General features: G+C 26.8%; 3 protein-coding genes across 3 annotated transcripts; 1 reads left to right on the top strand and 2 right to left on the bottom strand.

The window, feature by feature from the left end:
* The first annotated feature begins 7526 nt into the window (after positions 1 to 7526).
* Positions 7527 to 8111, top strand: LOC136081256 (jerky protein homolog-like). The gene has a single exon (XM_065798557.1). The coding sequence runs from the start codon at positions 7527 to 7529 to the stop codon at positions 8109 to 8111; it is 585 nt and encodes a 194-aa protein (XP_065654629.1).
* Positions 8112 to 15125: 7014 nt separating this feature from the next.
* On the bottom strand, positions 15126 to 35450 carry LOC105845059 (calmodulin-beta). Its single transcript, XM_065799450.1, has 7 exons — positions 35294 to 35450; positions 35074 to 35197; positions 30557 to 30605; positions 22231 to 22361; positions 21976 to 22071; positions 20316 to 20472; positions 15126 to 15436 (listed from the first exon to the last, which is right to left on the bottom strand). The coding sequence occupies exons 2-7, from the start codon at positions 35092 to 35094 to the stop codon at positions 15396 to 15398; spliced, it is 495 nt and encodes a 164-aa protein (XP_065655522.1). The 5' UTR covers positions 35095 to 35197; positions 35294 to 35450; the 3' UTR covers positions 15126 to 15395.
* Positions 35451 to 40376: 4926 nt separating this feature from the next.
* Positions 40377 to 57679, bottom strand: LOC100204137 (tyrosine-protein phosphatase corkscrew). The gene is made up of 16 exons (XM_065799449.1): positions 57551 to 57679; positions 54957 to 55088; positions 54678 to 54887; positions 54437 to 54559; positions 54186 to 54351; positions 53357 to 53416; positions 52331 to 52427; positions 45237 to 45316; positions 44960 to 45094; positions 42380 to 42508; positions 42134 to 42303; positions 41805 to 41872; positions 41613 to 41689; positions 41428 to 41505; positions 41245 to 41320; positions 40377 to 41069 (listed from the first exon to the last, which is right to left on the bottom strand). Exons 1-16 carry the CDS (start codon positions 57553 to 57555, stop codon positions 41065 to 41067), a joined length of 1611 nt encoding a protein of 536 aa, XP_065655521.1. The 5' UTR covers positions 57556 to 57679; the 3' UTR covers positions 40377 to 41064.
* Between the last annotated feature and the right edge of the window lie 1959 nt (positions 57680 to 59638).

Here is a 59638-nt window from a genome sequence, read left to right as displayed (position 1 = left end):
CTAGTATCTTTTCTTGGAGGTGCTTTAGGGTAGGGCTGTATGGTTTCTGGACTAACAATTTTAACAGATGATTTGGAAGAAACTTGTTTATTTTTTTCATACAAATGTTTATTATTTATTTTTTGAATTTCTGGAAGAGGTCTGTCACTAACACTAGAAGATATAAAATCACTTTCCCCAAATATTTGTCTATTGAATGGATAAATCCCACATTTATGAAACCCACTGCAAATATTTTTTATTGTGAACAACAGAGTATATGCTGCACATGCTAACTGAGGTAAATTATATATGTTCATAATCCTCCCTGGATTGGAAGCCAACCATTCATTCTGAGCTATTCTAAAATAAGATTTAAAAGGCCTAAACACTGAAACATCCAAAGGCTGCAATCTATGACTACAGTGTGGTGGAAATGTTAACAAAATTAAAGAGTTTTCTTTTGCAAATCTTATTTTTTCAAATGAAATGTGACTTTCATGGTTGTCCAATAATAACAGCACTGGATGCTCCACGAATGGCTTAGCATGGAAAATAAAGTGCTTCATTGCAACTAAAAAGTTTTCACTTGTCATCCAACCACTTTTGTTACTTAACCCTAAGCTTATAGTTGGTGCTCCATTTATCATAAAATCTTTGCAGTTTACTCTTGGAAATATAAATACAGGTGGAACTGTATTACCAATAGCATTCACAAAAGCCAACATTGCCACCAATGACCCTCTTTCTGCTGAAACAGCTTGACAAACCTTCTTAGTTCCACGAGTTGAAATAATCTTTGGAGGATCTGTTACTGTTAACAACCCTGTCTCATCTGCATTAAAAATACATTCTGGTTTGAATTAATATTTTAACTGAACTTCAAACAAGTTATCAAAAAACATGGACACTGTATGTTGAATAAAGGCAGTTGCATCAGCAAGACTAATTTTTTCTGGCTTACATAGAGATAATTTTGGATGCTGTATCAAAAAACCATCCATCCAATGCTTTCTTACCATTTTATTTAGGTGCCATGACTCAGGAATATATTTAGAATTCAATGCAACACCATACTTGTAAGCTAACTGCCTAGTTTGTAATTTAGTTAAGCCGTGGCACATGTTTGAAGACATATGCAAATAATCTACAATAGCACTTTCATCAAAAGCATGAAAAATTTTTCTATTTCCAATGTTTGTGACGTGTTTATAGTTTTCAGGCAGATTTTGACATCTTGCCATTTTAACAGCTCTACATACTGCAGATTTTAATAAACTATAATTGTTAGCTGCATCTCGAATAGACATACCCTTAAAAGCACCTTTGACTGCATCTTCAATATCTAAAGAATTTTTTCGTATAAATTTTGTGTTTGGTTTCATCTAAAATAAAATTTACAACTTTACAAATATCAAATGTATGCAAATCTAACATAATATAATATGAGATTTGGAAATATATACTTAAATAAAAAAAAAATATATACATATATATTTATTTATAAACTAGTAGTGTGTGTTTACGCACTAAATATGTGTTGTCAATATATATGTAGTGTTACAACAGTTCGTTCAACAATTTTTAACGAACCATTCAAAAATCCGCAAAATCTTTGTTTGTTAAAATTTTTAAAAGAAAGTTTTTATTATTTTTCTTTATATCCAATTATTTAAAATAGATTTTCTTAAATAAAGATTTCTTAAATTCATGGAAATATTTGGACAAGTCCCATTCAATAATCATCATCTTGTCCCATTCAATAAGCTTTACACTTTATCCACAAATGGTGAGCCAGACTAAAAACAGCATTTTCTAAACGTGAATGGGTTTAAAATGTTAAAACTAGAGGCAACAGGATATTAAAAAATGGAGTTTTATTTTCCATATTTCCATTTTCATATTATGCTATAGTATTATTAATAATAACAGTACTATAGCATAATATGAACATGTAATCCAATAAGATTATAAAGAATTTTGCTTACTTTTCGAGCTAGCAATCCTCTGTTGTAGAGGGAACTTTTTCAAATCAACAAAAATTGGCAATTTTTGTTGATTTGAAAAGGTTCCCTCTACAACAGAAGACAAAAATATTTTAAAGATTTTTTAATAAAATTTTAAGAACTTATAACAATGTTTCTGTTAATATCGTCGAGCCCTATTATTTTATTTAGTTTAATCATTTTTAAGGCAGCTTCAAATTCCCGAAATGAAATTTCAATGCAATTAAGATTTTTTTGTTTTTGGAGATAAATTCAAAAGAATTTCTAGAATTTTTGCGGAAAATTTTTTCTAAATTGGGCAAAATAAAATTCTTATTTAATTCAATATCTAAATCGCTTGAATCATATAAAATTTCATCAATAGCTTTATTAGCGTTAATCAAAATGATTTCATCATTAGCTTTATTACTGTTTTAGAAGTGATTTCTCTTAAAACTTGCCGTGTGCCTAAAAAGTGCCTATCAAATTGTTTTTTATTTTTATTTTCCAGTAGATCAAAATTCTATTTTTTTTTCCTTTTTTATTTTTGTCTTTTGAAATTTCTAACATAATATTTGTAAATCCTTTTGCTTTCAGCCTGTCATAACACACAGAGCAGCCGTAGCGCAGAGGTTAGCACGCTTGCCTCATAAGCTAGAGGATAAACGCCACCTACTTGGTAAGTTTTACAACATCGGTAAGGAAGAAGGTGTAAAATTTCTTTCAAATACTTTTCCACGGTGCTCTGTGATAAGACTGTAAAGATTTTACCTAAAATAGTTAAAAAATTAAAAAAAAAAACTGATTTCGATTTTAGTTTATTGTTGTATAAATTGCAGATGAGTTCACTATTGTAAATTTCACTATTGTATAAATTGCAGAAGAGATCACTATTGTATAAATTGCAGAAGAGTTCACTATTGTATAAATTGCAGAAGAGTTCACTATTGTATAAATTAAAGAACTTTTGTATTAATAACAAAATAGTTCACTTTTGTATAACTATTTTCCAATTAATTTGCTAAAAACAAGGAGAAAAGGTAACTTTTGAAACTGAAAATAATTTTGAGACAAATATGTTTTCTAATGACAACGTACTTGTCTAAACGTATTAAAGCATGTTTTTTGTTTACTGTCTGTTATGTATATTAATAGAATGCTATATGTATAAAGTACTTCATAATACGTGTTATACTAGTGTATTACAACTAAATAGGGTTTTTACAATATAAAAATATCAACTTATAATTGCTTATAAATCTTTGTCTTCATTTAATTTTTAATTTCTGGAATAGTAACAACTGGAATGCGACCATTGTGAAGAAGATAATATGTTATTGAACCAAGGTACGTATTAGATTTTTCGCTCCGCTCTCGAGTTCCAACAATTATAACACTTGCGTTGTGTTCTAAGCTCAACTCGCAAATCATGTAACCTGGAAAATAAGAGTCATCTCCCAACACGACTTTATGTTTAATTGATAATTTTTCGCACAAAGTTTGGAACTTTTCTAAAACTCTTTTACTATTTACAATACTTGCTTCAACAACCTTGTAATAACTTTGAGTGGAATTAAAATCTTCGCAAACTGATGATGATGTTGGCATAGGAGGCATACAGTGAATATGAACAATAAGAAGGGTATCTTCTGTTCTGTGGTAATTTTCTAGGTACCACAAGAACGCTTGCTCGCTTGCTAGACTATCGTCAACAGCTATACAATTAAATCTCGAGCTTTTTGACATATTTTTGTGTTAAATTTAGAAAGAAGAAAACAGAGTAAAAGAACTTTTTTTATTTTTTGAACTAATGTTGTTTGTAATATAATTTAACTGAAATAATATAAAAAAATAAAATGAATTGAACTTTAATCAATTTAAACGATTTTATTTTATTTCCGCGATACGTTTACCTTTTGAAATAACCTCTACCTTATATATTTTGAGAAAATTTGATAAAATAATTCAATCAATAAATTACTAAAACACAGTAAGAGATATTGATGTTAAAAAGCATATATAAGCAAGTAATACGTTCTAGACAGAAAGTTTTGTCTTCTTTTATACTATTTTTTCTGTTTGTGCGCTATAAAACTTTTCTTTCACAAAAAAACAATCAATAAATCTATGGATAATACAAAAGCTCATTAAATATTAATACCAATAAAATATTAAGAGTTTGTTTATTAGTAAAATAATTTTTTCTTTAAATAAATCTTTTAAAATCTTTTTTTCTTTTTAAGAAGCTAAATTCAGCAGTCGTTCTCTAAGAGTTAAAAGTAAAAACAACTTTGAGTAAAAACAACATTTTATGAACATGTTTTCATTAAAATAGAAATGAAAATACGTGTTTGGTTTTCTTAAAAACTATTTTCTTATTATGTGCGATTTCATTTTTTGTTATATTGTACAAACAGCTTGAATGTCTTCTCACATAAAAATACATTGATTTTTTGAGTTTATGTGTACAAATATTCTCGTTTAAATCTTTATTTCAAATTAATAATTTATTACGTGAAGAAAAGAGTCTTGACTCTTTTCTTCACGTTATAAATTCTTAAAAACATAATTGGTCAATGGTATTTGCATTGTAAGAGACTGTTAGGTCCTTCGATCACCTTACTAGTTGGAAAATAAATTTGTAGAAGGGTTTTTGTTTCTAAACCCTTTGTTTTTTTATTTTATATTTTATATTTGTTTCTTAATTATAAAGTAATTCAAAAAATCTTTCCAATTATGCTGCATTGTCAAAACTAGAGGAATACTGTCTACATGTTTTTTACAAGGTTTTATATTGTTACAAAGTATTAATAATTACCTAATGATATATATATATATATATATATATATATATATATATATATATATATATATATATATATATATATATATATGTATGTATATATATATATATATATATATATATATATATATATATATATATATATATATATATATATATATATATATATATATATATATATATATATATATATACATATATATATAAAAGCTGCGGCACAGTGGTAGCGCACTTGCCTCAGAAACAAAGGATCCGTGGTTCAAACCCCACCTCTGGGTAAGTTTTGCGACATCGGTTAGGAAGGAGGTATAACTTTCAATTAAATGCTCATGTGCGGTGCTCTGTGATAAGACCGTTAGGACTTCTTGGTACACCTAAATAAAATTAAATATATATATATTTATATGTGTATATATATTTATATATATATATATATATATATATATATATATATATATATATATATATATATATATATATATATATGTTTATATATATTTGTATAACGTTCAAACGGTTCGCCATCTTGCCCCGTCTTCCCCTATAAAAACTAGAGATTTGTAGACATTGCTTTATTGAAGTACTGAAGTGGAGAGTAAACAAACCAAGTTGCAAGATCTTTTCATAACAATTCCTTTCTCCAACATTCTCCAAGTCATTCATTTGAGATAACGTTGCTCCAATGTCATCTCAAATTCTCATACAATGCCAATTGATAGTGCCATGTTTTATTTATGACTTTGCACATTTGAATAAGATCAACGTTTCGTCTTCTACTAGTTAGATATTTTAAACCCATTTCCTCTAATCTTTTCTCGTCTTCCTTTTTTTTTCTAGCCAATTTTTGTAGCTTTTTATTTGAACTTTTTCAATTAAGTTGATAGCTTCAATAAAATATGGGTTCCTTATTTGAAAAGCATATTCCAAGTGAGGCCGAACAAGCAACGTATGTAATAATTTCGTTGATGTTTTATCTGGAAAGAGAATTGCGTGTTTTAACATACCCAATTTTTGATTCGCCTTACGTTTTTTCAATGTGTTTTCCCCATTTTAAATTGTCCCACATAAACACCTAAGTCTCTTTCCAATGATGCGGCCGTGGCGCAGTGGTTAGAGCGCTTGCTTTATAAGCAAGAGATCCAGGTTCGAAACGAGCCTTGGACATATTTTCGCGTCACGGTAAGGAATGAGGCGTGAACTTTCTGGCTAAATGCACATCCGCGGTGCTCTGTGACAAGACCGGTAGGTCTTCTTGGGGTACCTTAATAACAGTATAAAAAAAAAAAAAATGATAACTATAAGTTCACGTTGAATAATCTCTGTTTCTGTGGCATTATATTTTAATATATATTTTAAACTTTATTTTCGGATTATCACAACCAAAATGCATGATTTTACATTTATCTTTATTAAAACTAATTAGCTAATTTTTTTTTCAGTTAAACAAGATGTCAAGATCAATCAGTAGAGAGTGATTTATTTTTTGTTTTGTTTATAACTGCAATTATTTTTAATTCATCCGCATATAGCTTTGCTTTATCTATTTGCTTTTTACCGATCCTTGTGGTGTTTTTCAATTCTTTTGTTAAATCATTTATATAAATTATAAAAAACAAAGTTAGAACCTTTGCTTTTTACTGATCCTTGTGGTACCCTACTACGAACTGTTTCCCATTCCAATTCAAATAGTCCTAAAACAACTCTCTTTTATCGATTTGCTAAAAAAGCTTTACACTATTGAAAAAATTTTCCAACAATGCCAAATGACTTCAGTTGCAAGAGCAGTCAGGAATGGGGAACCAAATCAAATGACTGAGAAAAATCCAAAAAGGCATCATCAACATATTTTCCACTATTATTTCTTCTGTTATCATGTCAAATGTCTCAGAAAATTTCGTCACAATTTTTTGATTTAACGAATCCGTATCGTTCTCGTATTATAATTTTTTTTTTTACGTAAATGGTTCATTATTGTGTACAGTAGTCTCTTGCTTAATTGCGCACCCAATTAGTTGCGCATCCCAGTTAATTGCGCGTTTAGGCCCAAAATATTTGTTTCAATTTTTTACTGAGTTTTTTGTTGAAAGTGTAATTAGATCAGAAAACGTAATTATTATTTTCCTGTGTTAAGTTAAAAACTAGTTTTTATCATAAATATACTGAGATAATGGCTTTATCAGAATGTAAATAGATAAATAATTCGAATTCGAATCGAAGTAAATGATAAATCTTGTTTTAAACAGATAATAATAAGTTTTAACGAATTATCAGTGAAGTCTCATTAAAAAAACTTTAATAAAAAAACTTTTACACAGTTCTCTTATTCCAACTTTTTTATCTTTACTTCTTATGGCTAAAAGCAAAGGAAAAAGATTATCAGAAGATCAACGAATCAAACTTATAGCTAAACTTAAAAAAAGTGATGCGTCAAGCAAACGAGAGATTGCAAGAGAGTATAATGTAACTGAAAATTCAATTCGATCTCTTTGGAATAATCGAGATCAAATAGAAAAAAGAAGTTTACTAATGACAGAAGAAGCTAGAAAAAAAGTGTTTCGATTATCGTCTGGAAAATTTGAAGCAATAGAAAATGAGCTATATATTTGGATTGATGCATTGCATCGTTCGAAGATTGAAGTGCTTCCATCGTTAGCAATTATGCAAAAGAAATAGCGCAAATATTAAATATAAAAGAAGAAGAGTTTAACGCTTCTTGGCAATGGTTCGCAAACTTTCGTCGTCATCTAGGCCTAAAATTGATGCGTCTCTTTGGAGAAGGAGCTGAAGTTGACAAAGATGATTCTGTTCTTCTTCAGCAACTTGAGGACCTTTACTCATTTATTAAAATGTACAGACCCGAAAATGTATATAATGTGGACGAAATTGGACTTTTTTTTCACTTGTTGCTTAAATATTCTCTGTTAATGCCTGCTGGAAGCTTAGTAACTACAAGAGGTAAAAAAAAATCTAAAGAAAGAGTGACTTTAGTTGTTTTCTCCAACGCAACAGAATCTCACAAAATACCCTGTTCTATGATTGGAAAAGCTGCACGACCTGCTTGTATAGTCGGTAGAACATGGCCTATACCGTATTTTTATCAAAAAAATGCATGGATGGATGTCTCTATATGTTGGAAATGGTTCAATGAAGTCTTTTATCCTGAAGTTAAACGCAAAACTGGCATGCCTGTTGTTTTATTATTAGACAATGCACCTGGAAATTTTGAGGCGTTTGAGCGAAATCTTGCAAAAATTGTTTTCTTCCCTCCAAATTACACAAGTTGGAAGCAACCATGTGATATGGGGATTATTGCGGCTCTCAAGACGCGATATAAATATCTATAACTCTCAGACATATTGTCATATTACAGCCTCAATGTAAATACAAAGGAATGTCTGAAAGAAAGTAGTCTTTTGTGCAAAAGAGGTGCAGCACGAGTTGAATACGGGAAGCCTGCATCTTTGTGACGCTGCTAAGTATGTCGATTTGGCCTAAAAATTAATTCAACCTTCATCTCTCAAAAATTTCTTCGACAAGGCAAAATTATTTCAGATTTCCAGTCCCGTTAACACTGAACTATACTATGAGGAGGCTGACTTTGCATCTTTTAATATGCTCTTGCTGCTGAGCAAAATTGAAGGAATGGGGAATATGATCAGTTCGGAAGATATCAGCAATTTTGAATCAATTGACTGTAAAGATTCTCCAACGTATATTAAAGCAATCAAGGAAGATGTTGAAGATTGTTTGTCTCTCGAAGAAAATAATGATAATGCAGTTGCTATGGATAACAATTCTGATGAAGAAGAAGCTAATAATGATGAGATAGACGATGGTACAGACTTCTTAGGTATTGAATTTGTACATTTATCTCTGATCGATATTGGCAAGCAATTAAAATGTCAAAAAGCTAAAGCAATTTTAAAAGACGACAACAATAAATTAATGAATAGCTACGAACAACTATCATCAAACATACGGTCAGTAATTATGAAAATTAAACGAGAAAAGCTCCAGAATGCATATCAGCCTACAATTCATGCTTTTGCCGTCATGCATAATATATTTCTTAATAAAGATTTGTTTATATAGTTAATAATTTAGTTTGCTAAATTTTTTCTTATTTTTTTCTTATTTGCGCACTCCTAGTTAATTGCGCACCGCAGTGCCTGTTTCAATTTGCTCAATTAAGCAAGAGACTACTTTACCTAACAATACTTTTCATTATTTTACAAACGAGAGAGGTCACTAAAATTGAACAGTAGTTACATGCATGCAGCCTATCCCCGCTTTTATTGGTGTAATATTTGCTTTTAACCAGCTTGTAGGCCATGTTCCAGTTAAAAATGAATGGTTATATATCATGCAAAGTGGTCTAGCTAAACTGTCAGCACACTTACATGAAAACATTGGATAAATTTTATCAATACCTGAAGTCTTGCGTACATTTAAATTTAATAACCGTTTTTTTATATCATTCTCATTTAACAATGGAGTGGGACAAATTTTTACTGTTATACTTTTACATGCAGGCATATTAGCTAGGCTTTCGTTTATAAATACAGAATTGGAAAATTGATTTAATTTATTAGCAATGACTTGACTGTCACTTGATATTTCATTGTTTTTATTAAAAAAGCTCTTATATGGTCTTTTAGTTTACTGCTAATATAAACATAAATTTGTTTTGGATTTTTTTTTCGATTCTGTTGCAAATTTTTTTACATATTTTTTTATTGCTTTGAATCAATACTAGAGGTTACACTTGAGTTTTACGTTGTATTTTACTTCTTTACTCATCCATTTTTTAGTTTTAGTTGTTTTTTGATTGAATGACGGTATGAAATAATTACATCCATTTTCATAAATTTTAATAAATTTTTCGTAAGGCTGATTAGCATCAAGTTCAGTAAACTCATGACTCCAGTTAAATTTATTTAGATATTTTGAAAAAATGATAACTTCCTTTGATAAATACTCGTTTTGTGGTGATACTTTCATTTTTGCAATTGTTATGCACTAGATAATTAAAATTAAAACTTAAAACAAGGTGACCTCTTTTTATTTTTTCCAAGGGATCCATACCTACCAAGCTAGATATGCTAAAAGGAGAGGCTGTAATCACTAATTCTAACATATTTCTTAATTTTGTGTCATTTAGTTGGGATGTCGGTTTTTTTACTCGTTGCGTAAAATAACATTGTTTAATGCATTCCAGAAACTATTTCTCTTATTCTCCAATGCAGACATTTTATTGCCAGAATTCCATAAACTATAAACGAATGGAAAATTGAAATCACCACATATCAAAACCTCAGAATATATTTTAGCTCTTGAGAAATATTTGTAACTTTCTTTAATGAAATTGACTACGTTTTGACAGTTTACTAAATCATTACTTTCTGGTCTATAAATACAGCCACTTAATATACATTTTCTATCAAACATTATAAAATGTACCTTAACTTGATTTTTTATCAATGTTATTTTGAATTAATTTTCAATAATGCATTGTTGAAACTTCAAATCCTATTTTTTCTTTCTCTATCTTGCACAGTGTCTTTGATTCTTACTTGTATTGAATGTTAAGAGACATACAGTAGAGTGGTTAAGATTTAGATCAATTTATGTTTTGAATTACAGTGGAATTTTTTTTCGTAATGGAATTTTTTTTAAACTTTATAAGATGCGCAGTTTTTTATAACCTTATTTTAAACTTTTTGATTTAAAAATATTTTAAGGGTGCCACACGTCGCTAAAGTAATTTTTTTTTAAATCCTTTTTTTACATTTTTCGACCCTTTGTTTTCTACGATTAAACATTGAATTCCAATTTTTTTCCTATTTATACATTCTCACAATCATTAATATAAAAATAAGATTAGGCATTCTAACAGTCTCTTTTTTTAAAATTAAAAATAAAGTACTTTAAAAAGACTTTTTAGTTAATAATTTAGTTAATTAAAAAAACACAAAAAAATGAGTAGCCTCCTCGACTGTAGTGGCCCCCCTCGGGCCTTGGGGAGGTGAATAATAATCTAAAAAAAAAAAAAAATATTAATCAGTACTTGTTAACATTAAAATAAAAAAGTTTTGATCTAATAAGTATAAACCTTTATTGTTGTAAAATATTATTGGTTCTTGCGTTTTCAATGGAGTACGTTTTTGAAACCATGACAAATCTAAGTTATTATAATTCATATGCATGAAATAAAAAGTAAAATAAAAAATTGATGAAATGAAAAATAGACGCAAAAAAATATTCTTAGCTAAAAAAACTAGAAAGACTCTTTTTCAACTTGCAGCTGCAGAAGATATCGAGTATTATCTTAACCTAGGAGAATCCAAACCATCCACATCTTCAAAAACATAATTTGTTGTTTAAGCAAGGGTTCTGTATTTACGCTAAATTGTTCAGAAGTGGATAGAGCTGTAGCATTATGTTTAAGCTAAAAACTTGGTGGATACAGAACTCGTATATTATGCGTTTTACGGTAATATTATTTATTAAATCTTAAGATAAGTAAATTATATAGTTAACTAAACAATATTAATTTTAGAAAAGAAGTAGTGAAATAGAAAAAGTTGCAATCCCCTAAATTGACAGTAGTAACAGATAAATTGACAGTAGTAACAGATAAATTGACAGTAGTAACAGATAAATTGACAGTAGTAACAGATAAATTGACAGTAGTAACAGATAAATTGACAGTAGTAACAGATAAATTGACAGTAGTAACAGATAAATTGACAGTAGTAACAGATAAATTGACAGTAGTAATAGATAAATTGACAGTAGTAACAGATAAATTGACAGTAGTAACAGATAAATTGACAGTAGTAACAGATAAATTGACAGTAGTAACAGATAAGGATAGAGAGACCTTCCTAATAAAATTTAAAAAGGTATTTTTGTTCAGACACGAAATACAAAAATGATGAAATAAAGATGAAAAAAAATAGATAGAAAATGTACAAAAGAATGATGAAATAAAAATGGATAGAAAACGAATGAAAAGAATGATAAAATTAAAGCGGATAGAAGACAAATAAATTTTCATTTGTTAAATGTATAGATATTATATTCTGTTAAATGCAGAATACAGAACTTTTTTTTTGATTGCAAAAAAAAAAAAAAGGAAAAAAAAAAAAATCAAAATAGGAATTTTGATTTTATTGCATTTTTGATATTTTTGATATTTGATTTGCAAAAAAGAAGATCTTATAGCTTAGAAGGAGATGTTTCTGATTTTTCTAATAGCTCATAATAACCCTGTTACAAGTGGGCTAAATAATAATTCTCAAGAAGAAGAACAAAGTTAAATGCTGCCTTAAGATATTCAAAAACGTACGTCACTAAGTGCTGTAGGAAAAGGACTTTCTGTCAACCAGCACACTACTGGTGTTTAACAAGCATTGTTTAATGGTATTAAAAAATTTATTTATTTCTACCACTGATATAGCTATAATCAAAAGCAGTTTTATAGCTATATTAGGAGAGAAAAAAATTTTTTTCTCCTTGTCCAAATCATCTTTTCAAACTGTAAATAAGTGGCAAGTTCAGAAGTTCAGAAAATAGACTGTTTACAAAAGTTTATTTTGTATAAAAAAAAGTTATGCCTGTTTAAAGAAGATTATATTCTGATAGATTTTATTAGTATAGACAATGTTTATGCTTTGATAGTACTGCTTCCAACAGTTGAAAGCACCTAAGATATAACGAGAATGAGGTAAAACGAGAATGGCTTTAAGCTGGGGCAAATGCTACTTTTCCTTGCCTGTTGACATATTTTAGAATAATATTAAGTCTAATAATAATTTAGTTAGCTTTTTTTTTCAACTTCTCCTTCCGCAACTCGCATCTCTAGCTTTAACATCAAAAATAGCATTAAAATAAAAAAGTAATGAAAATACATAGCAATACCTTATTTATAACTCAATTAAACTGGCTAGATTTTGTAAAAGTATTAATTTCAGTAGCTTATTACGATCATATTTGGAATTTAAGAGCACATGTTTTAGAGTTTTTGTTATTCCTAGGCTACAATCACTGCAACTTTTACAAAGCATTCAAACTGGATATAAATATAAAAATACTTAAGTTTAAAGTTCGCTCCATTTCTGCTAGTTATCTATCTTAATCACCAAGTCTATCTTAATCACCAAGTTCCTGAAACAGAAAAAATTCTACTTTTTGTCTACATTTTAACTTCTATTCCAGTGGGCACCCAGGGCGTTTAAAAGACGATCAAAACGTTCATAAGGGGTATAAAAGGCGTCTTTTTTCATGTCCTGTGCTCACTGCGATAAATTTCTATGAGCTTTCCACTGTTGAGAAGATAAAAATTACAATTAGAGTGCCAAGTTTTTTTTTTAACATAATTTTATTCAATATTTTTAAGAATGGCACACATGAGGTCAAAAAATGGTAAAAAAATGGTAAAAAAAAAAATAAAATAAAAAAAAAGGTTAATTAGGGCCGTGTGCCACCCTTGAGCAATTTTTAAATTGAATTATAAAAAATTCTAATATATATATATATATATATATATATATATATATATATATATATATGTATCATATATATATATATATATATATATATATATATATATATATATATATATATATATATATATATATATATATATATATATATATATGTATCATAGGTCTAGGCACCTCATAATCTTCCATTCTAGTCGTAAAAAAAAGTTTGAACTAAATTTAACCTTTCTTGTCTACAGTAGTAAGGACTGGAGGGCCCTTTCTCCAGTAACCGTTTGGTGGAAATAAAAAGAATACTTCTTTCATCATTTCAAGACAAAACTTAACTTTACTTTTTCTTTGTTTACAACAAGTTATAATATCACCAATGCTGTCTGAGAGATAGTTTAGTTATTTTTCAAAACATCATGAAAGTCTCTATTCAAGTTTTTTTCTCGCATAAACTCTGACTTGGTGCTCTATCTAACCAATTTGTTTCTTCTATAATTTATTTTTTCTATTTCTTCTATATTTCTGTGATTTCATTTGTTACCAAACGAAATAATAGAAGCAAGATCGTCGAATGTTTTCAAAGCGAAAATAGACAAATATTTTTAATAACTTGTGTTTCAAATTGGGTGGGAATTATATAGAATTCATTTTATTTTTAAATACTTTATTATATTTTTAAAAAAAATGGAATTGTTACAGCAATAAATATTACTATTGCTATTACTATAACCCAACTTTACAGTATAGAATACCTTCTGTAGAATATCCTGACTCTCTATTAATATTATAATTCAACAATAAACCTTCTTAAACTGCTTGTGTTTTGAACACAATTTAGTTAGGAGGGTAACATGTTCTGCTTTTTTTTTGAGCTTTTTTTTTTTTACATGCGTTGAATAAATTTTAGCTTTGTGCATTTGTGAACTGCTTCTGATTAGTTGGTACAAGTTACCTGCATGTTATATACTTTTTTGGGCTGAGAACAACTGCAGAATTTTCTTCAGTCTCACTTTTCTTTACAGTCAGTATGTCTACATTGCTTGTATTATCTTTTGAAGATCCTAAAAAACTGCTGAGTTAAATGCTTATAAGAGCTGCTGAGCTAGCTCTGTAACATTTACACCTCTCTGTAAGTTTTCCCCACTTTTAGGAAGGTTTCCTAGCGCTCTAACTAAATCTTCCTGACTTAAGAGCTTAATTCTTCTTGTCACCTTGTCTGTTATCACCAACCAAAATCTTTTCTTTTACCCAGTTTCTTTCTTGTTTAATCAATCTCGGAAGGATTCTTTAATGATGCTTTGGGTATTTTTTTTTTTAATTGGCTGGCAAAGATTCTAAAATTAACCTGTAAGTTAGTTATATTATATATTTTCCTTCACCAATATGTCATTTTCCGAAACACAACTAAAAAGATGTATGTACACATTTTAGCACAAATCCTTAGGTTTTAAATTTTGGTCACCAGATCTTTTCTTTTTATCATTAAAATGAAAAGAAACAATACCGCAAAACTATGCATATACTTGCATGCTCCGTACATATGTACAGAATGTATAATAAATTTTTTTTTTGTACACAAGGTGTACGCAGTAGTGCGTAATCAAAACATATATATATATATATATATATATATATATATATATATATATATATATATATATATATATATATATATATATATATATATATATATATATATATATATATATATATATATATATATATATATTATATATATATATATATTATATATATATATTATATATATATATATAGACACAGAGAGAGAGTTTAAATAATTGAACATAAATTTTTGTTAAAGTTTAATTTTATATATTTTGTTTTTTACATTTGGTAAAATATTATTGTTAAAATATCCTTTGAAAAGTTCAACTAAAATACTACATTAAAATGTACTTTATATATCCAAATTATGCTTTATTCATCTGCGTATCTTATATAGCCTCTTACAATTGACCTTATAATAATTGTTGTTACGTATACCATTTAAATATTTATGATTGTTTCTAGAAATGTTTTATTGATTTCTAATAAATTGATGTCTTTTCTGTTCTGTTTATTCATATTATTCCTTTTTTTTCACTGCGTGATTTTGTTTAAATCATTCATTTAATGTTCATTGAACGCAAGCGTTAACATCTTGGCAAATTCTAAAAATATAAATAAAAAATAATGATCAATTAATTCGAAAATGTTTTTAAAAAATTTTAACTTTAAGTTTTGACTGATCCCGTATCGACTTTCAGAGCTTTTTTGGATAAAAAAATGGCCAAAATCAACAATTTCTTTAAACATGCAATTAGTTTTTTTTATAACACTGCCCAACAGTGATTTTGTTTCGGAACCAAAATTAGTTATTTCTTACGTATTTACACCTTTTGAGATCAAAAATGACGTTAAAAATGACACATTAGCTCCAGATTAAGAAATAAAAGCAAAAATTTTCTCTCAAAGGTAAATTTTTTTTTTTTTCAAATTAATTTTTTTGTTTTTAACCATTTTTTTCTCTTTTACTAGTGTAAAATTTGACAAATCAACATGCCAAGGAAGTGTGCAAATCTAGTGAACAATTTTTATTACATTTGTGGTAAAATAACATTTTCCTCACAGAAAAGAACTATGATACCTCTTGTGAAGACTGCTTACCAGCATTTCTTCGATATAAAGGTCGGGAACCAGGATAAGTCATGGGTTCCACATATGCTGTAGCTCTTGTTCGTTTACACTACGAGAGTGGTTGAAAAATAAAGAGGTTTTTGGCTTTTGTTGTTTCTATGGTATAAAGGGAGCCTAAAAACCATATATATGACTGCTATTTCTGCTTGACCCCACCCATTAAGGCAGGTTTGTCAATGAAGAGTATAAAAACAGTCAAATATCCGAATCTTCCATCTGCTATTCAACCAATTCCACATTCGGATAGTTTACTAGTTCCTACTCCTCCACAAAGTTGCGAGTTAGAAGCAGAAAATGAAGGCAGAAATAAAGTAGACATAGAAGAAAAAAAGTCTTCCACATCAAATTATCCTGATTTTATGTTAACAGATGATATGCCACACAAATTGAGTCAAGCAGAATTAAGTGATTTTGTTTGAGATCTAGACTTGTCACAGGAAAAGGCAGAACCTCTAGGGTTAAGACTAAAGCAGTGAAATCTTCTCCAATTTGATATCAAGGTTACACATACAGAAAATAGCAGCTGAATCTGCTTTCTTTTTTTGAGAAGAAAAATAGTTTTGTTGTTTGCATTGATGTTATTGACTGAGATTGTTCATAGACTCTAAGCTAAGCTTGAAAGCTGCATTACTGCACAATAGAAACCGTCTTCCTTCTGTTACTATTGGCCATGCAGTTCATATGAAAGAGACTTATATAAACATAAATGTTCTCCTCAACTCAATTAATTACACTGAACACAAAAAAAATTTGCAGTGATTTGCAAAATCATTGCTATACTTTTAGGAATGCGATTAGGGTATACTAAATACTGCTGCTTTTTGTGTATGTGGGACAGTAGAGATACAAGTTCATATTAAATAAAAGAAGACAAGAATGGTCTGCAATAAACCTCAATACAGATGAAAAAAATGTTATTGCTGAACCACTCGTGTATCCAAAAAATATTCTCCTTCCACCATTACATATTAAGTTGGGTTTAATGAAAAATCTTGTCCAAGTTATGAACAAAGAAGGACAGGCTTTTAGGTATTTAAGAAGCAAATTTCCAAATAAAAGTGATGTCTAAATTAAAGAGGTTGTTTTTGTTTGGCCACAAATACGTCAACTTCTGAAGGATCCTGCATTTGAGGAAGTTTTGAAGGGGCAAGAAAAGGAAACTTGGTAAGCACTTTAGGGAGTGATTTGTCGATTTTTAGGCAACAAAAAAGATGATAACTACATTCAATTGATGAGAGTACCTCTGCAAAAATACCATCAACTTGGATGTAACATGTTCTTCAAGATTCATTTCCTCCACTAATACCTAGATCTTTTCCCCCTCCTCCCTGGTTGTGGAGCTGTAGTGAAAAACATGGAAAAAGGTTTCACCAAGTTATTTCTGTAATGGAACAACGATAGCAGGGTCGTTGGAACGAGGCTATGCTTACAGATTACTGTTGTGTGTAGGGATGCTCCAGAACTATTCGATAAAATGAAAGCAAAAAGGTCACGATCTAGCGACGATACTCGATAATCATCTTTATACCTATTAGCTTGATGATAATGATTTTTTGGTTTAAAACTGCTAGAATATATCTATAATAAAAAAATTAAATGGACTTTAAATATATTTTGAATATGTAAAATATGTCATATTGCTCTGTTGCAAATTAAGTGAAATAAAAATTCATTGCTATTGTATATCTCAGAAACTAGAGCTAATAAAAAATTTTCGTTGCCATTTATTTTTCCTAGCCCAAAATTAGTATAACTTGAATAAAATTGCTAAAGATACGATTAAAAAAATATTTTTTTTGTTGCCCAGAGTAATTAGTAGAATTCATGATTAATATAACTTTTTTGTTTTCATTTTTCTTAGTCTTATTCCGTGTTCCATTCGATGGAAATTTGTGAAGTTAGCCTTTTCATTTTAAAAATTATTTGGACGCATTAGAAAACTAAGCATTTTTCATGTTTAAAATTATTGATTCGTCGTTTCCAGGATAGGAAATATAGCATCGTATTTGACAAGCATTTTTTTTCTAGATGTTTCCAAGTGGACACGCGTCATCCGGAAGAAGTTTCCGTTAGACGTCTCACGGACGTCCAGGCTTCCCTCGGACGACGCTTGCCCACAGGGTTGGTAAATAAGTGTCCATTTTGCTTTATCAATATTGAGGGACAATCTGTTTTTCTTAAATCAATATGAGTTTTTTTTAATTCTTGTTTTATATTATTAAAAAGTGTATTTATGATTTTATTAGATTGAAATAGGTTTGTGTCATAAGCAAAAATTACAGTGGTTAATGTATATATATAATATATATATATATATATATATATATATATATATATATATATATATATATATATATACATATATATATATATATATACATATATATATATATATATATATATATATATATATATATATATATATATATATATATATATATATATATATTAGTAGTAGAAAATCACTTAACAAAAAAAAAAAAAAAAAATATTTTTCAGTGTCAGCAAATTCCACAAATGTGTCAAAATTTACAGTAGTTAAGACATTTGCAACTTCCTGTAATTTTATTTTTGGTATAAATTGAAGTTTTATTAATTTGATCATCCATTTCTGATGAATCTTTGTTGATGAAACACAGTGTTGAATGGAAAAAACTTTTGTTAAGTGATTTTCTACTACTAATACAATTGCTCTGTTCTTTAAGAACATTGAGCACTCTATTGTGTAGAATACTTTTTAAAGTTGTTTAAATATATATATATATATATTATTTATATATATATATATATATATATATATATATATATATTTCTTATATATGTATATATATATATATATATATATATATATATATATATATATATATATATATATATATATATATATATATATTATTTATATATATATATATATACTTCTTATATATGTGTGTGTATATATATATATATATATATATATATATATATATATATATATATATATATATATATAAAACGGGCTAGGATATTTATTCCGGGGGGAAATTCAACCCTCCTAGAATAACCAGGCGGGGCAAAAATTCAGCCCGAGTGAGCGGGCTGAATTTCACTCATATAATAAGCCCCTTAATTACATCTTTAAAAAATGTAGTCTACGCTATGTTTACCTTTCGTTTTTACTCATTTTTTTAATTTTATCTTTTGTTTGTTGTTGTTGTTGTTTTTTTTTACATATTTATTTTTCAATTTCTACAAATAGTTTTTATATTCTATTTACAATTAAAAGAAAAAATGATAACTTTTTAAAATTAAAAAAGTTCTTTCCCTTTTTTAAAAACGTTGCTTATGAGATATTTTACTTTTCACTGAAATGCTTTTAGAACTCGAATATTCAAAACTTTTAGTTTTTTAGAATTTATATTTGGAACAATCGTGATAAAAATTAAAAAAACGTGACTTCAAATTCTAATTTATTAATTTAAAAATGCGCATCTTATGTTTTAGTTACAACTTGCAATTTTAGGCATAAAATTTTTTATTTATCAAAAAATGTTGAGACCTAAGTCAGTAAACTGGAGTCAAAAAAAAGAAAAAAGTCAAAAAAAAAGAAGAAAGTCAAAAAACACTAAACTAAATTATTCACAGTCCTTGTCGCCCATAATTTACATCTCTGTTCCTTAATAACCCTTTCATTAAAAATTGCTCATAGTTTATGCTAGACTTTAAGAAAACTTTGGTTAAAAAATCATACAGATAAATATTTAATAAACATTTTTAACAACAGGAGTACTGCTTTTGTAAAAAGTTAAATGAAAATATATGAATAAAAAGAAATTTAATTTATTTCCTACTTTAAAACATTTTTTTTAAATTATAACGCAACTGTAAAAACCTAGTTTAAATTAGGTTTTTACAGTTGCGTTATAATTAAAAAAAAACCTTCCCCCATCCCCCTCCCACCCATCCCCCTCGTCACAAAATCGTAATAGTTTAGTAGCAAGTTTTGTATGAGTTGTCACAAAACCACTAACCCCCCCCCCCTAGAGCGTGACGTAATTTATGGACAACCCCAAAGGCTTGAAAATTAAGAACAAAAACTCCCTAAAACTACGCAATTTTTCATTGTTTTTTAATAACATCAGAGTAAAGCCGCAGGAACATATTTGTTCCGGTAGATTGTAAAATGCATTAGCCCAAAAACCAAAGTTTTCTTGTCTGACTACCCAAAGTTCACGGGAAAAAAACAGACGAAATATCGTCTGACTTTTTTAAGCTGAAACGGTCTCTCAGATTACAATCATAGTTAAAGAATTATACTTGAAGTGTTTATTAATTTCCTAATCTATTATTTAACTAAACTAAAAGTTTACTAACCTTCATAGTCAATTAGGCCATCACCATTAACATCGCCGTATTTTATTAAATCATCGATTTCTTTGCTGGTTGCGTCATTACCTAAACTTTTCATAACGGCGCGAAATTCGGTGGCACTAATAAACCCGTCTCCGTTAAGATCAAACACTTTAAATGCCTGTAATCATAAAAAATATTATAAACAAATTTATTTAAATTATATAATTAATAAATTTGGTTAAGGAAATTTAAAAAAAAATTAAAAGAACACAATAGGTTAAAAAACATTATGCTCAAAACAAGAAGGTATAACTATACAAAAGGTAAGAGTTATAATTCAACAAAAAAGTTTTGAAAACATTTTTTTTTAAATATGTTTTTTGCAATTATGTTTTATGTAAGATTTTACCTTCAAATACAAGTTTTGAAGGAAATTTAAATATTCAAAAAAAATTTTCTTTCAATTACGATTTTCTAATTACTTTATTGATTACGTTACGAGGTTTACATTTTGATGCTGATGAAGATGACAATCTTCAACAATTAATTAAACAGAAAAAGAAAAACCTTAATCATCTAGCTCGATTGATATCGTATAAATATCTTAAAAAAAGAATACAAAAATATAAAGATAAAATATAATAATTCCCAAAAAACGAATATAAATTTAAAAACAGTTAAAATTATAAATATCTTAAAAAATTATAATTATGAATATCGTAAAATTTGTCAAATGTTAACAATACTTTTTGATATTTTTTGGTTTTATTTTTGTATTTTTGCCTTAAATATAAAATATTTACAGTAGATGATTAAAAAAATAATATTATTATTTAAAAACATTCTTAACATAAAAATCATGTATTTTGTATAACACCAACAGCTGTAAAACATTTAGATTATTAAAAACTGTAGTTTACAAATTTAAGTTACTCTTAGTGTTACAAATTCAAGATAAAACCCTGCTATTCTAATGTCACCCAATACACATTGTTTTTATAATAGAAATAAATGTAAACATGGTCCTTGGAGTTTTGCATTACGAAATTCACATTCTTTTAGCCACATTTTTAGTTCTGCTAATCACTAATTTTTTTTTCTTTTGTAATCAAAGGTAAAAAAAACAACTTTTCTATTAGCCAGATAATTAGGAATTGTCTTTTGATGACTGTTGTACTTTAAATAGTCATGAGTATTGATTTCTTTATATCATATGTTAGTTTTTATTTTACGGCTGTTTTTTAAAAATGATTGTTTAATAAATTACTGGTTTTATAACTGTTTCTATATAACAATATGAGTAATTAACGCAATATGATTTCAAGCTAACAGTAGAAATAAGTGTATAATGTTTTTGGCTTCTTTGTTTTTCTTATTTAAATTTTTTTTTAACTGCTTTGAAAATCAAATTGAGTTTTATGTAATAGTTTATTTGAAATCAAGTGAGTATATTTTCGATTATAAATTACTTTTTAATAAATCTTAGAAAACACAAATAGATTTGAAATTAATACGATAAATAAATTAAGACGGTAATAAGACAGCGTTGCAATCGCCATTTTTTAAAACAGAATTGACTTGAGCGAATTTGAACTTAGATTAAACGCTTGCTCCTAATGGAACTCAATTAATAGTTTGAGACTTATATATTTTAAAACTACTTTCATAGTTATCTACTTACTTCAGTCAAACAGTTAATGTGATCATTTTTCTTTCTTGCGGCCATGCATCCCATAAACTCACCAAAATCTATTACATCATTTCGGTCTTTATCCATCTTGTTAATAAAAAAATACAAAGTATGTATCATTATAAAACTTTCTTAACACAAATATTAATGTTTACGAGTTCTCCAACTTAATTAAGTATATCTTAACAAAAAATCATTCTTTTAATTAATTAATTAAAGCATTTTTACAAATAAAAAACGAGGCACCTCTATCAGCATGTCAAAAAGTTCATCTTCCGTTGGATTTTCCCCAAGATTTCTCAACAAACATAGAAACTCTTTTGCATTTATAAAACCGTCTTTGTTCTTGTCATAATAACGAAAGGCTTTTTTGTAACCTTTAAGAGTTAGTTATTTTTTTGATATAAATAAAACATTGATATAAATAAAACATTGATATAAATAAAACATTTCTGAAATTTATTAAAGTTTATAGATTATAAACAATTTATATACAAATTGTAAATATAAATAATTGAAGAAACTTAAACAGCCCGCGAAATCCAAGTCCGCATTTGGCAGTACCGACGCAAAAGCCAATTTATCTTTACTGGGGCATACAGTCGTTGACAAGGTGAAAGGAGGGAGGAGGGAGGGGGGGGGGGGGAAGGTCAACTAAAGTTGACGTCAACAATTTAACTTTTTATATAAATTTAAGTACTTAAAAAAAAAAAGGAAAAAAGAGGATGTATTTTTAATTTTAATTTTTTTGGTGTGAAGGGGGCTAATCAAATATTGACGTAATTTTAAAGGAAAAAGGAAGTCTCTGGAAGTTTTTTTTTTTTTTCATTTTTTTCATTTTTTCTAAAATTCATTCATAACAATCATAGCAAGGTTATTAATTTATTCAAATGTTTACAAAACTTACTTTTCAAACGTCTGTTGTCCCTTGCGCTTTTTTATTCGAAATTTCAGCGCGATTATCTAGGTGATTGAAGAGTCTATTTTTTTTACTGAAAAAAATTTTTAATTTTTTTTTTTTAAGTTGTAGAGAATTTTTAGGCATATTTAAATGTATAAAAATCAAATAATTTTTTAAACAAGTTTTTTAAGAAACTTAATTTAATTGTAAAAAAGCTATTTCATTCTACCCTCATATTTGGTAGTATTCATAAAATATTAATGCATTCCAAAGATATGGGCATTTAAATTAACACTACAATATATTAAGTTCACTTAATTTATAAATCATTTATAAAATAAAGGTGTAAATTTATACCTAACATTAGGATACATATATAATAATCTATGATAATAATTTTATATAATCTGAAATATTATAAGGTGTTGTGTTAAATAATATATGCAACATAATGTTATATTATATGGTAAAGTATAATATAATCTGTAATATTACATAATATAATATCATTTGTAGAATATAAGTATTTGTATAATATTATATAATCTATAATGGTACTATATTTTATAAACTGTAGTTTTAAATGATAGAATATAATGTACAAGATATGTATATTATTGTAAATTATATGTATAAATTACAAGAGTAAAAAAAATTTGAATTCGGTGACTTGAGTATCCATTACTACTACTGCTTTTCTAAAAAGCTTGTAGAACCTGCTTAGTTGAGAACCTGCTTAGAGTTATGGTGTACAGATTCTGAATATCGCTCTGAAAATACTCCCAATGGCAGCTTGATTCTCTTTAAGAACAAGATATGATATTCAAATATGTGACTTTTTCATCCCATAGAAGTAATGTGATTGAATGCAGTCTTCAAATATTTTTGAGTTTCCTATTTTAAAATTTAAACCAAAATCCACCACTTGATATACAAAAAAATAATTTTATTTTTAATAAGTTTAAGTATAATCTTTTTCCATTTGTTTAACTAATACCTTTAAATTCCTTTTTATATGTTGCTATAGCATCAGCATAACCTTCATGGAGTCTCATTTTAAAACACATGTTTACTACTAAATGTCAATTTAGTGAAATTGCTTTAGGTTTAATAAAAGTTTCATTTTTAATTGTAATTAAATAGTTTGTAAAATATATAAGTGTAATACATATAATATTTTTACTTGCAGAAAATGATTTTAACAGATCAACAACTAGATAATAAGATGAAAAATGATTTAATATAAATTTTTCTAAACCAGGCAGTAGCATTTGAATATTTTTAGCATTTCTGTCATCTAGTCCACCTTCATTATACCCTTGCCAAACAGTTTCATGTGTTTTCATGTAGGAATTACATCAAGTACATACATCTCTCCAAAATCAACCAAAAAACATGAATATATAATATTTTTGTACAAATTTTTTTGATCCATTTTCAGCAAAATTTTGAACATTTTGAACTTATTTTTGATCCATTTTCAGCAAAGTTTTTATTCAAATTTTTCAGCGTATTGAAGGTTCTCAGTTCTCCAAAATTATTTTTTTATCACCATCACAAAATAAATAGGAATATTTTCTATCATGTCTTGACAAACAAACGACTATGTTAAGTAATTTATGATCTGCTCCCAATTAGAACTTTAAATTGTTAAGCTTTGTTTTCTCTATAAGAATTTGAATATTGAAGTGGCTTTTGCTAACATTTTTGGCAAAAGCATATAGCAGAACTTTGTTAACACCAATATTCTTGGTTTCTTTGGAGTCAAAATTCACTTCTCTATTGAAAACATTTATTACAATTTTTAAAGATCCTTGGCCACTATTTATTCCGGCACGGATAATGTTATAGTCCTCTTGCAGTGCAAATATGATCAACTAGAGATAATGGATCTTTGACATGCTCTAGATCTTTAATTACAGTATCCATAGTTTTATTTGTTCCGGTTTTATTCCTTAATAAAATCTCTTCTTTTTATACTACTTTTCCCGCTGTGTAGTATTTATCTCAAGCCCGTGACAAAATCTTAACTTTTTGGGAAGAACTAGATTCCACACCTAATCTACCTAAATCTTTTCTACGTTCCATTACTGTTGTATTAAATCTACAAACTGATATATCTTGCTTTCTTTTAATATTATACAATGTCTGGCTTGAAATAGTTTTCAGGATTTGCTGTTTTCCGATCTGTAGAATCAAAGGAGTTTCTCTGGTCGATAATGTCACAGTCTCGCCTACCTCAATGTTTTTGAGCTGTTGGATTTATTTCAAAGGTTTGGCAAGTACTTGTTTCTTTCTCAACTGTTTTCAAACCTGAAAAATGTAAATATAATTGCATAAAATATTCACACATACAAATAGCAATAATTAAACTATAAGCTGTTGACAGTATTTTAAGGTTCTGTACAATGTCACTTTTACTCCATTAATGTCAAATTCCAGGTCCGATTCTTTGATAAAAAATACAAATTTTATCAATAACTTTATTTACTACTTCAGGTTCATTAAGTTATATGTTTAATAAGTCCTAAAATTAAAACTGCAAATTTTAAATTATACTTATTTAAACTGTATTAAGAAATCATACTTTCTTTTTTACATCAATTTTTTCTTTTAATTTAATTGATCTATTCATAACTATTCTTTATAAATTATCTTGGTTTATTATTATTGGTTTATCGAGGTTTATTGCTTTGGATTTATTTCTTGACAAAATACATAGCAAACAGTCACATGCTGACACTGTATTGCCTATATATTCATATTTTTATTCTCTCTGATGTCAAGTAACCAATGATAAATATACTCCTTGTTTTGGCAGAATAAAAATAAATCTTGCAGCTTGAACATAACCTTATAGTATTTAAAAGAAGTCGGAGATTATTGTTAGTGTTAGCAGATTTAACTAAGGATTTCCAGTTTCCAGTTCAGTACATTTTAGGTTTTTACTGCTACAATAAACACAAATAAGCTTTCTTGAGGAGGAATGATCTCTTGGTTAGTCTGGCATATTTGATAAATTAATTATGCAAGTTTTAATACCAACAAATAATAAATATTATTTTTAACTAAACACTTTTTTCCTTTCTATTTGTCAATCAAAACATTGACCAGTGTTTCTTTAATTGGTCAACCCTCTTTATTAATTGATTTTTTCATTGAGACGTAAACCAAACAAGTCGTTCTTTTTATAATTTTATTTTCATGTTAACACTAAATATTTTTTTATAAAATTTCTTGAAACAATCAACTTTTCAACCTAAACGACCTGAATTTGACTAGCGGAGGTTGAGTTGAGTTGTCACTTGAGTTGATGCACTATTTGGTACAATAAAACTCGATGCCTTTTATATATAGCTTTGGAATGCATGTTTGACAAAGCCAAACCTTGCATTTTGAATTTTCGAGCTGATATCATTCACTATTATGACTCGCTCAAGCTTCATTCAAAACATTACGGCACTTTTTACACATGGCTTTGTTTATTGCTGTTGTTGTCGTTGAAGTTGCTGCAGTCGATTGACTTTTATTTTTAATTTTTTGTTTGTTTCATAGTTATGTATTTCATTGAGAAAAATTTCTTGCGTGCATGAAGCAAGTCTGAGTAATGAAATATTGGCTCTGATACTTAACTTATGACTACACCAGTTAATGAAAAGCTTGTATCTTTTTCCCTGGTGTGTCGTTGGAAAACAATAAGACTGAATTTGATTTTGCAAATAGTTGGTTACTGAAGCAATGACATCATTATAAGTTCTTTGATGAGTGTATCTAAGTTGTTTCAAAATGTTGCAACAATCTTGTGTTTGAACCTAGCCGATTGTTTCATCTATGCCTTTGACACACCTATAAAAAGTTGCTACTGGTATAATGAATGATTGAGCAGCTTTCTTGAGTGAAAGTTCGTCACTTTTTATTTTCGCCATTGAAAACGCGACTTCAGTGTTTTTTGTTTTTTGTTTTTTTTTTGTGGTTTTTATGAGGCATATTTTATATTTGAATAAATTTGATAATAATCATTTAAAAGTTGAACGAAAAATTTAGAAAGATTCATTGGTTAGTTAAGACATTTAATTAATAAAAGCCCTATTTACCAAACGAATAATTGACATATTTGGTTTAACCTCATATTTCACCGCTTCCGCTTTTAACTCATACCGGAAAATTTAATTTTAAAAAAAGATTCTTGACCGGCATAAAAAGTTATTCAAGATATGTTTTAAGTTCAATGTGCGGCCGTGGTGCATTCGTTACAACGCTTACTATATAAGCAAGAATTCTAGAAACAAGCTATGAACATACTTAGCGCCATCAATAAGGAAGGAGGCTATTTAAATGCTTTTCCGCGGTGCTCTGTGACAAGACCGTAAGGTCTTCTTGAAGCACCTAAAACAAAAATTAACCCTTTCGTGACGAGTGACCCGTATGGCGGTTCATAAAATTTGTTTCTAAATGACGAGTGACCCGCATGGCGGTGCATAAACAATTTTAAATATTTCAAATCATCTATAGCAATTGGGGAAAACTTTAAACTCATTTTTGAAATGTGAATAATATCTTAAGTTAATCCTTCAAACCGTTTGTTAACTGCATTTATGGATCGCTCAAAAATTAATTTTAAAAAATGACAAAAACAGATAAAAAGTATACTGTCATGAATGAGATCCTTGATATTTTTTTCAGTGATAGTGGTGAAGATTTTTTTTGTTTGATCACCAAAATAAATGTATCATTTATTTAAATTAGAAAAGGGTATGTTTATGTATTTCTTCTTTATTTGTTAAAGGTTACATAGAGAAACTATATATTTTTGTTAATTTCAACATGATATATTTTGATCACGTTACTAAGATAATAAATTTTTTTTTTTAGTTTTTTAATTTCTTGAAAGCCAATTCTTTGACAAAAAAAACAAGGTCTTATTTGTAAAATTCTGACTAGTAATTTTTATTTTATACTCTTTTAATTGATCATGATCCTAGATCGTTATTTTACGCGCAGTCATATAGCTGTTTTTAAGTCAGTCGCGAAAGGGTTAAAACATATAATAAATTTCACTTCCAAAAGTTTTATGCCCATTTTTTTTCAAAAAAAAAAATTATTTCGCAACCAAAAATTTGACCATTCATAAAAAACAAGCTATTTATTTGTATCATCTTTATTTTATATTATCTTTTTTAGAAAAAGTTCTCCTCAACATAATAAAAAAATATATGCAAAATGTTTATCCAATAAATAAGGAGCAAAAGAATAAACATTTCCATGGCTTATTTCATTCTACCATCTATTTCATTATATCCGCTTTTACTATATTATTTTAAAAACATATTAAGAACATATTAGGCTTTTTAAAAATTTAAATAATTATTTTAAGTTAATTTTTCAATATTTATGAGTTGCTGCAATTTCTTCTATTAAAAAAATTTTTTTTTTCAATATGAGCCATCTTTATAATGCTTTATAAAGCAATTAAAAACAAAAAAAGCTACAGTGTTTTGCAAAGAAAACTCTAAATATGTCGTGGCCTAACAGAATAGTTATTGCAAAATAGAGGTTTAACTCTTGCGGCTTTCAAAAAATGATTTCGTAGAAGTCAGACAAAGAAAAAAATTTCTGACACTGTCAATTACAACAAAGAAAGTTCTGCCAATTACTCCGACAGTATTAAAGTCCAAACAACATTAGGACCTTTTATAAAACGGTTAAAAGTATTCTAATTACCATGATAATTAAACACATTATGGTCAATTCAAAAATTTGCTATATACTTACATAAAGTATAATTGTATTATTTAAAACATTATCGTTTAAAGCTATGCTTTTATAAAAGAATGCTTTTAAAGCAATTAATCTTTCGTAACAGTATACAAAAAATCGAAAGCAAAATTTTGCCGAATTTCGGCTAATAGTGCCGACCTAAAACCCTTAAAACGTTTTAAATATGATTTAAATTGCTCGCTAGAACTTAATGTGTAGTAAGCAGGTTAATTTTAAATTTTAAAAAAATATTTTGTGAATGTTAATATGGAAACAATTTTTTAAAAATTTTAGTTGACCTTTTTGTACTAATATTTAAAATTTCTTTGTTATGTTAACATGTTTAATCAAAGTTTAAAAAGAGAAGAAATACTTGTTATAACTGAAATACTTTTTATAACTTGAACCACAATTTGTAATATGTTTTCAGGTTACTGAAATCATACTTTTCAATCATGTTCTCAAGTTACTAGAGCCTTAATTTGGCGGCATGTGCTCAAATTGAAATTCAGTTTTTTTTATTCGTTATTAAAAAAAACTTATTGCAAGAAAAACTAATTAAAATTCCAAATGTTTCTTTCCCTGAAACTGACCGTATGAACATTGATATGACCGTATGACCCTATGCTTGAAAACTTTGCTCATTTGAAGATTGAAAGCTGTAAGCAAAATGATTGGACCACTCAAAGTTATTTTAGGCCCAAAAAGCACTTGAGTTAATAAGCTTGAATTTTTCAATTTTTTTCAATTTTAATAACGTCCTAAGATGCTTTTTAGGCCAGCAGTAGAAACTAAAAACTCTACACCACAGCACCGCACCACCGCAGTGAGACACCATTCAGATAGGAAATTACAAGTATTTTTTCCAGCCACTGATTTACTTGCGAGGCGTACAAATACCTAAATGAGGAGAAGATTTTCTTTTTACTTGTGTGTTTTATATTTTGTATTTTTTAATGTTCTTATCTGTTGCGGTTTTTATTTAAATTTTTCGATAATTGATTGAAATCAGTGAAATCAGTTTGACCCGGTTTTTGGTTAACTATTTAGATAAATAAATGCAAGGCAAGTGCGAAGGAAGGGGTGTGTGGGGAGGGGAGGGGGAGGTTGACCTCCCCTTCCCTCCTTCCCCATCAATGAAATTTTGTTCATTTAGTCGCAAAAATTGACTCTTTCGAACAAATCAGTCGGCATATTTTAAAAAACAAGGACTTTTTTTTTTTAGTCAGCAAAAATTTAAATAGTACCTCCTTCCCCACGTGACACCTACACGCGCCGGCCAAGGATAATACAAAGAGAATCCATTTTTAATGAATATCAAATGAATGTGTTTTTGCAATTAATGGAATAAGATTTTTTCAGTCGAAAAAAAATATTTGGCTTAAACAACACCCATGAAACGCATAACATACAGGAAGAGGAGGCAAACAGTACTTTAGTTTTCTGAACGTTGTTAACAAGCCAAGAATAAGATAAAAACTTAAGATACGCGATAAGACTGAAATAGTCTTTTTCTTGCCCTACCCGTGTATTTACATTTTATAATAAATAATTTTATAAATTTTTCTTTATGATGAAATACATAATAATAATAATAATAATAATAATAATAATAATAATAATAATAATAATAATAATAATAATAATAATAATAATAATAATAATAATAGTAATAATAATTGTTACAATAATTATCATAATTGTTACAATAATAACCTAAAAGATACTTTTTGTAGAGCATGTTTTTGGTTTCCGTATTTATAACTTTACTTGCCCGCTAAATTATAAAGTATTTAAAACTGAATTATTAAATATGAATATTTGAAAGACGGGGAGAAGCCATATCCAAAATCTTCATTATGCACAAAAACGCATCTAAAATTATACAACATTGAAAAATTATTTTTATTTTACCTTTAATTTCATCAGCAGTCAAAGATGCTATAAACTGAAATTGCTCATTCTAAAGATTATACGTAATATATATATATATATATATATATATATATATATATATATATATATATATATATATATATATATATATATATATATATATATATATATATATATATATACATCATCATCATCATCATCATCATCATCATCATCATCATCATCATCATCATCATCATCATCATCATCATCATTATCATCATCATCAATACACATGGAATATTTTGTTCTACTCGAAAGCTCTATTTGTCAAGCTATTGTTTTCTACTATTTTATAGTGATTAACTCTTGAAATAGTACATTTATTATCAATTACATGTTTATGAAATATTTGTTTCTAATTCTATTATTTAGTTTTTTTAAACCAAACAGAAAGTTTCGTATGTTTAAAAGTTATTTCTTTAGATAATTCATTTTATGTATCAAAACAAATCTATGGTCTGTAATCACCATAACCATCACCGATAACGGTGATGGTTATGGTGATTATAGACTCGAAAACTTTTGATTTTTCGTTTTTCTTGTAAAACTTATAAGGGGTTATCAAAAATAAGTTGAAAGAATATATTGTTTTTTTGAAAATATTGTTTTTTGAAATAGTTAATACTCCAGCTATTGATTCCTAAAGTATGGGTTAAGGCAAACTCTTAAAAAAAGGAGAAGGGTGGGAAATTGGTGGCATTCAGTAATTTCTTGTTCTTACAGCTAACGGCTCTTAAATCTTTATTTTTAAGATAATAATTTGTATTGTAAGAGTTTCTTTTATCTGTTTTATGTTATTATTACTTTATTTAATATCATTATGCAATACTTTATTTGACTCTTGTTTTAATTTTAATTTTTAAATTAAATTTTCAAAGAAATGCACGTATGCCTCTCTTTTAAAATCAGCGAACCAGATTGTGCATATTCTGTAATGCATTTCCTGTATAGCGTTTCCAAATACTAAAGTTTGACACTCTTTAGAAAAAAAAAAGTAACAAAAATGCACGCTTCTTTACAAAAAAATTTTTTTTGATACTTTACAAGGAAAGATTAACACAGTAGGGTTAAAGACGTAGTAGTAGGGTTGAGCAATTTTCATAGTAAAAGTTTGAAAATAAATATTCCTGAGACACGAACGGTGTTCTATTAATTATAACACAAAAGTAAAAGATGATTTTGAGCTTTGAATGTGTTTTTGAGGTTCCTCTTGGACCCAACAAATTTGACGGATCTTATGTTAATGAAGTTTTTTTTCCAGAACCATGTTAACCTGAGATTCAAAAGAAGCGGAAATATTGGCTGGCTTTGAAAATATAATTAGTTTTAAATCCAAATTAATGTTATAAAAAATATGACTTTTTTGCATCAAAAAATCCGCTCTTTTAACAAAATTTGCAATGAATCAACTTTAAAAAATTTTAATTTGACGAAATTAATATTTTCAAACCAGCACCTTATCTTTTGAGTATTAAAAACAAAAACAGCAACCTCAGTTACGCCGTATTATATTCCAAATATCTTCATTTTTTTTTTTTTACTCGAGCTTAGTAAATATTTTATAGTAACTTGGAACAGATTACTTTTAAAGTGGGTTTTCATTCATTATTTGAAATGTCGGTTACTTGAAGTAAATTCTTATTTCCTGTGGAAGTTTGAATAACCGAAAATTTACTCTATGTGCTTTAGATCAGATGTTTAGCCGGCAGTCAATATTTAGAAATTAAAAAAAAAATGTAAATTTAATTATATGTTAAATTATTTAACTAAAGCAATGTGTTAATAAATATTACAAAAGTGTTTGTTTCGGCTTTTTGTTAAACTTAAATTTATGATTGATTCATTTAAACTTAAAACAATTGGAAATCTTTTATTAAACAGTTTTTTAGTTAAGTTCCGACTTTTAATTAATATCGACATATTTAATGACGGAGTAATTTTCATGATTTAAACTCTAAAAGCATTAAAGAAAATAATAAAGCCTATCGGGCAAGGAAAGGAAGAAATAATCGCGTGAGCATACTTAATAAAAGTTTTTATTTGTCTGAAGGAAAACTGTGCATGCACACGTGATTATTTTTCCGTTCCCTTTCCCGTTCCCGTAGAAAAACGGATGAGTGGAAACTCACCTTTTTGAATTGCTTTTGGTGTATATCAGCAATGATTTAGTTTTCTTAGACAATATAACATACACAGCATAATATAGATGATATTCTCGTGTCATGGTTATTAAACCTAATTAATATAATTACAATAACGTCGCATTGAGATACACGATCAGTGCTATTTGTATTAATTGTGTCAATTAATGATTTTTCTGTCTAGTATTGTTCTTGTTGGCTAGGATACTATTTAATTAAAACCATTTAATTGTAAAATGTTTTTGAAATCAGTGTTTTTGTTTGCTAATAAGTAATCGATGTTGAAATAATCAAAGAAAATATCTATCTTTGACTCACGAATAAACTAAAACAAACTCCGGTGAAACGTTTATTAAACCCAGGGTACATATGTTTTGAATTTTCAGGCGGTTTATAAAAAGAAACAATAAACAAATTTCGATATTTTAATAATAATTTTAATAACAATACTCTCCATTGTTTTATCATCAAAACGCCTCTTGTATTTTTAGAAATAATTCTAATTTTACGAATCTAATTTATCTAATATAATTCCGTAACCTTAAATAGTGTACAAATCGTTATTATAGTAAATATCGGTAATAAAAGTTTCTGATAAAGTCAGTATAACTATGAAGCAATCCTGGTAAGTTTTGGTGTAAAACACATTTTTGGGAAGATTTATTGAATTGACCTTTCAATTTGATAACGACTTAAAAATTTGATCATTCCATAAAACTAAAAACATGAAAGTTTATTAGATATTTTCTTATCTCGTATTCTGTTGCATAGCAAAACTAATCGAAATAGATGTTGGGCAAAATAATCTGCGCACAAAAAATTAAAATATAGATAGAATCATCGCTTGCCTTATTACACCCGCCATATTATGAAGCCATCCTAATCGTTTTTTATAAAAAGTAATATGTTTATTACCAAATTTTAAAACACCCGCCATATTATGAAGCCATATTAATCATTTTTTATAAAAGGTAATATGTTTATAACCATAACTAGTGTCCAGGAGACCAGCCACTTATAAAACATTTTTAATAAATCAGTCAATTCTTAATCGAGGCTGCATATTCTATAATAGCGAGCCGATGATCATAGATTTTTTGATAAAACGGCAAAAATGCCAAATTTAAAAAAATACTATTTTTGTTATTAATTATTAGCTAATGTTAGTTACAATAAATTTACGATATAAACTCAAAAATTAATTTTTTAACCCAAAAAATATATATGTTTAAATAACTTCTCCGAGTTTGTTTTAGTACTGCATACAAGGCTATTGCTGTCAATTTTAATGTCTAAAAATAACAGGAAATTCAAATCTCTCTCGGGAAATTCAAAAGCGTCATAAAAAACTTTATTCTGTCTGAAAATTAAAACGAAGTAAAAAAAATCAGACGTCTTTGTTGAAAATACTTTATAGTAATAAATTTTAATATGTATAATCTGTACATATCTATAATAACCACCTGATTAACTGATAATAAAATTTTGCTCTGTGTATTTTATTGCAAAAACATATATGTTTAAGTATGCTAGATTGTAGAAATAGTAATGTTATTTTTTACAGTAATGCTGAAAACCTCTCTTCAGTAAAAATCAGCTTCTGCGATTATTTTCCTAGAAAATTAAAATGATGTTTTCAGTGTTTATAGTGTATAAGGTCCAACGGCAAACGGATTAAATGTTGAAACTCTTTTTTTTTTTTTCTTAATTTAAAAAAAATAACTCTCAGAAAAAAACTTAAAAAACATTAGCATTGATTATAATAAACATAAACGTAGAAAACATAAACGTAGAAAACATAAACGTAGATAACATAAACGCAGAAAACATAAACGTAGAAAACATAAACGTAGAAAACATAAACGTAGAAAACTACGAATGTGAAATCATGAAAAATCTAAATGAAAATCTGAAATAAAAAAAATTAAAACAAAACAGAAAATTTGATAAAATTATTTTACGTTATAAAATATCAAAAAAATTGAGGAGCTCATCTGCAAAACGCGCTAAGTTACAATATACAAATAAAAATTTTGAGTTCGTTCTTTTTTCCACGTTCTATAAACTTAAATCTATCTTCTATTTAAATAACAGAACAATTAAAAAATTTTTGCTCCTAAAAATGGGCAAAGGAAAAGAAAAAATCAATTTCTGTTGATACGCAACTAAAAGTAGTTTAGTTTTTTGTTGTTTTCTCAAAATCAGTTTACTCGGACTTCTGCAAATGAGCTCCTCAATTATTCAACTGTTAAAAAGGTTGGTTGTTTATTTGAGCAGCATCATTTTGTATTTTAAAATATAAATTGTTTTTTTATCAAAATATTGGCAAAGAAAAAAAAAAAAAATCTATACCTTACAATTTGCTGCGTTCATCTTTCTCAATTAACCTCTAACCAATAAACTTCACTTTTTTAACAAAATACGCCGTCAAAATGGGTTTTGTAGTTTTTTGATGATTTTAGCTGATATAAAAATCCTATAAAATAAGTCTTGTTAAATAACTAATTTTCATTGATGAAAAAAAGATTATCAAAGAAAGTAAAGCATCAACATGATTCCTTTTTACACCAACCTGGTTTCGTAACTTTATCTGCCGTATACATTAACACCTTTCCATGTAACTTTAAAAATTCAAGTGCTTTTTATTATCACGCATAAAATTGCTTTAAAACGGTATTTCTACTTAATAATCTATAAAATGTTTTACATTGAAAGAAAATGATATCAATCTCTTATACGAATATATTCTAATCTTAAAATCAATAAGAGGAGAAAGTTTTAAAAAAGATTATCGTGATAATTATACAATAAATAAATGAGTTGGGTGGGTTTAAAAGGATTGCTAACTTGATAAGAATGGTAAAGTTTTAAAAACAAATTTTTAATGACATTTTAATTTTTGATTAATTCAAAAGTTTAAGCTGGCCTGATGTAATATTTTGAGCGTGTTTGCAAATTTAAAGATCCAAGCTTCAATATCTGGTTACATTTGTGGCGTCGGTAAATGTAACTGTGAATTCCCAAGTAAAATGGTCTTCATCGGTGTTCTGTGACAAGAACGTTAGGTCTTCTTGAAGCACCTTAGTAACTAAACACACACACTTATACACACTTACACACACACACACACACACACACACACACACACACACACACACACACACACACACACACACACACACACGCGCGCGCGCGCGCACACACAAAATTATAAAAAAATTTAAAAATATATGCAATAAGATATTTGTGGGCAAGTTATGAACTTAACTATAATTTGTAGACTTTATTTATTAAATGTAAAAGTAAAAAAAGAGATAAAACCAGGTAACCTAAGCGTTAATGTAACTTAATGCTAGCTCATCGGGAAAATACGTCCGTTGGATGTTTCACGACGTCTATATGACAAACGTTCTGTACCCACTGGGAGGTAACTTAAACGATTATGTAATTTAAACAAAAAAAAAAAGAACAAACGTTAAAAATTATATTAAAATATAAAAAGAAAATAACTTCTAACATATATCATGATAAAATAAAGTTATTAAAAATAACTTTAGCGAAAAATTGTAAAAATACTAGTATTTTTACCAACATTCGAACTCTCCATAATTATAACGAAAAATCAATTATAAATTTGACTGCAACAGATATCGGATATTCAAAACAGTTTTCTTGGAAAAACAAATAACAAATTATTAAAACAAAATTTTGTGTTTGATAAACATCAAAAGGAGCGCGGATAAAAGTTAGCAACCTTTTTTTTATTATTTATTTGAAAAAAAAAAAAAATTAACAATTTTATAGAGCAAAAAAAAAAAAAATAAGACAAAAAAAAAAAAAAAAAAATAATAAGGTGCTCATAATAGCGAGTTATATAATGTGTCATTATGACTAAGCCATTTTTTTGGACGATCGAATTTTTTTTTTATGGATGAACTGGGTCACTTTTTTAAATGAGCACTACTAGGGTTGGGAATCCCGGGATTCCGCGGTTTTTAACAATCCTAAAATCCCGGAATAAAGCATTTAATCCCGGGAATTTTATAAAATCGTTGTCGGTTGAACATTTTAAAATAAATATTTCATTGATTGAGATGTGACTATTTTCATATTGAAAATTCCTGAATTATTTTTTTTTGTTCCATTGCAATTAAATTCAAGCTTTACAAATTCGAAATTCTGGCAATTATGTTTATGAAAATTTGGATTGATTTTATTATGATAATTGAAATATATTCGCATTTACATTCTTAAAACTTGTCGGTGCTTAATCGCATTTATTCAAATTTTTTAAAATTTTAATGTCGAATAGATTTTAATTGTTTGCGACTATTTTTAGTACTAGTTTTAATTAAATTAGAATTGCTGGTTATTTGAACAGTAAATTTTCTTAAGTTATAATGTCTCCTAACATATAATATGACAAAAAAAAGTTATTCCACGGTTTAGAAACATTTCTTACGAGAAGATTGTTGGTAGACAGCAATGTGTAAGTATACTACTGACTATAAAAATATTTTAAAAATTAGAGGTGGCTCAACGAGGTGCCATACGCACTTACTATCCGTCCATGAAATTAATCTCACCTTAGCTACTATTTCAGCAAACAAGCCAGATGAGCCACCAAAAAAGAATACCAAAACCAATTATTTTCCGATATTGGAACAAGAAAAAAATCTTTTCCTGCAAAACAGACCTTGATGGTGTTTCGTTCAATGTTATATGCCGTTCTAGTAATATACGTGCAGGTCTTATAGCTACAGGATTCAAAAGTTTACCCACAACAGTCAACATTGATCGTAAAATGTGTGTAGATTAAAGCAAAAAAATTAAGAAATTTTTAATAACTGAAATAGCCGGCAAAAAAATCCCTAGTGTAAGGGAAAAATCTACTTTTTCTTTTGATTAATAGACATCACTACGTAACCGTTGCTTTCATGAATATTAATTAACATGCATAAAATTGTTATTTCTGGAGCTTAGGCTTAATTTGTATAACAGGATCAATGTCTGCAGATAAGTGTATTAAGCTATTAAAACCAAAGCTTGCACAACATGGACTTGATTTGCGAAAAGATTTTGTTGGTATTATGAGTGACGGAGTGCGATGAAAAAAGTTAGAAGAATATTACCTGTAAAAAAACAATTATGTTTTGATGCGATGAAAAAAGTTGGAAGAGTATTACCTGTAAATAAACGGTTATGTTTTGCCCATGATGTGCAACTGACCGTTGTTGAAATACTATATCAAAAACAGGATATAAAAAGAAAAATAGATCAGCAATCAACGAAGACAAAAAGAAAGTAACTCTTTTTTTTAGAGAGTAACTCTTGCGAGGATGATGAGGATTTTTTTTAAACCATTTTTAACAATTAATCTGTTGATCTCAATGCTAGTCATATTAGGCATCGAGAACACAAAATGATGTTACTGAGGTATGTTGTGGTCCAGTGATCAAAAAGATACAAAAATAATTAGTAATGTTCAGATGATTACTAAAAAAAAATCTTGCAGAAGTGTGTTGTGGCTAATTTTGGGAAGCAAATAACTCTAAAAAAAGACTAGATGGGACAATCTTTTGCCATCCTTCAACGCGCATTTATTAAAAAGTTGTATAAAAAAAGGCATTAATTGATATTAATGCCTTTTGTATACAAACATTTTTGTATTCAAGTCTACCACCAGAAGGTGAATCTCTGGCTTAAACGTAATAAACAACAAAATACAAAATACACGCACTCATGTATATATATATATATATAGATATATATATATATATATATATATATATATATATATATATATATATATCATATATCATATATAACATCTTAATAAATAGTGCTTTCTAAACATATTTTGAATACGTTATTAATTTTATTAAAACTTTACTTGAATAATGTGTTAAAATCAATCAAAAACAGGTATTTAAAAATCCCGGATTCAAAAACTTATTTAAGCTGCCTCGATTTTGAGTGTAAACCATCTTTGCTAGTTAAGTTTTCTTGGGGAGAAGTAAAGAGAACTGTTGTTGAAAAAGCTGCTACATAATTTCTTGACAATTGTAGGTCTTACTTATCAAGAAATGATATTGTCAGGGAAGATAGAAAAGAGTTAGCAGAGCTAGTGGTCAGCTATCTTTCTGCTTCTAACATTAAAATTAAATAGACTGGAGCTGTTCATCATGCGAGATTTCTACTGAAATCTCTATACTATTTAAAAATGTAAATTCTTTCAAATCAAATCGATTTACTTTAAAAAGTATATATATTAAGTTGATAACAGAATTTGTAGCTAGCTTTTATGCAAAGTGGTATCTGCAATCAAATGATGCAATTAAAACTCCTTATATGGATGTTACTGCCATTTATCAAATGTATCAGTATAAAGCAGTATGTGCAAAACCAAATGTCATAGATGCTGTGTCAAATTCATTATTCAAACATACATGGCATCTAGACTCAACTCTGATTCCTTTAGCCTTGCAGGATGATGGCGTTGCACTAGAAGAGAAAAAAAAATTGCTGCTGCAATATTATCATATCCAAAACCAGCGTAATGCTTTTTTGAAATGAAAAATAAACAGAATAAAGATATAAAAAAAGTGTTAACACTTGAACTAAACATTCATCAACAACCTCATAGATTAACTCCTTTAATCGATGAATTTTCCTGGTTAATATTTTAGTTGATTGGTTTAGATGTACAACGAATTAAAGACTGTCTGACCTTGCCACCTTAGTATTAGCAGACACAATCTTCACATAGATCATTTCTAAATTTGGCAAAAAGTATTGTTAGTGTAAATGACCATGCGGAGAGGGCAATTGGAATGATGCAACAATTTGTTCACCTCTACAGAGATGAGGAGGAAAAACACAATAGATTTGTTGCTGTGGACAAAGTTCGTTCAATTCTCAAGGCATCAGACAGCAAATCGTTATCAACCAAGAAAATAAACAAGCAAGTATTAAGCAAGAAAAGAATCACAGATGGATTACTTAGCATACGCTCCAAAATAAACAAGATAAATTGAATTTTAGTATAAATCAAAACAAGGTATAAGTTACAAAAAATAAAAAAGTTTCATTCAACTTTAAAAAATTTTCTTAAAAGATGAAAATAAAACGAAATTTCTTTTTGAGACCTCGAACAATGTGATTATATATAAGTCATATAAGTGTATAATTATTATGCATTCTTTTGTTAAATGCACATTACAATTATTTTTTTTGCAAGATTTTTTTCAAATTTAAACAAAAAAAAAACAGGATACGCAACAATCTAAAAAAAAAAAAAAATTTGAGCACATTTAAAAAAAAATTGCAGTATTAAGATTTACCTTGCGCTCAAAACAAAATTACTTTGGAACTATTTCGGGGTATTTTGACGCTTGAGCCCAAGGTGAATGTCAACATTTTTGGAAAATTTTTTTTGCAATCGTACTTTTTTTATATTTGCCCCATATTTGGCTTCTTGTGTATTTGCGTTTAAAAATTTTTATTTTTTTGAACACCTCTAACATACATACTATCTCGCAATTTACCCGTGAAAAATTTCCACATTTTTCCTTCGCATTTTACCCCGGACGTTTAATGAGAGTAATTTTTTTTCTTAAAATTATCAGCAGTAATAACTCACAAAAACAAAACAATTTATATAAACATCAATTTATTTTAGTTTTACAAACTCTAGTTACATTGTCAAAAATTAATAATTGTATAAGACGATAATTAAAAGTAAAACTTCAAGATTAAATAGAACCCAAGACAAAATATTTAGATAGTTATACTACCAAAAGATTTCACTGATCCACTTTTTTCTTAATAAATAAAAATAGTATTTATAAAAATGTATTTAACGAAATAAAAAAAAAATAAAAAAAAAGTAAAATGAATGAATTTTTATGTTCCCACTTAAAATTAAACCAAAAATATGTTTAAACTAAATTAAAATCGAATTTCATTACTACAAAATAATTCATAAACAAACAATGCTGTATTATTTAAAACTAGAAAAACTTTATTTATATCAATTATATATTTATACTCTTTGAGGAACTCGATAGAAATAAAACGTTTATTTTACAAAATTGGAACTGATTTACTATATAAAAACCATTTAAAAAAGATAATGATTATATCCTGTAAACGGGATAAAAACTAAAATTTCGATTTAAAAAAAACTAGTACTATTTATTTGTATTTTTGAATTTTAAATAAGGTTGATAACCAAGACTAGAATATAAAACATGTCTTTTTTCAATGACTATAATCAAAAAGTGCTTTTCAAGTAAAAAAACAATTATTTGAAAAAAACTGTTTTGGATGATTCCTTTTCGTTTAAGCTAAATGAAAACGTTAAAAAATATTTTATAACTAAAGGTTGTTTAATCAACACTGTTATAAATGATAAGGCTAGAGCTAAAAAAAATCGAGTTCACAAAATGACAAGGGGTGTTTAAAAACGAATTTGCGACTCTAATAGTGCCTAAAAGTTTTGAAAACCTTTCAACTACTTACATAGTTCATCAGCAATGGCAGATTTTTTCAACATCGAGGAAAGTTCATTAAGATTGTCGTATGTATTTGCATTTACCTGACAAAAAGAATGCTTACAATTAAATCCAAAATCCAAATTTACATTATTTAATATAATTATCACACATTTACAATATTTAAAGATAAGTACAATCAATTTTTTACTTTTGAACACTGTGCTTCTCGTTGCTCAACAGTATCCATATAAAAAACAACGGCAGCGTAAATAAAACGATATTGAGCCTAAAATATTCGAATAAACTATTTTTCAAAAATAATGAATAATCGAGTAAGACTATACGAAAAGTTTACACACAAAAACACTAAATAAAAAATAAGCAAAGACAGACCTCAGTTTGAACCATTCCTGAACGTTGCAATCTAACTTTTTGCACTGTCCTTGGAATATCACGCTCTTCTAAATGTCCTAGAACGGCATAGTAAATTGGTCAAATTACTATAAACAAACTAAACGATGCCAAACTTGTAAACTAAAAACTATTTAATAAAAATAAATTCAATAACTTTATAACAAATATAACCTTTAATTCGGTATAGGCTCATCAGCATGCTTATGACTATTACAGTACCACTTCTTCCGATGCCAGCACTAAAATGTATTTTATTGGCTGTTATATATTTATGATCTACTGAGCAAAACATATATTCGATAGAAAATAAAATCACACAAGCATGAATAATTAACCGTTAGTTATTTATTAATTGTTATGATGTTAGTATTAACAATGCTAGTTAACAATGATATTAGTTATCAACGATGTTAGTTAACGATGTTTTTGTTAGTTAACAATGTTAATTTTTATTTAATTAATCAAAAATATTATTAAGTAAAAACATAATAAAAACTAACCTGCAATGAATGATTGGAGGTCCTGGAAATTGGAATGTTTTTTGTGTAGCCTCAATGAGTTGCATCATTTCTAACAATGATCCTGGATCTGAAGGAACACCATGATCAGGCCAACCAACAAACTGATAGTGAAATATTTTGCGAACTCCTTTAGATGCACCACCTGGCTGCTAAATTATTACAACGTATAATAAAATTTAGTAGAAATTAAAATGAATAAAATAAATAAACTAAAAAATTTAGTACTGCTTCTAATTGAATCTCTAATTGACGAATAATGTAATCTCTGGTAACTGTTTCCCCTGCATTTGTCACTTGTTTATTATCTGCAATCATAGACATTCCTGGTTCTGGCCAGTATCGCACACATTTAATCTAATGAAAATAATGATCAAATGTTGTTCTTAAGCTAACCTAAAAAAGCTTTCAAGCTAAAGATAATAACATAAACAGATATAAAATAAAAATTCATTTAATTCAAAATTTGTTAGAATTAATAGTTTACATTAAAGAACAACAAAAAAAACAAAACAATAATTAACAAAGATATTATTATAGTTATGAAATCAATTATTTGGCGTAACTTAAAGTTTGCATTTTAGAGTTATATCTAAAATAATGATTTTATTTATTTCTAAATAACTGTAATAATTTCTATATAACTGTAATAATAATTCATACAACATATTAAGAAATACACACTGCTTTTTTGAGGTTTTAAGTTTACGTTGTTTTTATTTTTTTTTTAAGTTTTGTTTTAAGCAATCTTTCTAGTAGATAAAGGTAGCATTTTTTTTTTTTGCAAAATATTATCATTTTGATGAATATCAGCGCAAAGCAGTTGCAACTCTCTCCAAGTTTAACAGAAACCAATTTGCAACCAAATGTAACAAAAAAAGATATATTGTATTCTTTTATTATAAATATATTCTTGAAAATCTTTTTGCAATTTCATCAAACTTTATTCAACTATAGTCCTTTCTCACCTTGACATTTTTCTCCGACATAAAAATTTGTTCAGTATCTTGTTTAGGTTTTAATGACTTGCTAGTTTGTTCTGATGTAAAGCCAAGTAGGATCCTCTGCATATCAAGATACAACTTGAGAATCTGATTGTGTTAACTTCTGCCCAAGTGAAATGTAAATAGATAATGAACATATAGGTTTAAGTAAAGCATACACTGGAGACAGCATTTTCTCTTTGTTGTATATATCAAGTTTTATCTCAAGGCAGCATATAGCAACTAAACCAAACAAAAGCTAACCTAACATTAGCTTTCAAAAAAATCAAATTGGGGTCAGTTCAATCCTTCCATAACTATATAAATTGAGTTAAAAAACTTGCTTTAAAAAGTCTTAAAACTATTTTTAAAAAAAGAAACTACTTAATTTAAACTCCTCAGAGTTTAAAAAAAAACATTCTTAAAAAAAGAGTAATACATTCTAGATATTTAATTAAAGAATAAAGCATCTTTTGTCCAAAATCTTAACAATTTGACACAGTTGGGTCCATCAAAACCGCCATTATTATAGCAAACCGCCATTATTATAACAAAGATTCATCTCTATCAACAAAACAGATACAAATTCATCTCCTATTTTCAAAAAAAGTTTTACTGTATGCAGGCTTATTTATTATCAAGATTTTATCTTTTTCATATTATCAAGATTTCATCAGGCTTATTTATTATCAAAATTTCATCTCTATCAACAAAACAGATACAAATTCATCTCCTATTTTCAAAAAAAGTTTTACTGTATGCAGGCTTATTTATTATCAAGATTTCATCTTTTTCATATTATCAAGATTTCATCAGGCTTATTTATTATCAAAATTTCATCTCTATCAACAAAACAGATACAAATTCATCTCCTATTTTCAAAAAAAGTTTTACTGCATGCAGGCTTATTTTGAAGCATAACTTATTTAGCGTTTTCTATATCAGATTATTTTAATATTATAAATTAGAATTGTTACGAATTGCATTAATTGAAATAAATTATCAGACAGTTGGCACAATTTATAAGAACTTTTCAGTCTGAATTTTGACGTACTTGTGGCAATATTTTATCATTAACATCTAAATTACAAAAACTTTGATTTGCATAAAAAATTTGATTTGATATAAAAACATGATTTAAGAACTAGAATAAAAATCCTCTTAAAAGAAAACTTGTTAATATAATAATTAATATATAATAACTTGTTAATAACTTGTTTTGGCCAATGTAAAAAAATTTGTAAAAAAATGCATTCATTTAAAGATTATTATTTATAAACTATTATAAATACACAAAACTAGATTTAAAATTTAAAAACATAGAAAAAAAACCCAAGGAAACAATTAACTAAAAAAATTATTTTAAACAAGTACACCTTATTAGATCCAGCATAATAAAATGAAATTTAAAAAAATACTACTTATATTAAACATTTGAAAAATAAAATATATACTAGATATATATAAGAGTTAGCCCCCTGCCCTTTAATAGCAAAAACGTAAATGTGTAAATGTAAACTTTATTTTATCGCGCACCATTTAATTATTAAATGTTTTGACCACCCAAGGATGGAAAGAGCTGTAAAGGACTCTAAAATATTTTTAACGTATTAAAAATTTCAGTGGGCAAACTATTGAAACTTCGGCAAATTATTCCTTCAAAATAAATCTTTTAAGCATTTTTTATAATGATAGTAAAAAATGAGTGTTCGGCCTGTTATCTATCCGAACTGTCGCTGGCTTTGTCAGTGACCAAAATATGCATTTTTATATTATAGTAATATAATATTAGATATTGAGTAATAATCATATTAAAATAAATTACCTTGCCTTTCTCAACTTCATTGGTAACCATTATTATTATCATAGAATTCTCTTGATAAACCATATGCCAAAAATCATCTACTGAGCTTCTGACAGGTCCTTGTGATGCAATAAATAATGCACCACTCTCGTCATCCTTTTAATTAATTAAAAAATTAAAAACTGCTTATATTGTATGTAGAGTATTTATATTTGATCGTACTTAATTTTCTTAAAATTTATAAGAAATTATTATAAGATTAAACAAAAAGAGTAAAATTACAAATAACACAACTTACAAAAATGTAACTAGCATTAATATAGTCAGAGCCAGTGACTTCATGATCAACTCCACGTAAAACCACCCTAGTATGGTCAACTAAGGTTAAATAAAAAATGATTACCCACACATATAGAATATTTATAAATGTACACATGCATACATACATGCATACATACATATATATTATGCACTATTACATAGGATATATATATATATATGTATATATATATATTTATATTATTAGGTGTATATATATATATTTATATTATATATATATATATATATATATATATATATATATATATATATATATATATATATATATATATATATATATATATATATATATATATATATATATATATTTATATTATTATTATTATTAAGTAGTAATATATATTATAGAATATATATTATAGTATATTATAGTAATATATATTATAGAATATTATATTATTAAGTAGTAATATATATTATAGAAACTACATTTTTAAACAATTTAGAATCCTGTCTATTGAAAACTAGTTTTCAATTGGATGGAAGAAAGCAACAATGATGATACATACAATATTAATACTATACAATTAAAGGACAAAGCAAAAGCTCTGGTCAACAAGTTGTTGAATAAATAACATGGAAAGTTGGCATCACTGGTTATGAGACACCTAGAAAAACCAAGCCTAATGAAAAACAAAATGAATGTAACACACGCTGCATCAGCTGCAATAGGATATATTTCTAATGTTGGCACAGCAGCCTAAATCTCTTCAGGTATAAATGACTTATAGCTAAAGGTTATTTTTCTCTTAATATATCTTACTGTTGGCCCAAATAAAATGAGAATAATTCAATGAAAGCTTATCTTTTGGATGAAACAATTTTTGAAGCTAATAAATGTAACAACTATAATAAAATTAGAATTGCGTATGATGGAAAAAAAAGACTTGACCAAAATGTTAATTCCAGATAAACATGGAAAAAACTTCACTCTAGAGTGATAAAAGAGCATCACTTGGGACCAACTGGAAGTTATCTTGCTTAAATCATGCCAGAACTTACCATTCATACAGAAAAACCTGCAAAAAAAATAACTGAAGCACTTAATGAAGTGTTTCGAAAAACAATGCTACTGAATCATGCATAGTAAAAGGTGGAGATTCAAATAATACCAACACAGGATGGTCAGAGGGTATTCATACCTATCTTAAAAAAATGTTAAAACAAAAATCTAATGGTCAATTTTCATGAAAAATACAAATGAACTCAATCTAAGACTTTAATTATATCACTTGACGGTTAAATGTATAGCTAGGATGAATTTACACCATCAATTTGAAAAATTCTTAAGTATATAACGATATAGCATAAAGTTAAAATTTTTTGGATAGGAATTCCCAAAAGTTGATGAGAAAGACAGAAAGAGCTTATTTACTGTTGCTAATATCAGTTATAGATATGTAAATGTTATCAAACCAGGAAAACTTTTTACCAATCATCTGCTGGAAGGACCAAGGCTTATTTTGCTCCATCTTAAAATTTTTATGACACTCCTAGTCAATCTGGTTCATATTATCACACTATATATACGGACTAAGTCTTGGTTCAGTCATAGTGAGTTGTATCTAATTTCTAAATTCTTGTTGGAATCTAAAATATAATTATGAACCAATATTTATATGTAATCTTTTCAAAGCTAAAATCTCCATATTCATTGAAAACCTATTAAAAATTCCCCAAGTCAGCATTACACTCAAGCAACAGAACACTGCATCAAGAGTGTCGAGGAAGCATCTGCAATTGTATATGGCCTAAAAAGAAAAAATGGATTTGTTAGAACTAGAGTGATACATAAGGAAGAACTTTCCACCTTTAAATCAAAGAAAAATGTTTTTGAAATAATGTAACTTAAAAATAAAAGCAAATCATCTATATTGTATTTTTATCAATTTTCTCTGCTAACTTTTCTAACTTAATTTAACATACCAATATTTCAAACATTAAAATATTGTGTACCAATATTTTAATGTTTATAGATTTATAACTTCAAATAAATTATATATATATATATATACATATATATACAACACACAAAATAACAGGTGGTCAACAGTCAACAACCACCTGAAATGGTCATCATAGTTGTTTTAACCAGGAATTCAAACCTGGTTTTTTGACAAATGGGTGAATTCTTATAAATGTAAATGCCCAGGCCAAGCATGTGACTATTGGAGTCTTTACAAATTATAACAACTATCATCACTAAGATCACAAGATGAGACCAAACTCTCACAAAAAGTTTTTATTAAATTAAACTAGTTTTAATTAAATTTGTCTCACAAAGAGAAAGTAGGTCTGGTGAATTTTGCAAGAGATAAGACTCATCAGAAGTAAAGTTACCTCAAAGACCACAAACATTAGTGAATGATAGAATTAGAGAACTTGGTGATGACATGTGTCTTCAGTGCTTTAAACCATTTATATATATATGTGTGTGCATTTAAATAAGAGTTGATTGAAATAATTAATAACATTTAATTTAGGAAGTTCAAATGCATCTTTCTAAATATACTTACACTCAAGCAGATAATAACTTATATAAATCAACTAAAGATGAATACAATAAAATGTTGATGAATGCCAACACAGCTAATTATAATAAAACCATTATTGAAAGATCATATTAATAAGAAAGGAAAAATTTTCTTAAAAACCATGTTTTTAGCAAAATCCATTTAAATGGATCTTCTAACAATTTCATTACACTTAAAGACCATAAACCTAACTTTTTAGGTTTATGGTCTTTAAGTGTAATGAAATTGCAGAAAACAATATTGGAAAAATAAGTAAACACATCAACATCAATTTAAGAGATATATAATGTATAATTAAGTAAATAATACACACGCGTTACTAAACTATTACATTCAAGAAAAACATTTTTATCAATTCCTCATTTTGACATAAAAACTTTTTTATCAACTGTGCTTTTTTGAACAGTGTGTTGCTATCACAATGTTGTAATGCAGAGAACAAAGCATTTATTCATCATGGACATAATTCTATTATTTAAGGATGACAAAGTTCGGATAAAAAAAAACTAGCAATTTATTTGTCATCATGATGACATTTATGATGCTACTATGGAACATGGTCACTAAAATAGTATAAAACAAATAGAAATCTCTTCTTCAATTTATTTGACTAACATTTTTTGCTGCATCACAAGCTTTTTAACAGTAACGCAATCAAAATAAGTTACAGCTGTATGCCAAATATTAGAACTATTGTTAATTCACACAACCAACAAACTTTGCACAATAATAATACCACGGTTAAAAACTATAACTGTATTAATAAAACTATATGTTTAATAGACAATCAATGTCTAACTAAAAGCCTTGCTTATAAAGTTACTCTTAGATCATCTAACGCCAATCACACAGAAAATTCTTACATTACAAGCAAAAACCCACATAAGCTCAGGTATGCAAACTACATAAAATCTTTTAATTTAGTTAGATATTAAAATGATATGGAACTTTTTAAGGAAGTCTGGAAACTAATGGAAGCAGGTATTAAACTTATAATCAAGTGGAGCATAGTTAAAACATGTCAATCTTATAATCCATTCTTAAAAAAGTGTAATCTTTGCCTAAATAAAAAATATTTTATTATGAAATTTACAAAACAAATATGAAATGGTTTCTTAACCCTTAGAGCGCGACAAGCCACGATCGTGGCTATACCGTCAGAGCGCGAAGAGCCACAATTGTGACTTTAAAAGTGGTCTTTGAAAATATGACTTTTTACAGCAAAATACCGCAGTTTGTTCATTTTTTTCTGCACATTTTTTTCTATCTTTGGTATATTGTCTTTATATATTTGGCATTAAAGATGAGCGACAGTAAAGAAAGTTGTATGGATGTTGAGAGTTGTACCAGCGAAGACAGTTTGTTTGATGAAGGGAAAATAACTTTATTTTAAAAATTGTATACAATATCATTTAATACAAATATATCAACTATTATGATAATTTGGAGTTTTTTATTTAATTTTTATGTAGACTTCGGTTCTGATGGCGATGTTGATGTAGATAATGTTGGTGGTAATGTTTTAGATGATTGGGTATTTGTTCTAGGAGATGACCATGGTCCTGATGTTGTTCACTTTACTGGTGAAACAGGACCAAAGCACTCAATTTCACCTGAGCCTAAGTTTATTGAATGTCTTGATTTTTTTTTTACTCATAAATTTTTGCAAAAAATAGTAAATTTTACTAATAATTATGCTGATACATGGATTCAAAATAATCAACAACATTTGAGGTTTCATCCAACATTAAGAGGTCATGGATGAATTAAACAGGGAAAGACCACTATTTTAGAGATAAGAGCTTTCCTTGGAGTCATAATCAACACGGGTCTCATTAAAAAAGCTAACCTTTAACTGTACTGAGATATAAGTCATCCTTGTTCATCTACTCCCTGGTTTGTTTCCCACTTTAATCGTGACCGGTTTCAACTTTTGCTTAAATTTCTTCATTTTACAGACATCCATGTGCCAAATCAACAACCACTCAATAAAATTTATAAAATTCAGTTTTTAGTTGAAAATTTTAACAACAAATTTCTTTATTATTATTATCCACAAAGAGACATTTCTATAGTTGAGAGTATGGTTGGCTACAAATGAAAGACACCACATGTGTGTCAATATATGCCAAACAAACATCATTCTAGTATTGGGATTAAGTTATGGTATGACTTATAGTTTAGTTTTTTCGTCTTTTGGGCCAAACTAATTTCCTCCATCAAGGTCATCACTTAGGTATTGACAATTATTATACTTCTCCTCAACTGTTATTAGATCTATATGCTCATCAGACCACTGCAACTGCACAGTGAGAGTCAACAGAAAAGGTCTACCAGAAATCTGCATTAAATCAAAGTTAAAAAACAAGGAGGTTTGCCATATAGAAAAGGTCCCTTGTTGTGTGTGGCATACCAAGATGGTAACAAAAAGTCTATATTACTATCTACTGTTACCAAAGCAGGTTTTGCTGAAATGCGTAACAGAAGAGGAAATATAGTTATGAAACCAAATGTTGTTGCCCTTTACAATAAAACCATGGGCAGTGTAGATTTGGGCAATGCACAGCTCTATCCAAACACGAGTCCGCACAAGTTGTCAGTGTCAGTTATGTGGTGTTGGACTGTGTCCAGCCTGTTTTTCTAATTATCACACAAAAGTTGTGCATTAAAATCATTAAACTGCTTTTAATTTTATATAACCTACAAAAAAATAAAGTTCAAAAATAGTTGTTTTCTTGTTTGTTTTTTTGTAATGTTTTTTGCTGATTTTATTTTAGTTGAATTTTTTTTAATGGCATTTGAATTTTATTGAGCGCTCAAAGGGTTAATGAGCGCTCAAAGGGTTATGTGTACACATAAAAAAAAAATTTTACTTTTGAAAAAAAAAACTGGCGTTAGATATTGTTGCAACACAAAACTTGTATTTTTATAACAATTTTTACTTCTAAGTTTTTTACATAATACGGCTAAATGATTACCAAATTGCATAAAATGTTAAATTTCATCAAAAGTCATACCTTTATATTAACTTTGTTTTTATTTTTTCGCATTCTCAAGAGGGAGTGAAAAAATAAAACAGCAAAGCAAACTAGTTAAATTTTTTTTATTTTAAACAAAATTAATAAAATAAAAAAATCAAAGAGAAATATTATGTAATACAGCATGAAATTAAAAAAAAAGAATAATTTATGTATAACTTTTATTTGAAACTCATTTTAAAAGTGAATTTGTTCAATTTAAAAAATTAAAAATTTGATGAAAAAAATTGCCAAAAAAAACTTGTACTTTTATTAAAAGCACTTAAATAAGATAAAAATCCTGGCTAAATAAGATAAATATCCTGGCTAATAAAAATATAAAAATCCCTCGTCACAAAATCGTAACACTTAAGTAGCAAGTTTTGTATGAGTTGTCACAAAACCACTCCCCCCCCTAGACCATGACGTAATTTATAGACCCATAAGTTAAACACTATTTTATTGACTGTAATACTTTTGGTAATTTTACATTTTAAAATATTTTCTGTTAGTGAATTTATAATTTATATTCATTGTAAATGAGCCTTTATTTATGGTACTTGCCAAAATTGTAATTAAAAAGAACAAAACAAAACATAAAACACATCAGCTATGAAATTTTGGGCAGAAAAATAAACAATATATGTGCAGAGAGATAAAAATATAATTGTAGAAAAAAAAAACAATATGGTTAAACATTTAAAATAATAAGATTGGAAATTTTCAATCTTTTAATGAATCCTAAAATATTTTAATCAAAATTTATCAAAATTATTCTAATAACTTTAATTCACCAAATATAAATACTTAATAGGTACCAGGTTAAATATTGTACTAAAAAATATAGCTTTTAATTTAAAAAAAGACTTTAAAAAGTATATTTGGAAAATCTATGATTTTAAAATTCTAATCAAATTTAAAAAGGGGTCTCCAGCCTTTAGGTAGCCTGCAATTTGTTAAAAATGTCATCAGTTTATAAAAAATTTTTTGCAGTTCTTTTATTGTAGTCATAAAAACAAGTTAAGTTAGTAATTGCCCATTTTACTTAAACATAACATTTTACTTAAACATAAACATAAAAGCCAAACAAAACACACATATTAAGTAAATAAAAAATAATTTTAAACAAATTTAAAAAAATTAGTATGTTATAACTATTTTTAAAATTATAATTAATGGTTTGCATATGTTTAATTATTTGTTTTAATGTGTTTAAAAAATACATTAGCCATTTTTTTTTTCAAATATTTTTTAACTTAAAATTGTTTATTTCTACTAATTGGCATAAAAAATTTTTTATATAACTGTTTTTCATAACAATAAACTTTATTTTCTAAGTATATCAACAACTTTAATTTTTTTGCAATTAAGCCTGATTTTTTGATTGATGGATTTTTATACAGATTTTTTGCCTAAATTTGTTGTGGAAAAACTTATCAGTGTTCATGATGTAGTAATAAAAATTTCATGCATGTATTTTAATTATTAAAAAAAGTACATACATGGTAAAATATTTTTATATCTATTTTTTCCTTTATTTTCAGGACGCAAACCTTCATATTTTGTATTCGTGTTGGCTTTATCTTCATGTTGTAACCACTATGGAATGAAAAATTTTATAAAAAAAATTTATCTATGTTAACTCATTAACTTCTTTTTAATTAGTATGATCAAAAAACTGCAACTAATTACTATATATATATATATATATATATATATATATATATATATATATATATATATATATATATATATATATATATATATACTTCTATAGTTTGTTGGCTTTAGGAAGAGCGGAAGGAAAAAAGTGATTCTTACGCCAACACATACGTCACTTTTAATTACTTTTGACTTTCGTCCAACATTTCCGTGTTGGACGAAAGTAAAAACCATTAATTTAATTACAAATTAATTGTTTTTTAAAAAAACCACAAAAACGCAAATTTAATTGACCAGAATGTTTTTAAAAACATTCTGAATGTTTTTATAACATTTTGAATGTTTTTAACAATATAAACAATGTTTTTATTTTTATTTTTTTTAATAAAATGTTTTTATTTTTATTTTTTTTACTGTAAATCATGCGCGGAGTGTTGCTACATCGACTATCTTATAGCCTGACTCGCAAGAGAGTGCTGCTACATCGACTGACAAATAGCCTGACTCGCAAGGGAGTGCTGCTACATCGACTGACAAATAGCCTGACTCGCAAGGGAGTGCTGCTACATCGACTGACAAATAGCCTGACCCGCAAGGGAGTGCTGCTACATCGACTGAGGGTTTGGTTGGGGCAGGCAGTCTATCATTATTAAAAAAAAAAAATTCCGGTCTTGCATTTTAATTTTTACTTTTTGTCAACAAAATATCGAAAAAAACTTTCGGACAACATCTAAGGGTTCTATATATATATATATATATATATATATATATATATAAATATATATATATATATATATATATATATATATATATATATATATATACAGTAATTAGTTGCAGTTTTTTGATCATACATATATAAATACCTCGAATTCTTTTTTAATTCTCTGATCATTCCTAAGACGTTCTGCAGTATCACAAAGAGGCTAAAATGAACAAGCAATCACTTATACAAGTTTATGTATAAATATTTCTGTAACATGTTTAAAACTTATTAAAAATAAATATCTTGACACCAATTTAAAAAAAGTACTGCAAAATATTGATGACAACATTTGTTTTAATTATTGTAATGTTTGTTTTAATTATTTCTGTGTTTGTTTTGATTCAAACTTTATTTAACATTACCGCTGATAGTTTAAACTCTTAAAAAAAACTTTTGGACAGTTCTAACTTTAGCATATCTTAATCATAAACATTAAAAATATGAAATGTGTAAATGTATCATACAATATATGTGAAATGTGTATATGTATCATACAATATAAGTGAAATGTGTATATGTATCATACAATATAAGTGAAATGTGTAAACGTATCATACAATATAAGTGAAATGTGTAAATGTATCATACAATATATGTGAAATGTGTATATGTATCATACAATATAAGTGAAATGTGTATATGTATCATACAATATAAGTGAAATGTGTAAACGTATCATACAATATAAGTGAAATGTGTATATGTGTATAAGCAGGCACATATACCTTGATGAGATGAATAGCTTAGTCTGAATCTTTAGGAACAATTTTATTTATATAGTTTTATTAAATGTTTTTTATGTAATTTTATTAAAACAAAGTATGGACAAATACCACAATGAGATAAATAGCTTGGTCTGTACGTTTATGAATAATTTTATTTGTGCATTATAAATGATTTATTATAATCTAGCAGTCACACACACATACCTCAATAAGATGAATTGCTTGGTCTGAATCTTTATGAATAAGAGGATTGGTGATAAAATAATTTATAAGATGAGTCATAGTAGGAAACTTTAATCGCTTTGTATTAGCAATATCAAATGCACTATCACTGTATATCAACAAAAACTCAATAACAGAACTGTGATGCCTAAAAAATTTTATTAGCAATATTAAAAAGTATTTAAAAAAAGTGTAAACATAAACATGCTCAATTCCAAATTAGGCTGACTAACCTTACTGATAGAACAAAGTTACCAGGTTGTGTTCGACTTTCACGAACAAGATAGGATCCATGTTCACCTCTTTGCTTCAAAATTAATTCTGCTTCACCTCGCCCTATTTCTCCAAAAAACCATCTGCAATAAAAATACAAAATGTAAATGGTATAAAATAGTGGCTAAAAAAAAAACAATTTTTTATAAACTAATATACTGTGTATTGTAAAAAAAAAAAGGTTTGATTAAAAATTCTTACTTCTCTTGTGATAGACCAGGATCATTTTCACTTTCATCAATAAGGGGTTCTGTTAACTCCACTGATTTATTATTTTGGTCAAGGAACTTTGATGGGTTATGTTGATAATATTCTATGAGATCTGGTACAGAAGCAAATCCATCATTTTCATACAAACCAAAACTTTCTCCATCATTAGTAATTTTAAAGTTCCAAACCTCCTTCTGGCGTCTTTAAAAAAAATTAATTTAATGATATCTAAAATATATTAAAATAAAAAACAAAAAAAAATCTACTTGCCTAACAGAAAGGGTGTAAGAACCTGGTGAAGAAGTGCTTCTTCGACAAAGATAACTTCCATGATTTCCTTTTTCTTTCAACAAACTTTCAGCCTCTGCTACTGTAAGATTAGCAAAAAATCCCCAAGAAGATCTAATTAAAAAAGAAAGAAGATCTAATTAAAAAAGAAAGAAGATCTAATTAAAAAAGAAAGAAGATCTAATTAAAAAAGAAAGAAGATCTAATTAAAAAAGAAAGAAGATCTAATTAAAAAAGAAAGAAAATCTAATTAAAAAAGAAAGAAAATCTAATTAAAAAAGAAAGAAGATCTAATTAAAAAAGAAAGAAGATCTAATTAAAAAAGAAAGAAGATCTAATTAAAAAAGAAAGAAGATCTAATTAAAAAAGAAAGAAGATCTAATTAAAAAAGAAAGAAGATCTAATTAAAAAAGAAAGAAGATCTAATTAAAAAAGAAAGAAGATCTAATTAAAAAAGAAAGAAGATCTAATTAAAAAAGAAAGAAGATCTAATTAAAAAAGAAAGAAGATCTAATTAAAAAAGAAAGAAGATCTAATTAAAAAAGAAAGAAGATCTAATTAAAAAAGAAAGATCTAATTAAAAAAAAGAAAGAAGATCTAATTAAAAAAGAAAGAAGATCTAATTAAAAAAGAAAAAAGATCTAATTAAAAAAGAAAGAAAATCTAATTAAAAAAGAAAGAAGATCTAATTAAAAAAGAAAGAAGATCTAATTAAAAAAGAAAGAAAATCTAATTAAAAAAGAAAGAAGATCTAATTAAAAAAGAAAGAAGATCTAATTAAAAAAGAAAGAAGATCTAATTAAAAAAGAAAGAAAATCTAATTAAAAAAGAAAGAAGATCTAATTAAAAAAGAAAGAAGATCTAATTAAAAAAGAAAGAAGATCTAATTAAAAAAGAAAGAAAATCTAAATAAAAAAAAGAAAGAAGATCTAATTAAAAAAGAAAGAAGATCTAATTAAAAAAGAAAGAAGATCTAATTAAAAAAGAAAGAAGATCTAATTAAAAAAGAAAGAAGATCTAATTAAAAAAGAAAGAAAATCTAAATAAAAAAGAAAGAAGATCTAATTAAAAAAGAAAGAAAATCTAATTAAAAAAGAAAGAAGATCTAATTAAAAAAGAAAGAAGATCTAATTAAAAAAGAAAGAAAATCTAATTAAAAAAGAAAGAAGATCTAATTAAAAAAGAAAGAAGATCTAATTAAAAAAGAAAGAAAATCTAATTAAAAAAAAGAAAGAAGATCTAATTAAAAAAGAAAGAAGATCTAATTAAAAAAGAAAGAAGATCTAATTAAAAAAGAAAGAAGATCTAATTAAAAAAGAAAGAAGATCTAATTAAAAAAGAAAGAAGATCTAATTAAAAAAGAAAGAAGATCTAATTAAAAAAGAAAGAAAATCTAATTAAAAAAGAAAGAAGATCTAATTAAAAAAGAAAGAAGATCTAATTAAAAAAGAAAGAAGATCTAATTAAAAAAGAAAGAAGATCTAATTAAAAAAGAAAGAAAATCTAAATAAAAAAGAAAGAAGATCTAATTAAAAAAGAAAGAAAATCTAATTAAAAAAGAAAGAAGATCTAATTAAAAAAGAAAGAAGATCTAATTAAAAAAGAAAGAAGATCTAATTAAAAAAGAAAGAAGATCTAATTAAAAAAGAAAGAAGATCTAATTAAAAAAGAAAGAAGATCTAATTAAAAAAGAAAGAAGATCTAATTAAAAAAGAAAGAAAATCTAATTAAAAAAGAAAGAAGATCTAATTAAAAAAGAAAGAAGATCTAATTAAAAAAGAAAGAAGATCTAATTAAAAAAGAAAGAAAATCTAATTAAAAAAGAAAGAAGATCTAATTAAAAAAGAAAGAAGATCTAATTAAAAAAGAAAGAAGATCTAATTAAAAAAGAAAGAAGATCTAATTAAAAAAGAAAGAAGATCTAATTAAAAAAGAAAGAAGATCTAATTAAAAAAGAAAGAAAATCTAAATAAAAAAGAAAGAAGATCTAATTAAAAAAGAAAGAAGATCTAATTAAAAAAGAAAGAAGATCTAATTAAAAAAGAAAGAAAATCTAATTAAAAAAGAAAGAAGATCTAATTAAAAAAGAAAGAAGATCTAATTAAAAAAGAAAGAAAATCTAATTAAAAAAAAGAAAGAAGATCTAATTACAAAAGAAAGAAGATATAAATAAAAAAGAAAGAAGATATAATTAAAAAACAAACAATATATAATTAAAAAATAAACAAAATCTAATTAAAAAACAAAAAAAAAAAAAAAGATATATAAAAAAAAAAAAAATCTAATTAAAAAAAAAAAAAAAGATTTAATTAGAAATCTATAAATCATGAGGTTTTAACACCTTAAAAAAACAAAACTAATTTAAGAATAAGTTATAGAAATAATGAAGGAAAATAAATGTGGCAAGACAATAATTTCTAGACTGTATAACAACAAGAAAATGCAAACTCAAAAAATTTTCAAACTCAAGATATCTTATATTATCGGCGAAATGATTAAAATACAAACCAAAACATCAATGAAATTATTAAAGAAGCAACCCAAAACATTAGTGAAAACATTAAAATATAATTTACCTCATTTTAAGTCTTAACTTAAGATCTTCTTTAATAAATTCATTATTTATACTAGCTAAATTAAAAATTTGTAAGTAAATATTCAAACTTTACTGATTGTGGTAAAAATAATTTTCTGCATTTTCATCACCTATCTATAAACAAGTAAATTTATAACCAAAAATTAAAAACTAAAGAAAATAAAGCCAGAAAAAAAAAAAAAAAAAAAAAAAAACTAAACAACTAACTATTGATAAGCAACTATTTACAAATATGTTATATCATTTACAAATATGTTATATCATTTACAAATATGTTATATCATTTACAAATATATTATATCATTTAAAAAATTAAAATCAAAACTTAGTTTGCGGCAATAAAATCAAGAAAAACAAAACTTAGTTTGCGGCAATAAAATCAAGAAAAACAAAATTTAGTTTGTGGCAACAATTATCTTAATAGTAATTCATTTCAAAGGTCTGGTCACAAAATGATTGCAATATGAAGAAAAACTATAGTATCTTAGTGGGGGACTTTAGAGAAACTGCAAAAGAAAATATAAAAAATAATCATATTAATGAAAAAAAAAAAAAAAAAAAAAAAAAAAGGAAAAAAACAATAGCTATTTGGTAATCAGACAAGGTATCATATTCTAAAATTAGTGAATATATCACTTACAATATTGTTACCATGAATAAGAAGGTAACTCCAGAAATCAAGATAAACAAAATTGCAAAAATAGATTTAGTTAAAACATTTAACTGTGACAATATAACATATGTTAAAGCAGTCATTAAAAATTATAAGTTGATGATTTGACCAACTGTTTTAACTTTTAAAAGGATTTAATCCTGAAAAAGAAAGTTGTGAAAGTAAGATGTGTTGCCATATGCTTAAACCTATATTACTAAAGAAAAACGAAAGAAAATACTTTTTTGCAGATATTTCTTGCAGATAGTTACAAAAGTGGCACCATCAATAAAAAAAAAAGTCTTAAAAGAAATTATACAAAATTCTGCAAAAAGGAAAAAAATGCGATGGTAACATGTAGATCCTGAACAACATGTAGATCCTGAACAACATGTAGATCCTGACATGTAACATGTAGATCCTGAAAAAAACTATTTTAAAAGGGAAGTCCCTATAATTGTCAAAAAATTGAAAAAAATGTTTTTATTAATACAGAATATGATTATCTACAGGCTTTTCTGAATAAAATTTTCGGAATATGATTATCTACAGGCATGTTCATCTACAGGCTTTTCTGAATAAAAGCCTATATATATCTATATATTTATATATCTATATATTCATATATCTAATATTTATATATCTATATATCTATCTACATATATATATATATATATATATATATATATATATATATATATATATATATATATATATATATATATATATATATATATATATATATATATATATATACATACATATATATATACATACATATATATATATATATATATATATATATATATATATATATAATATATATATATATATATATATATATATATATATATATATATATATATATATATATATATATATATGGGGGGAATCCCTAAAATGCGACACGCAACACTTGAATAAATAAAAAAAAGAGGTTTGTGAAGAATCTGCATAATTTCCTTAAACTTTTCCAAACCAAGCTTTAACATAGATTTACATAATAATTAAGCAAATGTTTTTAAGACCGTTTTTTCTCTAACTTTTAAAGCTCTTTAACAAATAAATTAGGAGAACAAATTGCTTTGCTACCCACTTAGAGTTGTGGAAAGGTGTTGTGGTGTTGTACAATTAAAAAAAAGTCTTTTGATGACAAATTTACTAAATATATCTAGCAAAATTTACTCAATTCTTTACAATCATCTTTAGGATATTTAATTACTCTAAAAGGTATTTAGAAGGTTGATCAATAATACTTAATTAACTTCTTATATTAAGATCTTAAGTTTTTGATTTGTATTTTGATTGGTTTATGTTATATAGTTATCAAGTTGAGGACCTGTTGTTCCTTCCATTTAACATTGCAACATTAATTCCAAAATATGGTAGGGACATGGTAGATACAACAGGTTTTTC

Source organism: Hydra vulgaris, chromosome 06, assembly GCF_038396675.1.
Source record: "Hydra vulgaris chromosome 06, alternate assembly HydraT2T_AEP".
In the NCBI taxonomy this organism is placed as follows: domain Eukaryota; kingdom Metazoa; phylum Cnidaria; class Hydrozoa; order Anthoathecata; family Hydridae; genus Hydra; species Hydra vulgaris.
This window is presented reverse-complemented; position numbering and strand designations above follow the sequence as displayed.

Coding starts and splice junctions, on each gene's coding strand:
- LOC136081256 (XM_065798557.1), top strand. CDS start 7,527: ATGCGTCTCTTTGGAGAAGGAGCTGAAGTTGACAAAGATGATTCTGTT.
- LOC105845059 (XM_065799450.1), bottom strand. CDS start 35,094: ATGAACGCAGCAAATTGTAAG. Junction 22,362..30,556: donor GACTGCTGATGAAATTAAAG/GTAAAATAAAAA, acceptor TAACTCTTAAAG/GTTACAAAAAAGCCTTTCGT. Junction 20,473..21,975: donor ACATTAACTGTTTGACTGAA/GTAAGTAGATAA, acceptor TTATGATTACAG/GCATTTAAAGTGTTTGATCT.
- LOC100204137 (XM_065799449.1), bottom strand. Junction 54,888..54,956: donor TCTTACACCCTTTCTGTTAG/GCAAGTAGATTT, acceptor TTTTTTTTAAAG/ACGCCAGAAGGAGGTTTGGA. Junction 45,317..52,330: donor ATATAAAAATATTTTACCAT/GTATGTACTTTT, acceptor ATTTAACCTTAG/TTGACCATACTAGGGTGGTT.